Source organism: Lontra canadensis, unplaced genomic scaffold, assembly GCF_010015895.1.
Source record: "Lontra canadensis isolate GAN:19392208 unplaced genomic scaffold, GSC_riverotter_1.0 scaffold40, whole genome shotgun sequence".
Lineage (NCBI taxonomy): Eukaryota > Metazoa > Chordata > Mammalia > Carnivora > Mustelidae > Lontra > Lontra canadensis.
This window is the reverse complement of record NW_022631034.1, coordinates 1-72,089: the sequence shown is the minus strand read 5'-3', so window position 1 is coordinate 72,089 and position 72,089 is coordinate 1. Positions and strand designations below refer to the sequence as shown.

Below are 72,089 nucleotides of genomic sequence, written 5' to 3'. Positions count from 1 at the left end.
GCCAAAGCGAAGAGAAGGGCGCTAGATGTGATAATTATGCCTCTGTGACGGCACTGATCACACTTGCATGTGCACGTAATTCACTTGGGATCTCAACCAAAACGCACTGGGTCCCTGGTGGGGCGCTGATTCTGTACATGCTGGCTCCTAGGAGAGGCAGGTGCCGTACGGACCCAACCGATGGCACTTTGAGAAGCAACGATCTACAACACAACCCAGAGTCTCGGTCTCTCTGGGCCGCAAGTACATCTTGGGAGTCCTGGGCAGAAGGAGACTCGCGCTCCAGTGTTCTCTGCCCACCACGCACATCCCCGGGGCAAAAGGTGCCTTGCACGAGTGAGCAGCCATCTACAAGACTGTGTTCATGTATTTTCTGAGAGCACCGTGACTATATGAACAGCCAAACAAATAACCTAATTCAACTTGAGTAAATGGAGAGTGCTGCTGGCTGGAAATAAAACGAATCTTTATCTCATGTAGTTCTTCTTACAGTGAACACGATATAAAGGCATAAAAAAAATCAGCATATGAAATTTCATAGTAAAAGGCCATATGTGCAACAAATACATATAGTATGACTTCTAAGAAATAAAATGCATTTTATCAGAATAAAGTGCTACCACTGCTCCCAGCTAAAATCATCTCCTCTTCCAAATACAAGGAAAAAACCTTGAATTGTAAGGAAAATGACTGCATTGCCTGCCAGCACAAGGCCACAGGCTCCCCATTTGATCTGAAACACAAGAAAAGAGGATTAAATCTTTACTTTCTTCATATTGCACTCTTTTAAAGTCTCTCTTATTTTCTGCATTAGAATTATCCAATGAAATATCACATAAAACCGCTAAAAGGCTTAATAATGTAACAGGCAGGAGACAGTGAACTATTCAGTAATTAGCCTAATTACTTCGTGAGGCTTGATAATTAAGTTTATCATCCTTATCATCTTCCCCATTAGACCTATTTCTCAACTTGTCTTCAGAAGACGATGATTACTTCAGTAAAATACAAGCAGCCGGAACACAAAGGGTTAATTATAATACAGAGCACTAAAAGTTCTATACCCATTGCCTCCTTTCAGGAAAATAGGAACTGGAGAGTTATGGATTGGTCTGTTTCTTTTTTAAGCTTTAAATAATAACCTGCATACAAATGAAAACCACTTTCCAGCCTGGCAGATGGTTCTACAGAGGCATAGGAGGGGATGAGGGTACCCTCTAGTGGGCATTCTTTGTTTTAATTTAACTGGTAGAAAGACAACGTCAATGAAAGGGGTTCTTCATAAAACATGATGCATGAAACAGAAGTCCTTATAGCCGAACAGAAGCAGCACTGGTCTCAGGTACACAAAGAATAAAGTCGTGATGATTTTGCACTCGAAAACCTTCAAAGCTTCTCCATTTTCTAGATAGAGTGCAAACTGGCATGGCACTCAAGAGCCTGCCCAACTGGGCTTCACCAGCCTTTGTGGCCTTGATCTCAACCACATCCTTTGGCTCCATTATACTGAACTGTTCTTTATACCACATATTGCCTTTTCACACTTGGGGGCCATTACATATAACAGCCTTCCCTACTCTAATCAAAACCTTATTTATCCTCAGAGGCCTACATCAAATGCCAGTTGGAATTTCTTCCTGGTGCTCCTATGGTGTTGTGATCATGTTTCAATTATCATACATAATACATTTATAGTGTACTTACCCATCAGGCTAGTTTTTGTGCTTTCTGGAACAGAAACAGTATCTGGCTCTTATTCCTGGTATCTTACAAATAGCAGATGTTCCAAAGATTCAATGCCCCAAGTAAGATATCCAACACCCCAAATAAGAGTTTCATGAAATTGAAACAGTATGTAGCGAGAGGGAATAAAAGCAAGTAGGATGAAAGGCACCGAATGTCCAAGTGAATAAATTCTACCCACAGCGTGAGTTTTGGAGACAAAAAGAAAAATTTCATATTAGATGTGAAGATGTCATCTTATCACTATATCTTCTAGAGGCCACAGTGAACCTCAAAATATGCCAACTGAATTGGGTTGAAAATTGTGTCCATGATCGTATTTACTGGAGAAGAATCTGAGATGATGTTCACTTTGGAACCGAAGAGCATTGCTATCCTAGTCTCAGTGGATCGCCCTAAGCAGCAAGGACTTAAGCACAATTCTGGAAAATAGCTTAAAGTCAAAAAGGCAAGAAAATCACATGGTCTGGCTACAAGTTGTGAGAGAAACAAAGCATTCTCAAAACAAGGCCAAGACACTGATAGGGACATCTAAAATGGAAGAGCGCAACTAAACACACGTATGGATTTGAGTCTTAAGCCTCAGCTCTGGAAATGTTCTGGACACATGCCTTTGATGTAAACTCAGCAACAACCAGGCAAAACAATACGAGACAAAACTTACCACCGACACACGGGCAAGAATAACAGGAAATCCAAAGGCAGAGACAACAATTCCAGTAGTAAAAAAATATGCCAGCTCCCGGCAGGCACTACTTGTGGCGTCGGAGTCATAAGTTGCTCTTTTGGCAATGAAATGGGGGATGGGAGAGATGACGTGAAATATCAGGACAAACAAGGGCCAGTAAACGCTGTCAGGTGGACCCAGAAGAAACGCAAAAAGAAAAGTTACGGTTACATTTTAAAGACACTCTGCCATTTCAAACTCAGAATTAGCTTCAATGTATGGGTCAAACAATCATTCATTTAATTGTCAGTACTCGTACATGAGATGATTTATACCAGGAACAGATAAGATATAATGATTAAAAATTATTAGTCCTTTAATATGTAGTTTACATGGTGTTAAAAAAAACAACTACACAACGTGTAACCTAGAATCTTTATTAGTAGTTTTCTGTCATTACTGAGCTTCCTGAACTGTAATTTTTTTTAAAAGATTTTATTTATTTATTTGACAGAGAGCACAAGCATGGGGAGAGGCAGGCAGAGGGAGAAGCAGGCTCCTGTGCCCCAAGCACTTGACCCCAGGACTGAACTACCCGGGCACCCCCTGAGCTGTAATTTCTTAAAGACAGTCTTCACTTAGTGCAGACGACTTCACCCAGTCATCTTTGCTTTCCCTAGAGAACACAGCACAGTGTCTTCAATGTGCTAATTCAATAGTGATCTTTTGAGTATATAAGCATGTTGAAAACCCTTCAATGGCTTAAGAAAACCCAGATTCCCTGCCCTGGCCTACAAAGCTTTATATGATCCCTTCATTTTATGCCATCTTCTCTTCATTCACTCAGTAGCCACACTAGCCTTTTTTCTGTTCCTTAAACATTCTGAGCTCATCCCTGTATTAAGTTTTCTGCACTAGCCATGTCCTCTGCTTAGAATGCTCCCCTCCCCCTCTTCTCATTGGCTGGTTCCTTCTTATGTAATCTAAAATGAAAGGCCTTCTTCTAAAGGTGGCTCTCCCTGACCATTTCAACTTACTTACTTTCTTTCTTTCATTTTTTTATTGAGATATCGTTGACACACAATGTTACATTAGTTTTCGGGTATACAACACAGTGATTCAACAAGTCTATATACCACACTATGTTCACAAGTCTAGCTACTACCTGTCTCCATACATTGCTATTATAATACCACTGACTATATTCCCTATGCTGTGCCTTTTAACCCCATGACTTATTCATTCCATAACTTGGAAGCCTGCATCTCCCATTGCCCTTCACCCATTCTGCCCATCCCTCCACCTCCCAACCCAACCGTCAATTTGTTCTCCTCAATAAATGGTGGAACAGCTAATGCAAATGAATGAAACTGCACCACTTCCTTATATCATATATAAAAATAAACTCAAAATGGATTAAAGACCTAAAAGTGAGACCTGAAACCATAAAACTCCTAGAAGAAAACATAGGCAATAATCTCTGACCTCAGCCTTAGCAACACTTTCCTAGGGAAGTCTCCACAGGCAAGGGAAACAAAAGCTACTGGGACTACCTTAAAATAAAAAGCTTTTGCACAGTGAAGGAAACCATTAATAAAATGAAAAGGTAACCTGCTGAATGGGAGAAGATATCTGCAAATGATACATCTGGTAAAATGTTAATATCCTAAACATATAAAGAACTTACGCAACTCAACGCCAAAAAACCCCCAAGCAATCAATTTAAAAAAGGGCAGAGGACCTGAACAGATATTTTTCCCAAAGAAGAAATACAGATGGCCAACAGACACATGAAAAGATGCTTAACATCACTCAACATCAGAAAAATGCAAATCAAAACCACAATGAGATATTATCTTATACTTGTCAGAATGGCTAGTATCAAAAAGACAAGATGTAACAAGAAGTGCCAAGTATGTGGAGAAAAGGGAACCCTTGTGCACAGCTGATAGGAATGCAAAAGGGTGCAACCACTGTGGAAAACAGTATGGAGGTTCCTCAAAAAGAAAAAAAAAAAAAAAAAAAAACTAGAGTTACCATATGATCCAGTAATTCCACTACTGGGTATTTACTCCAAGAAAACATAAAAACACTGATTTGAAAAAGATACTTGCGTATCTATGTTCATTGCAGCATTATTTACAATAGCCAGGATACAGAAGTAACCCAAAGTCCATCAGTAGATGAAAGGATAAAGAAGATATGGGACACATACACACACACACACACACACACACACACACACACACACACACAGGAATATTACTCAGCCATAAAAAAAGAATGAGATCTTGCATTTGTGATGATATGGATGGACACAGAGGACATTATGCTACATAAAATAAAATGGACCATCCATTTTAAATACTTCAAGTTATCCTTAAGCACATTGCCTTCTTAGCTTTTTGCACAGCACTTATCCCTATTTCATATTTCCTTATTATGAGAACAAGAATCTAATTTGTCTTAATCAATCACTATTGATCTCCATGACCTAGAATGAGGCATTCTGTTAATACTTACTGAATAAACAAAATGAATTTTAAGTATGAAACTTATAAAAATAAATATGCTTACTCACAAAAATTTTAGACAGCCTTTACTATAAGAGGTAACAATAATAATGTAATGTTTTACATTATTTAAAAATTGCCATCTGCTTTCCATTACATTCTCTCTGTAACTACTTCAAAAAAATGTTTCTCCATCAGGTAGATGTTTATTATACTTCATTCCTTAACAGAAAAAAGCACAGTTTCTATTCACATTTATATACCCACATCACAGAAATACATAGCACAATACAGATCCACCCTGATAGCCAGCACCTGTAAGCAGAAGTTGTGGCAAAGCTACACTGTGATGAAAGCTTATTTCAGTCACAGATTTAGGAGCACAGGATGGTAACCAGAAAGCAAGGAAAAGGGCCCTTTATCAAAAGAACTCAGGATGTAAACACTGAGTTCTAAGTCCTAATTTCATATTACAGGGATTTTTGTATGTTTCAAGAATCATCAAACAATATTGGTGAAGGGGCCTTTAGAGAGTCTCTAGTTCAAAGTCCTTGTTTTACCAGTAAGGAAATGGAGATACAGAAAGGAGAATAGGTCTGGATTGGACCTTGCTGTGACCTGACATGTCCACAGCCACAAGCTCTTAATTCTTCCTAGAACACAGTGAGAGTTTTCTGTAAAACAATGTAGGAGACCACATTCCTGTTCACAATAAGCCATCAATATTCAACTACAAGAACTGTTAATATAGAAGCAACCTTGTTTATACACAAAATTTAAATATTAAATGTTAACTATTCAGAAAACATGTACGCCAGAGACTGGCAAACTTTTTCCAGAAGATCAAAGAGTAAACATTTTAGACTCTGCAAGTTGTATTCTCTCTCTCTCAAATACTCTGTCCTTGTAGTATAAAAGTAACCAAACATAGTACACAATAAGCGTCACTGAGTTCCGATAAAATGTTAATTACAAAAATAGCCATCAGGCATTGTTTGGTTTGTGCACCAGTCTGCTGACTTGTAATGTAGACAATAATACTGGGTTACCATCGTTAAGATATAAGTCTAATTTCTTCATTGTAGCAGTAACGGCTCATTTTTTTATTTAACCTTATAGAGATCACAGAGATTAGAACACCTGGATTTAGAGCTGGTTACAGAAAAATGGTCAACAGATTCAGGACATGAGTCACTTAAGGCTGTGTAGTTTGGTTAAGTCTTTAACCACTCTGGGCTTTGGTTTCCCAACTAGAAATGAGGATAAGTTATATCCTTAAAGCTAGACTCAGGTAATAGTTATACTCTTGACAAATGTTAATTATTGCTTACAACTGGCTGCCACTCATGTACACACAATTTCTGTGATAGCTGGCCGGGACTGGGAGGAGAGTTTTATTTTATTTTATTTTTTTAAAGACTGTATTTTTTTTTGTTAGAGAGCAAGTGAGCAAGAGAGCATGAGTCAGGGGAGGAGCAGAGGGAGAGGGAGAAGCAGGTCCCCCACTGAGCAGGAAACCTGATGTGGGGCTCCATCCCAGGATCCTGGGATCCTGACCTGAGTCGAAGGCAGACACCCAACCAACTGAGCCACTTAGGCGCCCCGGGGGTTGGGGGCAGGAGGGAGATTTGAACTCATCAATGTCCTGCAGACTTGCTCCAGATGATTTAAGTTAGTTCCATCACCTCCTGTGCAGTTAGTTGCTCAAGCCAATCACCTGGGGGGCATCCCCAAACCCTTTCCCCTTGCTGAACCATGACATCAGTTAACAAAACCTGTTAGTTCTGACAACCTGGATCTATCTCTCTTTCCTTTCTTTCCATTGCTACTGCCATGGCCCTACATTTGACTTGACTGATGAGAGCAGTGCCCTGCTACTCGCCCTGACTGCACTTTCGGCACCTTGCTACCCAATGTCACATTTGCGCCAGCCAGACTGCCCTTCTTAAAACATAAACCCCCTCACCCTCTAAACCTATTCTCGAGATACTTTTCCGGCTCCTACTGCCTGAAGTACAAAATCTTAACTCCTTTACATGGCATACAGTGTCTTACAGACTGACTGATTCTACATCCTTGACCAACCCTTCTTCTACCCATCCCAGCTGTATTCCATGCTCTACCATAAACAACCACATGTGGTTTCCTCAACAGTCTATATGCTCTATGTCTGTGAGCCTTGACATAGGATTTTTCTGCTACCCAAAGTCCTCTTTCCCCAGTTATCTGCATGGCCTACTTCCTTATTTCCTTTACGTTTCTGCCACACGGCACCCTCTCTGAGAGGCCTGCCCTGACCACTCTCCCCCAGGGCATTTGTGCCCTTTATCCTTTATTTTCATAACATTTCTGCCACTGATAGAATGAACATTTTTCAATCTGTTTATGTCTGTCTCCCCTACTGAAATACACACTCTAAGAGAGCAGGGCCTTGGTTCTCTTATTTCTTAACCCTCTGGTCCTGTAACAGCGGCTGGTACATGGTAAGCACTCGACCAACAACTGCTGAATAAAGAAATTTTTGTTGAATGTTCCCTCTGCCTAGATTGCCTTCCCCTAACTATCAGCCCCACAAACTCTTATTCAGGCACCACGTCTCGGCTCAAAGAGCACTGCTTCTCTGCAGCTCTCCCTAACTCTCCCAAGAAGACTCAAAAGTGCTCAGGGTCCTTTGCACTCAGCTCCACCACTGATCAACTGGACCACCACCTGCCTGCCTCTCAGGCACACCTAGAACTGTGAGCTCTGTGAGGAAAGGACTGCATCTCTTCATTCTTGCATCCCCAGCTGGTCCAGAACAGGTGCTCAGTCCATGCTTACTGAATGAATACGTCAAGTTTAAAAAGAGCTTTTCTCTCTGTACAAACACAACTGACCCGTGAAGGGACCTGGACTTCACTGACTCATTGGTGAGAGCTTGGTGCTACACGGACCAAACTTGCTAACACTCATACTAAGGGTGACAAAGGCACAAAAACAAGAATGGTTCTTTTTGAGATGATAACTTACCCATAATCCTCTAAGGCACAACCCAGCATGAGAAAAGTCAGCCCAATGGCCCCACTGAAGGACAATGCCACGAGAGCTGTGAAGAATAAAACCAAGAGTTAAAGATCCCAGATCAGGGGTTGCCAGGACTTTAGGGGAGGAGAGGAGGAATAGAGAGTGCCTACTAATGGGGATGGAGTTTCTTCTGCGGGTGATGAAATGTTCTGGAATTAACTAGTAGTGATGACTGTACAACCTTGTGAATATACTAAAAACCATAGAATTTTACACTTTTTTTTTAATTTTTTTTATTTATTTGACAGAGAGAGAGAAAGCACAAGTAGGGGGAGTGACAGGCAGAGGGAGAGGGAGAAGCAGGCTCCCAGCTGAGCAGAGAGCCCGGTGTGGCCTAAGCACAAAGGCAGATGCTTAACAAACTGAGCTACCCAGGTGCCCCCAATTTTACACTTTATTTTTTTTTTTTAAGATTTTATTTATTTATTTGACAGACAGAGAACACAAGTAGGCAGAGAAGCAGGCAGAGAGAGAGAGAGAAGCAGGCTCTGCACTGAGCAGAGAGCCCGATGCGGGGCTCGATCCCAGGACCCTGGGATCATGACCTGAGCCGAAGGCAGAGGCTTTAACCACTGAGCCACCCAGGTGCCCCCAATTTTACACTTTAAAAGGGCTAATTTTATAGTATGTGCTTTAGAAAGAATTAAAAGGTCCCCAATTTAAGCAAAGATAGTGATTTACCTATTTCATTAGTTGTTATCGCATTTGACTGGCAAATGACTGCCTATGCCCACCATGTTAAAATTAAGTGAGAAATAATCTCAAGAATTCCCAACCCCTATCTAATTTATAAATCCCCTCTATTCGTCACAAGAGGCTAGCTAGCCAGCCAGTCTGCACAACTCCAGTTGGAATTCACTGCCGCCAGAGGCAGATCATCTCCTTCTGACACCATCCAAATGCTGAAAATCCTTTCTTTAAATTATATCCAAAAGTGCCTCACTGTAATATACATATCCTTTGATCATTTTGCCTTCCCCAACCACAGTACTTCCAAGTATCTGAAGACTGCTTTCATGTCTTCATAGAAAATGATTCCCAACTAGCATCCACTGAATAAAATATTTATTCCCTGCGTCTGTTCAACACTAATCTCTGAAGGGGTAGGAACGAATTTGTCCTTGTCACACTGCTGAGTGGGAGACAGAGTATCAGGGCTGTTAAAAAATCTTGAGCTCTGAGTCACCAACAAGGGTTCAAATCTTAACACTGCCACCAACTTGTTGTGTGACCTTGGAGAGAAACTGAAGCTTTCAATCTGATTTCTCACCTGTGAAATGGGAATAATGGTGCCACCCTATCACGGAGCTGATGGGAAGTAAAGGAGATAATCTATATGAAGTGTTTAGCAAAAGGAGGTGCTCCATGAATAAATGTTGCCTGACAAAGATATCTGCTCATCTTAGCAACGTTCTTTGCTAAAGGTATAAACCCAAAGCACAGGACACATGTGTAAAACTGAAACATCCCACCCTCTCCTTTCAAACACATTTCTTCCCTTTAAATTCTACCTTTTTAAAGATTTTATTTATTTATTTATTTGACAGAGAAAGAGCACAGCAGGGGGAGCAACATGCAGAGGAAAAGGGAGAAGCAGGCTCCCCACTGAGCAGGGAGCCCAATGTGGGGTTGCATCCCAGGACCCTGGGATCATGACCTGAGCCGAAGGCAGACACTTAACAGACTGAGCGACCCAGGTGCTCCTTTAAGTTCTATCTTGAAAGACCAACCAACACCATCATCACACTCTTAAGAGAAAAATCAGCAATTCAAGGTGACTCAATCTCCCAGATGTCACTCAAACCTACTGCTACAAACCAATTGAGTGTGTCCTCTCCCCAAATTCATGTTAAACCCTAGTGCCAATGTGATGGTATTTAAAGCTTCTAGGAGGTGATTAGGTCATTCAGGAGGGGCCCTCATGGATGGGATTAGTGCCCTCATAAATGGGACTCCAGAGATCCCTTGCCCTCTCTTCCATGTGAGGACAGTGAGAAGACAGCTGCCTGTAAATGAGAAAGCAGGCATTCATCAGACCCTGAATCTGCTGGCACCCTGATCTTGGACTTCTCAGGATCCAGGACTGAGAAATGTATGTTTGCTATTGAAGCCATCTAGTTTTCTGGCATTTTTGTCAGAGCAGCCCTAAAGGACTGAGATGTCCGCCCTCTTCTCCCAAACCCTCTGCTATTGCCCTAGTGCAGACCCTCACCATCTAACACCTGCCTGCGACTATGACTCTTCCAATCCAGCCTCCACGTAGCAGACAGTGGTCTCCCAAATAGAGATGGTGTCGCCCATTCACAGCTGCTCTCACGGCCGGCAAGCTGTTTGGGACATGTTCTCTCCACTTGGAAAAAACTCTGTCCTTGCTCCTTCCTTAGTAATAAGCCTCTCCCTTACCGACTTTTTTAGATTCAATGCAAAATTGGCTCTTCTGTGAGAGCTGCCTCCTTCTCCCAGGAGCAGGGTTAAGTAATCCCATTTGTGTTAGTTTCCTGGGGCAGCTATTAACAATGTACTACAAAGTAGACCCTTTAGAACCACAGAAGTTTAGGGGCGCCTGGGTGGCTCAGTGGGTTAAAGCCTCTGCTTTCAGCTTGGGTCATGATCTCAGGGTCCTGGGATTAAGCCCCACATCGGAGTCTCTGCTCAGGAGGGAGCCTGCTTCCCTCTCTGTCTCTGCCTGCCTCTCTGCCTACTTGTGATCTCTGTCTGTAAAATAAATAAATAAAATCTTAAAAAAAAAAGAACCACAGAAGTTTATTTTCTCACAGTTCTGGAAGCTTGACATCTCTAATCAAGGTGTTGGCAGGGCCATGCCTCCTCCAAAGGTTCTAAGGCAAGACTCTTTCCTTGCTTTTTCCTAACTCCTCTTTGGTGCTTCTTGGCGTCTACCTGCATCATTCCAGTTTTTGCCTCTGTTTCCCTGTGGTGACCTCCCTATGTCTCTATATGCAAATTTCCTTTTTTATAAGGACACCAGTCATCAGATTAGGGCACACTCTAATCCAGTTTCATCTTAACTTGATAATATCTGCCAAGACCCTATTTCTAAATAAGGTCACATTCACAGGTACTGGGGAGTTAGAACTTGACCATTTCTTTTGAGGGATACAATTCAATTTGTAACACCATCTCTAGCTCCTCCTGTTATCTAAGCACACCTTGGACACTTCAACAGTAATATAATTATTTCCAGTTCTGTCACCCCAAAATTACTTTTATCCCAAGTCATAGGCATAGAGCAGTCTCTCAATAAAAGGTGAGTATCTGTAAAATCCTTCTTTTCCTTAGTTCTTTTCCATTTTATACTCTACCTTCTTTTTCACTGCAACACAATTTCTAACAAATTCACACATAACCATTTTTATTATTTGATAGTCTGGGGGTATGACTAAACAGCACAGTGCAGTACTGAGATACTACTTGTCACCTGTTTTTTGCATTGGCTACAAACGGACATGTCACACACTGGACATCGTCCAAGTAAACCGTATTTACTAAACTGATATAAAAGTCAGCCAGAAATAATGATAACATGTGTCTGCCGCTAAGAGGTCACATACTCACCTAAATTTCAGCGTGCACACACATGCATGCAAATATACTCTACACATGTTTATAGCAGATGCTGATTAACTGGGAAGAACCTTGGGTACAAATTCTAAAGAGGACGGTAATTCCAATATAGAAACAAGTTCCACTACTCTATTCAAACATTAGAAATCCGAATGGTTTCCCACAAAAAGGAAGCCTTCCAGTAGCCTCTCCCACCGCTGCCACCCCTTTTGAACTGCCCCATTTAAAAACAAAAAAAACACTGTGCGAACACTACTTTCTTGTCCGTCCATAGAGAGACACTAAAGAAAGTAACGATAACCTTCCACTAATCTATTCTCCACATCTACGAAATATGCAGAATTTCTGGGGGCCTTCCGTTGCCTGCAGTCACCTCTGCTCAACTGGAAAAATCATCAGTACCGAGAGGATTAGGAGCCCCGGTGCCGAGAAGACTAGAGACAATGGCTGCTCTGGAGGAAACGCGAAACTGCGGAGCTGCAGGAAGAGGGAGGAGAGGCGTTAGGGTGGACATGTCAGGAAGTGGAAATCCAGGCTGTTTAAAAACTCGGCAGAGGTGGGGGCGGGGGCCGCTCCGAGGAGCTGAGGAGCCGGGAGGTGATGCTCTGGGTTAACCCGGGTGTCCCAGGAAGGCACTGCTCCTGGCTCCGGCCGGAGATCCAAGCGGGAGCGTGAAGACCAGCGCGATGACACCCGCACCCCGCGGGGTGAAGGGAGGGGGCGAACTTCCCCCACCCCCCAGGAGAGGCGGGGAGCGCGGCGGGCCTAGGGGATGCCGTTCCCCGCCCACGCGCTGAAGGCGCAGCTCCAGGCTTAGCCCGGGACGGAAGCGACATCCCACCGCAGGACCTGGGAGCGAGCTGGGGGGCCACGGTTGTACCTTTAACGCCCGCCATGTCTCCCGAGCTGGGGCCGCGACTGCTTCCGGCTTCCTGCCACAGCCCGGCTACCGCCCAGACCCAGCCCCGCACCGCACCGCGGGTCCCCGGCCCGCCCCTTCACGCGGAGCCCCGCCCCTGCCGGTCAAAGACCCGCCGCAGAGCCCCGCCCCGCCACCCGGAGCCCCGCCCCTGCTTCTCCAAGAGTCCTCGCAGAGCCCCGCCCTTGCCGATCCCGATCCTCCCCGCCCACTCGGAGACCCGCCCCTGCTTCTCCAAGCTCAGCCACGCCGAGCCCCTAACGGTCACGATCTTCCCCTCCCGGACACGCACAGCCCCGCCCCTATTTGTCCAGGATCCGTCCTGCTCATGCCAGTCCCTGGTGGTTTCCAAGTTCACTCCATGCACTTACAGCCCAGTCGCTGGGGTCTTTCGCTACTCAGAGCCCCACCCCCACCGTTCCCGACCGCGTGGGCCCCTTCTCTCAGACCCGACCCTTGTGGGTCCCCAGCTCACGCCTGCCACGCAGAGCCCGCCCATCTCGCCTGTAACCCGGTCTCCAGCTCGCGGAGTCCCGCCCCATCCCGTGATCCAGGTACGGAACTTGCACTGGAAACCTGCTGTCACCGTGTAAACCCGGTCTTGCCCCCGGAGCCCTCCTCTTAGATCCTGAGCCCTAGGTGTAATCCCCGAACCCGCCCCACGTTCTCTCGTTCAGTCCGTCGGCTGGGGCCTCGGCTCCTCCGGCACCGCTGGGTCCGCGGGGCAAGACACTCCAGAGCAGCCCACCCAGTGCAGGTACCGCGCGCGGTTCCTGGCTACAAGGAACCTTGTAGCAGGTTCCTTGTACCAAGAAACCACCCTCTGCGTGAGGGTGGAGAACGAGAAGGTGGGGAGAGGGAAGGGGGGGGATTACAGTCGGTAGGGAAGGAAGGGACACCCACTTACAGAGCAGCATTATTCTCTGAGCCCTCACGTGCGCGCGCGCGTGTGAGTGTGTGTGTGTGTGCGCGCGTGAGCGCGCGGATCTGCGTTTACCGGACGAGGACTGCAGCCGAGCAGATGGGAGCATCAGAAGAGAAAAGGCCCAGAGGAGACCTCCCTCCTGAAGATCTTGGCATTTGCATGGACTTGCCTTGCTTAATACTAACTTTAACACTTTTTAAACACAGTTTTTTCCCTTACATCCTGGTTTAGAGAGACAAAGACCAATAATCTTTTGCGTCTGAAACTTTAATGAACATTTAAATAAATACTATTTTTACACCTTAGGACTCAAAATCTGCAGGTAACCAAGTCCAGTTTAAACCTCATGGGACCATTTTGTAACTTTTCCTCCCGGGAATGGAGAGTTTTTTGTCTTGGTGGGGCCAGTCTGGAAGAAGCCTCAAACGCCATTTGATCCAGTGCTTTATTTTACCTTTGTGGAAAGAGGCTCAGAAAAGGTAGGGCTTGCCAGCTTTTTGGAGGTTGGATTACAGGCCGTTTACACCTCATTGTAGCTGCGAACTACTGCCCCTTTTCTACTGCTTTTTCCTAATTTTCAAAGACTGAAAGATAAAGGGGTTCCCCTGGCGGCCTGAGAAGTACAAATTCTCACTACCACCACCACCTTTCAAGATCCCCATTCAGTTTACCTTTTCAAAACTGTACAATGAATGTGTTATTGTCTCAACACACGTTTATCTGTGAATTTTTTTCTAGCCCCTCCCATTTCTCCTCATAGATGGAAGGTACACTTATTAAAAACATGGTGTTGCTAATACCCAGCTCCGTGCAGACCCTTGAAGGTCCAGAATTCCATGGTGCTCTGCTTTACAGCCGGCAATCTTCTTAAGATTGTTGAGAATGTCTTTTTCCCTCTTTTGAGTATCATATTCTTTCTAATACCTGTTAAAGCATTCAGGGAAACCGCCTATTAGTCTTTTTTAGCTCCTTTACCGTAGTGCGAAGCTGCTCTCATAAGAAAGTTCAGGCTTTCCACCACCACCCCACCCAGGTGATAAGGATTTTCTGTGGGGTCAAATCTCCCCATTTCCCTTTCTATTCCCAGGCATCCATTAGGTATCTGAAAGCCATATATAAAGGTTTGCTGGAGCCTTCCAAGTCAGTCTGAGGCCAGTCCCACAGAAGGGAACTGATTTTGGGGAAAAGTGACATTATCTAAGAGGCACAGCTTGGTTTGAGTGCCTTAGGCTTAGCAACTGAAAGATGGTGGGAAGAAAAAAGATGAGGTGTTTGCCCAGGGGTAATGTCTGGAATCAGAAAAATGCAGAGATGGTATTCGTCCCTAAACTAGGTTCCTGGACCTAATTTCCAAGTGTGTGTGTGTGGGGGGGTGGGGATGGAAGAGAAGGTGGGGTAGAAACTCTTCCCATATAGCACCAAGCAATTCTTGGACACCAACAGGGTGTCCTACAATTCAGATCAATTTTTATACTATGTACCTGGAAATAGCATCAAATTCCACAGGCTAAGGGTTTAGTCCGACAAGACTCCGCACCTCTCACCTTCTGACGCCAGTCACAGCCAGGTTCTTACCTATGCTTCTGACCTACCTTGGACTTGAGACACTGGTTGTTAAGTCTGGGTTGTTACCTGTATTTCTGATGACTGGCTATCACTCAGCGGTTCCCAGGACCTCCTCCTGTTTGATTAATTTGCTACAGTAGCTCACAGAACTCAAACATTTTGATTCCTAGATTACTAGGTTATCATAAAAAGCAATCACTCAGAAACAGCCAGCTGGAAGAGATGGATAGGGCAAGGTGTGCGGAAAGGATGCTGAGCATAAATGCCCTCTTCAGGTGTACCCCTCTGTCCACATCTCCAAGTGTTCACCAACCGGAAGCTCTCTGAACCCTGTCCTTCTGGGTTATTATGGAGGCTTCGTTACATAAGCATAATCAATTAAATCATTGGCCACTGGCAACTGATTCATCCTCCAGCCCCTCTCATCTCCCTGGAGGTCATGGGGTCAGACTGAAAGGGCCAACCCTCTTAAAAACGTGGTTGGCTACAATGGCAACCAGCCCAGATCTTTCTTTCCAAAAGTCACCTTATTAACAAAAGACATCTTTATCCTTCTCTACACTTAAGGAAATTCCAAGGGTTTTGGGAGCTGTGGGCCGGGAGCTGTGGGCCAGGAACTGTGGATGAAGTCCAAATATATGTAAAAAATATATTTTGCTCATCTAAATGATCAGATATATACTTCTTTTAAGTCATAATATTGCAATTCCCAACAAGGTTCCTGGCCACACCATCTGTCCTTTCCAGTTTACTAAACAGTCTAAAAGAGAAAGCCTCTTTCTAAAGGCTTTAACTATCCCCTGAGAATATCTGATTTTCTTTTGCCAGCTGGTGCACTAAAAAATTGTTCTTCCACTTAACCATTCCATGTTTCCTCAAGAATAAAAGAGTCACCCAAAAAGGGGCACCTGGGTGGCTCAGTGGGTTAAGCCTCTGCCTTCGGCTCAGGTCATGACCCCAGGGTCCTGGGATCGAGCCCCACATCAGGCTCTCTGCTCAGCAGGGAGCCTGCTTCCTCCTCTCTCTCTGCCTGTCTCTTTGCCTACTTGTGATCTCTGTCTGTCAAATAAATAAATAAAATATTAAAAAAAATAAAAAAGAGTCACCAAAAAAGAACGTAAAACCTTAGAAGCTGAATCCTACCCCACGACTTGGATGTGGAAGATCCATGTCCTCTGTCATGCTGCCCAGGACTTCAGTGAACCCCTTTAGATAAACTTTCATATTCTCTCCTGGCATTCAATCCCCTCACACTATGAACTAGGTTATATTATCTCCATCTTGCAGATGGGAAAACTGAGGCTCAAATAGTAACTAGTGCATAGAGAAGCTGCGATAAAACCCAAAACCGTCCAACTCTACAGGCAGATAGTCAGCACTCGTACTACTCCCTCTAAATCTGCTGTAGTAATTAGAAGAACAGCAACCTCCTATGTTTTACAGGGCAGTCAAACCCATTTATTCATTTTCATTTTCCCTTACGTATCTATTAGCAACTGGCACTCAGTTTACACAAAATATTGGTTGAATTAATAAAAATTAGTAAGTTCACTATCCGTAGTACCATCTCTCCCTATCCTACAGAAAAGATAGAGCTTTCAGACCCCAGATCTGGGTAAATGTCTCCATGATAAATTTACAAAACTGCCCCTCAGAACTTTTTGAGAATTAAATGAGAAACATGTGTCATAGCACCTAGGGCCATGCATGCAAGACAGACCCCATCTGCTCTGGGGTAGGCTCTTGAATCAGTGCTTAAGTCAAATCCACAGGTGATGCAACCACTGAAATCAGCAACGTTAGTTTCCCTCCCTAACTCTCAACCACAGCTTCTTTCCACACAGCCATTCCCTTTACAGAACCTATAATTCAAATCTCTGCCATTTTACGCGGGCAGATCTCTGTCATTCCAAAGATACAGAAATAAGGGCCAAAGGCACAAGTTTCTCTCGAACCTTTTTTCTTTTTGTGTTATTCACTCCCCATAACCCAAGGCTTCACTGTAATTCCAGCACCAATAGTGACCTGCAGTGATCTACTTTGTCCTACAGACTCTCAGTAACAATGACAACAGCTCTTATTTTATGAGTACTCACTTGAGAGCAGTTTATATATGGCCCCTAATTCCTCCATTACCTCTATTGTACAGGTGATAAAATTAAGCTTTAGTTTAAGAAACTTGTCAAGTATGACAGTCCTTAAGTAGAAAAACCAGGATTTAAAACACAGTCTTCTGATCTCAAACCAATACTGTACCATTATGCCAAACTCCATGATTTATCTTTAGAACAACCAAAACATATTTACTTGACCTAAATTCCCTCATAGATGTTTCCAGCAGGGAAAGTGTCTTGTTGCTGTGATTAACTGTTTCTGGAATTCAACATTTGTGTTCACTCCATACACAGTGGTGTTTCATCAGTGTAATACCACTCCATCAATCCAACTTGAACATTCTTCCAGACAGAGACAGTACAGGGATGATTCAAATGCTTTTGATTTGCAGCATGTGCTTCCAAATGAACATGCTACTTCTATACTTAAAGAACTAAAATAGAGTTGACCCTTGAACAATATAGGTTTGACCTGTATAGGTCCACTTATACATGGATTTTTTTCAATAAAGACAGCATGGTACTGTTAATGTGTTTTCTCTTCCTTGTGATTTTTGTAACATTTTGTTTTCTCTACCTTATTTTATTGTACAAATACAGTATTCTGTAATATAGAACATTATACATTATACAGTATTTTATACACACACACACACACACACACACACAAAATATCTGTCAATCAACTTTATGTTATCAGTAAGGCTCCTGGTCAACGAAGTAGGCTATTAGTAGTTAAGTTTTGGGGGAAGCCAAAAGTTATACATTGATTTTTAACTGCATGGGGGGGAGTAAGAAACCCTAATCCCCGCACTTTTCAGGGGTCAGCTGTAACTGCTTTTGATAAGGTCCCAGACTCCCAGGATTAATTCCTTTGCTTCAGCATACAAACACAGCTTTGAATATCCACTAATATTCTATCTAGGAGACCAGGATTTCTCTGCTGATTCTTTTTGAAACATAGTATTTACAGAGCATGATCCAAAGTAAGTGTGTGTGTGTGTGTATGCGTGTGTGCATGTGTAAGGGGAAAGGGCGGGATGAGGGTGGTTAAAGTATAAATCCAGAAATCCTCTCAGATCACATTTTGGTGCAAATGTATTAGATGCTTTTCATATTCTTTTCCCATAACTTTTCTTAAAAGTGAATCGTGTCAGAAGATATAACTCAAACTTGTCATTAAATTCCTATAAGTGCAAAAATAACTTAGGTTTCTACAAATATTTTTGAGCCTTTTAATATACATTACAAATATTTTAGACCAATCACATTTTGTTGTGTGTAACATATTTACAAAACAAAAAATATATTACAATAAACATGAATGAAACAGTGAATCTGATCAACAACAAGCTTTGTCACAACCAGATATTTAAAAGGAATGCAAAAACCTGTTGGTCTGCATATGTTAAGAGTTTTGAGATAAATAGGAGTCCAGAATTATAATGTATCTGGAAGAGAGATGAAGGAGATCCCAAATTTAATAAGTTAGGTAAGATTCTTTCTCATTGCTAATTACATAATGTTTAATGATGTTTTATACTGTGAACATTGATGAATTACCCAAACATGATACAAAGCTAATATAGTTCTATCATTTCAAAATGTACGTGACATTCACATAATATCCTTTTAATTATTATCATTATATACTGTAGTTCACACAATATCTACAAATGTGAATGAGAAAGAAAGAAAAAAAAAAACCAGGTCACAGCAACATGTCTCACATTCCAGTTTTAAATAAGACAAGCACATACTGGATCAAACATTATTTCATTATACGTTAATAAATAACACCTAGTTTGTTATGGTTACCTTGAACAGTTTACAGCTGTATATTTAAAAAGAGAACATTTTCTGCAAGTTTCACATTGTCAATAAAGAGTAAAATAAATAACAAACATAACAAAAAAGGAAGAGAAAGTGAGTGAGCAAGCAAGAAAGAACGAGTTCTATATAGAACGTAAAGTATTTCTGACATGCTGCTTTTCTGGTACAGTTTGCCACAAGAAAATGAAAATGGAAACAAAAAAATGATTGTCTTTTAAAAACAACTTCTGAAAGCTTTTCACAATATTGAGCAGGAACCTTTTAAGATTAGCATGGAAATCTTTTTGCCCATCTGCTTTGCATAGATATACTATGCCCTTTGTGTATGTGCACACCCAGAGAGACTTCCTGAAGTCACGGGATAGCAACTGCTGAGCCCTCAAAATGAGAAACAGCCAAAACGCTGGACTGAAATCCAACCAGCGTGAAGTCTGCAAAGGTCTCCTTCTGGCTTTGCTTTCACAGATGTCCCTGTGTGTATGCTGTTCTGTGGACCCCCAGCTACTTTGAAAACAATAAACCCACTGTAAGAATCCAAGGATCCAGTTTCAATAGGTGGGAGGAGGACACAGTTCCTCCAAGCAAATCCTGACAAGCCCCCACCTGACTTGGTGAGAAGGTAAGCACAGCTCCCCACCTCCCCCGCCCCGCCCCGCCCCGCCCCGCCACTGCGCCTACCTCAGTGTGGGTTTTCTATACCCTCAGCACAACCGCTCACAAACCTAGAGGACAGGGACTCCTCACGTGGTATCAGGCCTGATACACTCTGACTGTGCCAAACTGCCTCGCAACCTATTTCCAGCTAAGAACATTTTCCTGACTTAAGCAAAAGGAAGAGCATGAAGCCTTATGGCAAAATTGTAAATTTCTTTCAAATTAGGTTTAGAGTTGAAGTTACATCATTAAGACATTTTCTTTAAGCAACCACAGTTTTCTAAAGGGAGAGGAAGGTAGCAGCCCAACTTTCTGACCAGGAACAAAGATTTCTATCTCCACAGTGTCCCTGTTTTCTTCACTCAGCATTTCCATTAAGTTTTAGCTTATCCAGGAAGAGTTGGCAATCACTGGATTGTAATACAATCACTTTCCACAGTTCAAGTTCTTTTACATGAGTTAGTCCTCTTGACCAAAAGAAGTATACAGTATTATGCTAAAGACCATTGTAAATTTCCAGAAAAATAAAATACTCAGTGGTCGTGTTCCTAGAATCTATGTAAAGCCATGGCTGAAATTACATCTTTCCAAGAAAATCTAAAAACCATTAGTTAAAATCCATCATGTAATCCAATTAGCATAGCTTTTGCTCATTATTCCTGTTCTCAGACAATGGGATGGGTGTTATGCCTTTGGTGGCCTTTGTTTTCCATTTCCCCACAAAATGCTGAGTCAGCTCCCCAGAGGGCAGGCTGGAATCTTGTAACTCCACAAGGTCGACTGACTAAAAGTCCCTCCCCTGCTTTAGACTTTTTATAGTGGGGACTTGAGGAAACAAACATCCACAATCCTTATCAGTGAGGAATTAATTCACGAGTAATTTAACAGTTTAGTACTGGAAACATGTTACTGGAGTTTTGGGTTCACCTGTGAAAACTTCAGAATTGTGACGCACACTAAGCATTAGCACAGGTCTGCCGCAGAGATGCAAAAGCTCGTAAGTTAATACAAGGGCTTTTGACCTTGATTTTCAAATTCAGACCAGGCATCATTGAGCTCCATGAAAATCATCTTTGCATATTGTTCATAGGGTTGCCCGGTAGCCTGTAGAAAAAAATAAAATAACGCATTACATACTACAGACCAAGATTTTACTTGTATTACAATTTTCACTGCTAATAGGGGGGCTCCAAGTAATTGAAATGTTTTTCTATTAGGCTGTTTCTCTTTTTATAGTTCAATCGATGTGACCCTAATGATTATGGCCTCCCCAAACCCTCCCCTTAGGCATTGACATCCGGTAACAGTAGTCCGTGAATGAGTAGATACAGAGCACTTACTAAGTAGTGAAAGATGGACCCATTCTCCAGAAGTACTTACCAATGACAAAGGCTCAGGATAGCCTATCTATAATTGACTGTATTACTAAACTCCTCTATTTCCCAATTAAAAAAAAAAAATTAAGTTCTTGGAAACCCATAACATAGGTGTAGGGTTTGTGTATTTTCCTAGGTTCCTGTTCCTCTTTCTCTTTTGATACACTGAAACGCATTGTTTCTGATTAATTCTTTTCTTCACACTAGTCATCAAAAGTATGGAGAAATGAAAATCAAATATATGAAATTCAACCATAGCCTCATATAACAGGGCTGGTATAAATAAAACCAAGTTTGTCTATATGACAGCAAGGTGACTCACTTCTGTCTAAGATGTTTCTTCGTCTTATGAGGATTTCAACCGGGGCCATGCGGTAATTTCTGACATTGGAGAGCACCTATATGTGTATATACTTCCATGAAAACATAAACTGGCATAATCAACAGAATGACGATTTTAGGTCCATTTTGAATACTTTGTTGATTCCCAACAATTTTGCCAACTACATGCTAAAGCTCTTCCCCTAGAGTTGCAGCTAAACATACTGCCATATCTCTACAAGAGAAAATTTTTCCTCTGTCCAGCTCTTAGCCTACCCTTACTATTGTAAGCCAGGACACAAATTACATCTGATCCCTAAAAATTACACAGCGGTAAATCATACACCTAGTAAAGGCCCCTCATTCCATTGCTGTGTTGTATTGTATAATTTCATTCCTCCTGCTTCATCAAGGGCAGGTTATACTCACTTTATCCGGGTGCACCACCAGCACAGCCCTCCGGTACACCTTTTTCACCTGCTCAGGTGTTACCAGGTCCGCCATGCCCACTGGTTTCCACTTGGTCTCCCCAGCCCACAGCACCGTGTGCATCGTGGACAGAAGTGCTCTGATATTTCTCTCTTTGCCTTCAATCCATTCCAGAATCTGTCAACGCAGAGGGAATTAGGAAATTCAAATGTTTCAATCCCCAAGGTCTCCATCGAGACTCTGGAAACCCCTCCTGCCTCAGCGACATCAACTACTTGGGGCTCAACTACTTGGGACTCCGTGCATATGCCAAGCTGTTTCCTCAACCTGGGATCCTTTTCCACATCCATCTCCTAACTTGTCTTTCTGGCTGACCCTTCATCATCCTTTTAAAGCCTGCTCAGGACTTTTGTACTGTTTGCCTTTGCCAACTTGAATTCCTTCCTCTTGGCCCCACCCCTGGAGCTAATCCCACTTCTAAAGCCTGGACCCCGTGGGGGCACACCCATGTCTACTTTGGTCTCTGCTCTCTGCCTCTGTCTAGTGTAGTGTCTGGCAGACAGACACCAAATAAATATCCCTTGAAAAAAAGAACACATTTCTCTGAGCTAATCCCTTGAGCATGTTTCTATCATAATATATGTGATACTTTATCGAAATCACCTTTCTTTGCCACTACGCAGAGCTATTTGAGAAAAGGTACTGTTTCTTATACATCAGTGGAACTCAAGAGCCAAATAACATGCCTGGTTCAAAATACTGCTCAGAAATTATCAAATGAACGAATCCAAGTAGTTATATGAATGCTTATAATCTGAATATTCTCAGTTTGAGCAAATGAGGTGATTATGTTGAAGGGTTTGTAAGAATGCACCAGCATTTAGCACATAATAGATGCTCAGAGGGTATTTGTTGATGAGTGATGGCTTAGCCAAGGTGAAGGATGGCTACTCTCCCAAGCAACTAAATACCTTGTACCAGCTAAATAACCAACCATAGTTTAAAAGACTTAAACCACTTTCTTTCATAGAAAGCTGTCAGAATTTGCCTATGAACAAACCGAGATGAAGCACAGAGTTATTGAGATGAAGCACAGAGTTTTGCAAGAAAAATGAAACCTCTGTGGTGTTACTTGAAATAAAAAGGCAAGCATGCCAACAAAGGATCCCATATTGCCCTCAAAAGAGTATCCAAGGGGCGCCTGGGTGGCTCATTGGGTTGAGCCTCTGCCTCGGCTAGGGTCGTGATCTCGGGGTCCTGGGATTGGCCCCCCACTGGGCTCTCTGCTCAGTGGGGAGCCTGCTTCCCCCTTTCTCTCTGCCTGCCTCTCTGCCTACTTGTGATCTCTGTCAAATAAATAAGATTTAAAAAAAAAAAAAGAGTATCCAAGGATCTATAGATCTTAAACAAATGTTCAAATTGTCTGGAAATATGTTACATTTTTTCAAAATGTGTAAAATGGACTGGCTGTGCTAATCCTGGTTCTGGAGATCCTTTAATGCGGTAACAGATTAGAGCGCCATCTCCCAGTTAGTTCTAGTGTCAGCATATTTTGTCAGGTAGGAATTCAACCACTCCATCTGTGAGAACATTCCAGTTCTCTTGATCTTTTACAGACCTGTTCTCCACTACCTCACACAATTTATCCACGTAACCACCCTTTGGTTTCCAGGCTAAATCAGGAGTACCTGGTTTATAATTGTTTTTTTAATGGGGAAATATTCTTTTTCCCCAAATCCAATGCTACCTAGACTTCTAGAATCAAAACAGATAAAAGTAGAACTGCTCTGGTAGAAAGTGGAGGGAAGCAGTGAGGAAGCCAGGAACCAGGAACACTGATGGCTCCACACCCCCTGAACTTCTCACAAGACTGTCACACCAAATAATCACACTGGGCCAGGGGCTCACTCACCTTTAATTTCTCAGGATCCATTTCCTTAGCCATTTCCTCCTTTCTCATCTCAGCTATTGTTCGAGGCCCCTTTTTGTCTTTGTGTGCATTGAAACCTTGACCAGAAAGGAGGTCTTCAAAGTCAGCTGTTTTTTGTTTTCCTTCTGCAACAGAATTTTTTAAAAAATCATTATAATTTTACTCTTAAACACAAAATCCTATCACCTCATAACACTTAAGGTCTCCAAGGTGCTTTCACATGCATTAATCCTCTTACTCCTTATACTTACCCAATGAACAGGGTATGAGACTCTCATGCCTATGTGACAGATGAGGAAAATGAGGTCTGGAGAACCTAAGAGATCTGCCCAGAATCAAAGACCATATCCATGGCAAAGTTAGGACTCCAGGCTGGATTGTTAGACTAAATCCAACTCCATAACACCTTTCCCACTTGCATCATCTTCTCATAGCTGAGGATACTTGTGATGCACACCCCCCACCCACCGCAGACATACAACTAGTTAGTATCAGCGATGGGACTAACATCTGAGTTTAGGTACTTGCAGTCCATGGATGCCACTGCTTTCCTGCCCACACCCAGCTGAGAGTCTGAGTCCTGCACAGTGCTCTTTTTCACCAAGTCTGCTTGTGGCTTCACAATCCTTCTTAATGTTTGGAGAGGCAGCCTAGCATGGTGGCAAAGAGCAAAGTCTCTGGGGCTGGGATCCCCAGACTTTAATCATAGCTCTGCCACTTACTGGCAATGTAATCTTGAAGCAAGTCAGTTATCATGTATATGCCTCAGTTTCCTCATCTGTAAAACAGGGATGGTGTTAACAATACCATTTACCTCATAGGGTTGTGAGAATTGATAAGTTAACATTTTAAAGGGTTTAGAATAGTGCCTGACTATTTAAATGTTTATTAAATTAAAACAGAACAGAACCCAAACACAGAAATCCATGCATCAATGCCCATCAATCAATGCTGGCATGTGAATTGAAACCCATTTGCCATGTCTATACTGTAAGACAGACGCACCCGCACATGCACATGCTAAAATGTAAGTGCTCTGAGATGACGGTATTTGTCGGTCTTGTTCACTGCCATAATGCCGATGTTCTCTACACTGAAGATGAGCACTCCATAATTATCTGCTGGCTGAAGCCAATCGTCCTACATCTGCTCAAAATACAAAACGGAGGGAAAGCCACACGGCTCTATGGAATTGTCCAAGCAATATCCACTGCTAACCAAAGAACAAACATGATGTTATACATTCCCAACAACAACAACAAAAATCCCTGTCATGTTATTGTTTTGAGAAGGCACCTGTGTCATATCCAGTAGAGCATGACAGTTAAGAGAAGGGGTTCTGGAGCCACACTGCCTGGGTTCCAATCTTGCCCTTGCCACTTAAAAGCCACATGGACTTAAATTATTTATCTCCATCATAGATTTTTTTTTTAAATCTATGACATGGGGTTGGTTTTGAAGGTCATATGAAATAATATATGAAACTGGCTGGAATAGCACCTGACATACAGTAAGCTACAGTTACTAGAAAAGGTAGAATTTTCTTTCCCATGTTCCATAGAGAGAAAGGCCTATTTCCTCACCATGTCCCTCCACATTTAGTTCTTGAATACGATCAGGTCAACTGAAATGTAAAATACATTATAATAGGCTGTTTAACAAACTCAAATTTAACCATCCCTGCTAGGCAAAATATATCACTTTTTCCTTGTTATCAAGAATCCCATTCAGAAAAAGAAAAGAAGGAGGCCTATCCAGAGTATCCTCTAGCCTTAGCTCTTGGCCCACTTTGTGTTCTTTTAACTTTCTTCTCAGAAGAGAGGAGAAAAACCATCATAGAAAACCAAATGATCTCAGAAATATCCACCAATCAGAGCACAACCAACACTAAATGTCCAGGACAGACACCCTCCTCTAATCAGGATCCAAGGGCAAATATGAACAGTGCTTGCAAGGTTCCCAAACTTTCTCTTCTACTCCCTCTTCCAAAGGAATAACAGCTTCAAGAACCAGCTACCCCTCCATTCACATCCACTATTATTTAGAGCCTACTAAGCTAGGTGCTAATGATAACATGACACAGGCGCTGCTCTCCATCCGGTCTCCAGGTGGAAAAGAGACAGACAAGTGAACTAGCAGTCACAAAATGACATAAGTGTTAAGAGCATGGTAAACCCAGGTGCTTCAGGCACAGAGTGGGAGGTAGGGATCATGGTGTGTCTCTACAACTATAAGATTCACTCAGAAAGCACTGGAATTGTGTTCTGTCTCCTTCGGACATACATACACACAGGTAGTATGACAATACAGGCTACCCTCTGGTCAGGCTACACACCATCATCCTTACCCAAATTAGCTGATCCTTTCCCACGTTCACTCTGCCCCCCAGGCATGGCTGAGAAGCTCACGTTGTAGTTGGGTCGGTGCTGGGGAGACGAGTGGGGGATGCTGGTCTGTGGCTTAGACTGTGTCTGCTGCCAGCTGTAGCCACCTCCCTGCTGCCACCCTCCCCCCATGGGCTGGGGAGATGCTTTCTGCGGTGAGCTGAGAGGTGGAAATCCTCCACCCAATCCAGTTGGTGTGGTGGGTTTGCTGGCAAATGAAGAACTACCTACGGAAACAAAGAGAGAAAGAGACAGGAATGCTATTTTGAAGAGCCTTGTCCCAAGGCACTGTTTTCAGTGATTTTAGTGGAAATTACTTTGACTGATAACACAATTAACCTTCCTAATAGTTAAAGAAACTGCAGGTATATGTTTCCTTTAATCTCCACAGTGACATTTTTAGGTATGTATTAATTGCCGCATCATTTTCTTCAGATAAACAAACTGCAGTCCAGAGCAGTTAGGTGATTTTTTCCAAGTCACACAGCCAGCAAGGGGCAGAACTGAGACTGGAATCCGGGTCTTTGACTCCAAGCCTGAAGAGCCCCAGTTTTTCCCACTGTGCCATCTCTTTTCTCCCTCCCACCTTCTAAGCACATTCTGTTTTCCTCACCGGAAAAAAAACTAAGAAATGACAAGAACAGAAAATAAAGCGAAATATGTTCACTCACTAAGGTACTACTACTTACATGTCAATGATCAAGATTAATCATTGTTTGTTGTTAAGAACAAACGTGGTTAGTGCCCAAGAGTAAACAAAGATGCTCTGAAATTTCACAAATAGGTTTCAATTTCACACTTCTTGCATTACATTGCAGGAGAGTAAACACAGCCAACGCTATGACAACTTTGAACCAGGCAAAGGATCTTACTCAAGCTTAAAAAAATTATTCGTTTGTGCCAGGAATCTAAATAGAATTCTGATTCCACAACCTCCTAACTTTTAAGTACTCACTGTGTACATGCTGGGCTGTTTCCAAAATACAAAGACCAGCTGTGGCTTGTGTTTAAAGAGGTAAAATGAGAAACTGGAATATAGTGATCTTTCATGCACCAAACCCAAAGTAACAGTGATAATAAAATATCTAACATTTATGTACAAAATACGCTTGTGTATATTACTGCTTTCAATCTATACAACACTCTTAAGGAGGTAGGCAGCACTACTGATCCCCCTTTATAGTTTTTATATTTTAATCCATAAGTACTTATTTTTATATTTATTTTTATTTTTAGTTTAATTAATATATAGTATATTATTAATTTCATAGGTAGAATTCAGTGATCCATCAGGTGCATATAATACCCAGTGCTCATTCCATCAAGTGTCCTCCTAATGCCCATCACCCAGATACCCCATCCTCCCACCCACCTCCCCTCCAGCAACCTTCAGTTAGTTTTCTATAGTTAAGAGTCTCTTACAGTTTGTCTTCCTCTCTGATATTCTCTTATTTTTCCTTCCCTTCCCCTATGTTCAACTGATTTGTTTCTTAAATTCCACATATGAATGAACTCATATAATATTTTTCTTTCTCTGACTGATTTCTCTTAGCATAATACCCTCTAGTTTCATCCACATTATTGCAAGTGGCAAGATTTCATTCTTTTTGATGGTTACGTAATATTTCATCATATATCTATACCACATCTTCTCTACCCTTTTATCTGTCAGTGGACATCTGGACTCTTCCCATAGTTTGGCTGTTGTGGACATTTTGCTGCTATTAACATTGGGATACATGTGCCCCTTCAAATCACTGTTCATATCCTTTGGATCAATACCTAATAGTGCAGTTGCTAGATCACAGGGTAGCTCTATTTTTAACTTTTTGAGAAACCTCCATACTGTCTTCCAGAGTGGTTACACCAGTTTGCATTCCCACCAACAACGTAAAAAGGCTCCCCTTTCTCCACATCCTTGCCAACATCTGTTGTTTCCTGAACTGTTAACTTTAGCCATTCTGACCGGTATCTCATTGTGGTTTTGATTTGTATCTCCCTGATGCCAAGTGATGTTGAGCGTTTTTTCGTGTTGACCCCACTTTAACAATGAGAAAATCCGAAACTCAGAGACGTTTCCTGATGTGCTCATGATCACACAGCTAGTTACCAGTGCTGGGGCTTGACAACAGGCATCCTACCTCCAAATGTCTTGCTCATTTGCTGCACCCAGGATCCCCAATTCCTCCCCAAATCTCTGAGCCTGTCACTGCCAGTTACCCCTTACTGTCTCTTCTCCCTATAGGCTTTTCCATTTATTCATCTAGGACTCCTTCTTCCTTCCTCACTGGGAATGCTGCCTTATGGACACTATAACTTGGAGTCAATCTGAGCTTGAGTCTCAGCTCTATCACCCATTCATGAACGCATTTATTCCTCCATCCATCTAGTCATTCAACATCCATACATTCACTCATCAGTATTTATAGAGCATCTATGTGCCATCTCCTGTGCTGAGCGCTGGGGATGCAGCACTGGGAATACGAACTACAGAGAATCCTTGTTCTTCTGAAGCTCAGTGAAAAACTTCAACTCATGGAGCCTCAGTTTCCTCATTTGTAAAACCAGAACTACATCTATATCACAGGTATACCATAAAGACACAAAGGCTATATGAAAATATTTCACAAACCCTGAATTAAGTGAATCAGAAGGCGTTACATATTATATTATGATGCAAGTTCATATGCCCAGTATACACCAATACATTATAAGGGCTCAATAAATACTTGGTAATAGGAAAAGGTAATGACAGAATCTCTGAAGCTTGGCATTGCCCCCTGTCAGTGCGTAACTCAGAGCCTGAAGCCTCTTTCATGAGCCCCTGTCAACAGCACATCCACATACACCTTAGACTGGGTATTCGCTCTGCACTGGGATTTCATTTTACAGTTTAAGGATGCTTACTATCTTCCTTCTGAATATATATATATATATATGTATATATATATATACATATATATTTGTGTATATATATGTGTATATATATGTGTATATATATATTTGTATATATATGTATATATATGTGTGTATATACATATACATATAAGATAGATAAATTCAGAATATATATATATCCATATATATAATTTAAAATTCAATAAATATGGAAAAGCCTAAAAACTTTAAAAAAAAAGCTTCCATATTCCCATTACACTGCCATTTATTCATTCATTTATAAAACACTATCGAGCATCTTTCACATGCTAGGCTGCAGACACGGTAGTGAAAAGGCAAATGCTGATCCTGCTCTCAAGGGGCTCATCAACATCGTAGGACTTTCTGATGCCTAATCTTCCAGAATATTCTCTACCCATGTTCAAAAATTTAATTTTTAATGCTACTGAAGCAGGGAACTGACAAAAATGTAAAGCAGCGGCTAAACCCAGAGGCCACTGCTATCCTCATTAAAAGCCAAAGCCGTGGCTATTAGCCTTGGTTGTGCATTATAATCACCTAGGGAGCTTTTAAAACTCCCTACACCCAGGCCACCGCCAGACCAATTAGATCAGAATGTCTACAGGAAAAACTAAGGCACTGGTGTTCGCATCAAAATTGCTGAATGTGAAAATATCTTTAGGAGAAGGACACTGTCTTTTGCCTTTTCTGAACTGCAGCTATGCAACTGGGAAGTTTCATTTTAATCCTCAGAGCAATTGCCAGGGCGTCAAAAATTCTGGCTTGTAGACCTTGCTTATGACCTGTTCACTGTGTGGCTTTAGAAAAGTCACTTACCTTTTCTAAATTATGTGACTTGAAAAATAAAGAAATTTAGGAAACCAGTTTTCCCAGCAGTTGTAAGAATTACTATCTTTCAAAACGGGCAAAGAACTCCTGAACTCCTCCCAGTAGGTTCGTTGTTGTAGTGATAGGAGTATAGTTATTCTGAAATTATTTTTGTTGTAGGACAGTTAGTGTTGTTGAGATTCAGAGCAATGGAAGCCACATGTGCAGAATAGGGCAAGGTAGGGAAGAGTCCTGCCGTACTGCATGGGATTTTATATTTCAATTACGCCTGTTCATCTCCTCTCTCTAGCTTCTGAAAGGCAGAGCAATGACACTCACGCCAGTACCAATGAACACACTTGGCACACAGACCTTGGTTTCCAAATGCCATTCTCCGCAAAAGGGAATAAGGATTCCTTGGAGAATGACTGATTTTAGGACTGGGGAACAAATATTTCAGGACAAGCCTGGAGCATCTTATTGTGCCATAAAGAAGGAAGGTTCTCAAAAACTGACGGACACAAGTGAAAAGGACATAGGAGCCAGGGAAAAAAAAGAGTTTTCACAAACCAAACTAAATCTGAGACGTGAACATTACAGAAAGTAATGACAGTAATGAATCAAAAAAGAATACATTGGGGTGCCTGGGTGGCTCAGTGGGTTAAGCCTCTGCCTTCGGCTCAGGTCGTGATCTCTGGGTCCTGGGATCAAGCCCGGCATCGGGCTCTCTGTTCAGTGAGGAGCCTGCTTCCCCCTCTCTCTCTGCCTGACTCTCTGCCTACTTGTGATCTCTCTCTCTCTCTCTGTCAAATAAATAAATAAACCTAAATAAATCTTAAAAAAAAAATCCATTAGTCCAATCTGATGAGAGAGAAAGAAAAAGAGACTCTTTTTTACAGTTGAATGCCAATTAATATATACAAAAACAAGGGCAGAATCAGATAATCACAATTTCACAACCACCATAGTAATAACTTCTTCAGGCAAGAATCATTAATGACTGCTAATACCTGTAGCTAAATCAGATGGAGAATAAGATATTCTGAGATAGGATAGCCTCAAATTATCTCCAGATTACTCATCAATTACAAGGGGAAAAAATGGTAACTTTGTAATGAAGAAACCTGGCAGACACCCCTTAAAGCAAGTGATCAAAGTTAACATCAAAACCAAATTGAGACTCTCTCACCTGGCCTATATCCCTCAAGGATCAATGTCATGCAAAGAAAAAAAGAAAAAGAAAAAAAGAAAGAAAAAAAAGGGCAAAGGAACCATTCCAGATTCGTTTCTAAAAGGACATGACAACTAAATGCAGAATGTGAGGCTGGAGTTTTAAAAAGAATCTTCTATAAAGATCACCTCTTCAGAGAGGCCTTTCCTAACCACTTGATACCTAAAATAACACCCCAGGCCTTCCATCATTCACATGCTCTTTGCTTTTTTTTTTTGTTTCCCATATGCCTTAAGAAGGGGTTTATGAGTGTGAGCTCCAGAGCTTCAGGGGGTTGAACCCATGGGATTTGTGTGTGTTACTTAATCGTTTGTGCCCCAGTTTCCTCATCTGCAAAATGAGGATACCAGACCCAATACTTCAAAAGATTACTGAGGAGATTAAACAGAATGATACATGTAAAACTTAAAATAACATTGTTATTTTTTATTATTTGATACCATATTATATATTTACTCATTTACTGTTTCTTTCCCTTTCTAGAATAAGTTTTAGGAAGGCAGGAATTTTGTTTCCGTTTTCTTTATGTGGTTGGTTTTTATTAAGACAATGTTAGCACACAGAGGGCACTTAGTAAACAGCTGTTGAATGGATAAAAAATGAGCAGTGAATAAGATTTTATTTGACACAGAATTTCACCTGATATTATTATTTTAAAATTCAAAATGTGTATTAAAAAGGAAAAGGGAAGAAAGGAAAATGACTTTGAGAGTTCTTAAAAGAAAAAAAAAATCTAAGGAGTTTATGATGGAAGGTCAAGGTTCTGACACAATTACTGGCAAAAATGGAGTCATGCTCTCAACTCCTACAGACGATTAAGCTCTCAAGCTTCAGAAGGGCTCTCTCTTTTTTGTTTGTTTTTTAAAGATTTTATTTATTTATTGGACACAGAGAGAGATCGCAAGTAGGCAGAGAAGCAGGCAGAGAGAGAGGGGGAAGAAGGCTTCCTGCTGAGCAGAGAGCTGGATGGAGGGCTCGTTCCCAGGACCCTGAGATCATGACCTGAGCCAAAGGAAGAGGCTTAACCCACTGAGCCACCCAGGCGCCCCAAGAAGGGCTCTCTTGAGAACCTAAACTATCAGCATGGCCAATTCAAAGCTTTGTGTCTGGGATACTCTATCCTTATTTAACTCCGCACTACCCAGAGGAAGAAGGAAAAAAGAGAAAGAAAAGGTTTCACGGCATACTAGTCCAAAGAACTGCTCCTTAAAAAAAAGTTCCTTGGTGAGATGGTTTGAGAACCCTGCAAACTGTATCCTTTTGGGGAACATCACCATGAACACCATCACCGTGCTCAGAAGCTTTTGCAATAATTAAAGTCCAATAAACTTGGTGCTTCCAAAATTACTTGCTCATAGAACACTTATCTTGCAACGATGAATTAACATATGATGAAAAACACTTTGAAAATACTATAGAGAGTCTATTTTCTGTATGGAAATTTACGAACTGATCAGAGAGCACTGTAGGCAGTGGAGAGAAGATGGATGCCGATGTGAGGGTCTCAGGGGTACCATCACAGGAGGGCCTGTGCGTGGTGGGCCCCATATGGCACAAATCTATGTGACCAGTCTCATTATTCAGCATTTCCCGACATGTTCGTTACCTCTGCTGAGTCAAACTCTGTTATCAGGAGCACCTGAAGGTTCTGACTGTACTCATGTTACTAATCCAAAATTGGCACTGGAGAAATGGTGTACTAGCAGTTGATTCCAACCAGTATTTGAAGCCTGTTTTGTTTTTGTTTTTGTTTTTGTTTTAAAGCCCATCTCAGATTTTAGAGTATTGATTAAGAATACATACTATTTCAGATCCCAGGTAATGATACCAGCTTGTTGGAACACCAGAGATTTAGACGTAAGGCTTTGTAGCCAACTTATATCTTAACCTGCTGAGTTCATACCTAGTGTCCCAAGGTCAGCAAAAGGATCCAGAGTCTGTGGCTTGTTTTGATGGGTGGGTGTGCCATGAGAGGATCCCGTTGGGCTGGTGGCAGCTGACTTGCTTCCCACTCCAAAACTTCCTGAAAAGGAAATAAAATGATTGAAAGTGAGTTAGTCGTCAAGGCTGAATTCTGCAATTCAGAAATCCAGAGCTATGGCTCATCTTGCTCTGAGGGCAAATCAGGACAGGGTTTGCAAGTTCGTTAGAAGTTGCTAGACCTTATTTCTCCAACTTAAGTGAAGAGCGGCTTGGAACAGGGACAGGGAACAGAGGAGGCTAATGTCATTTATTGGCCATCCCTGGGAACTATTATATCCAGTGTTTACCTCTCAGGTCACCTGATTTCATTCTTTTGTATGAGGTTTGGAGTAGGGCCTGGATCTGAATTCTGGCTCTGCTGCTTCCTAGCTGAGTAACTTGGCATGTTGCTTAACTTCTCTGAGATTCAAAATTTTCTTTTTGGTTAAATAAGGAAATAGCGGGGCGCCTGGGTGGCTCAGTGGGTTAAAGCCTCTGCCTTCGGCTCAGGTCATGATCCCGGGGTCCTGGGATCGAGCCCCGCATCGGGCTCTCTGCTCAGCGGGGAGCCTGCTTCCTCCTCTTTCTCTGCCTGCCTCTCTGCCTACTTGTGTTCTCTGTCAAATAAATAAATAAAATCTTAAAAAAAAATAAATAAATAAATAAATAAATAAATAAGGAAATAGCAACTGCTTCAAAAAGTTGCTGTGATAAGCAAATGAGTGTGTGTGTTAACTTGCACAGGACTGGAAATACAATCATATAAAATGGCTCTCAAGAAATACCATACTAGCCATAAGAAAGAGAATTTATTATTTATTTATTTATAAAGATTTTTATTTATTTATTTGACAGAGATCACAAGTGGGCAGAGAAACAGGCAGAGAGAGAGGAGGAAGCAGGCTCCCTGCTAAGCAGAGAGCCCGATGCAGGGCTCGATCCCAGGACTCTGGGATCATGACCTGAGCCGAAGGCAGAGGCTTTAACCCACTGAGCCTCCCAGGTGCCCCAAGAGAATTTATTTATTATAGACAAATTCAACACTAAAACAAGTCCTTTGTTAAGAAAGAAGACAACTCAGATTATTCAGTACCTACTCTATGCCAGAAAATTTCATATAAGCTATTTCATTTGATTTTGTACAAACTGTGTGGGACAAGAATTATGAACCCCATTTTACAGATTAAAAATGGAGATTCGGGCTTATAAAAAATCCGAGTGCTTCTAAGTGGCTGAGTTAGCTATATACCCAGATTTGCCTAATTCTATTTTCAAGACACATTCAGCAAATGAAACTGGGAATAGTTAAATAATGTATCAAACACACTACTATCATGTCACCAAAGGCCATGTGAAAAGCTCCCCCAGAAGGTGAGTCTTAGGAAATCACATGGGTGGGCTATAATACTCTGCAAGTACTCAAGACAGCTCGGGTAAAGGATTATGCTTTAGCAATTGGCTAAATGTACACAAAAATAACCTGCTGACTTTTACCTGGTTTGGTATGCCAGTCCCAACCTCCTGAAACATCTGGCTGAATGTTCACAGCAGGTGTACTAGAAGCTGCAAATGGGGAGAAGAAAAAGAATAATAACAAAATAGCTGAGAACCTGCTTTCCTGAATTCACACAGAAAAACGCTGTCCTTTCCATGAAGCCTGCATGACCTGCCAATGTCGCAAGTGATTCGGCTCCGCTTCTGAGCTCTCCCAGATTCTGCAACACTGGTATTTTTGTGCCTTCATCTATGGTGACTTACATGACAGTTTGGTAGAACCCATATACTGTTTGTTTCTCTTCCTTCTTTGGCTCACCTATATTTAACTTCCATCCACACTTTGAGTTATAACTACGCATACGTCTGGTCTCCATTAAATTGCTAGTTCCTTGAAGGTAAGAACTATCTTATTCATTTTTGTGTGTTTTACCTCTACATTTAACACAAAGTCAGTGGCCAACAAGAAAAGGTAAAAAGAAACTTACACTCTACTTGCCTTAAGTTGGTATTAATAAGTGTATGAGAGCTATGATTGGTTTAGAACTAAAACTTTGTTTTCCCCTCTGCTGTGACTGAATGGAGAATGATGAGTCAATCGGAGCATGTATTGAGCACTAACTATATACGTCACCTACTATGCCAGTGTCATCGTTCATAATTGCTCAAAACTAACTTACTGCAGTTTTGAGAGAGATCGTTCTGACTCCTCTCAAAATTCCAAATGTAGAATTTAAAAGAAATGTTCAGCTACAGAGAATCAGGTATATTAGAGGAATACACATTGGTAGAGTAAGCTTTTTCTGAATCTATAAAATCCAAGTAAGAAACAAGAGACCATAAGAAACAATTTCTTTTTAAGGCACCTGTAGGTTCTGTCCATAAAATCAGTGAGTAAAATGTAAACATTAAACTTACATGGCAAATAGTATTACCCCATCACCACCAAAAGAAACATCAAAGCACCGAAATTACCATTACCAAGGTTTGCTCTCAACTTAGTAACAACTAAGACATCTTGTACTTTCCTGTCATTGAGTTAAAAAGAACATGCCCTTATCAGTCATAATAGTTCTTTCCTTTCTATTTCTCTTCTACCATAGTAACCCATGAAAACTGTGGTGGAAGTTAAACAATTTTGCTAACATTTGCTGTTTGATTTCCTTTAAACTCTGATCTTGGTCTTCTACACAACTAGGATGTAGAAATTGGTGTTAGAACTTCAACCTTGTTTTTTGTTTTTTGGTTTTTTTTAATAGTGGAAAACTTGATATTTAGATTTAGCCAGCTGGACTCAGTTTAGATGATCCCAATTTTGTTGGCAACATCCAAAGCATCATAGTCAGGGACCAGTCGAACATATGCCTTCTTCTCTCTATCAGGTCTGATCAAAGTGTTGACCTTGGCCATATCTATGTCATAGAGCTTCATCACAGCCTGTTTGATCTGGTGCTTGTTGGTCTTGACATTCACAATGAACGTAAGTGTGTTGTTGTCTTCTGTCTTCTTCATGGCTGACTCAGTAGTCAGGGGGAACTTCATGATGGCATAGTGATCAAGCTTGTTTCTCCTAGGGGTGCTCCTTTGAGAATATTTGGGCTACCTTCAGAGACACAGTGTCTTGGGTCATTACAATGTAGGCAACGTGAGGATCTTTTTGTGTGTGTGTGTGTGTGACTGTGGACGCCTTTCAGCACTGCCTTCTTGTCTTTCAAAACCTTTGCTTTGGCTTCAGCTTTGGGAGGGGCAGGGGTTTCTTTCTTAGCCTTTGGTGCCATCTTCATGAAATGTGAACTTCAGCTTTGTTACTGATCAAGCCCACAAGTCCTTATGACCACCCACCATATGTAAGGCACTGCACAATGGAACAGAGAACTAAAAGACATTGTCTAGCCTCAAGAAATGTAGAATCTGTTGAAGATGTAGGAACATACAGATGAAAAGGTAATCGCCTAGTATTTTAAATTTCTATTTCTGCCTTTCATAATGGTTGTCTACTTTTTCTTCCAATAATATATCCCAAGTGATTGCTGTCTTCATAGTAGATATTCAATAAATATCTGCAGAACTCAACGGCAACATTTCTTGATTTTCAGAAGAGATTGGTGATACCTTGTAGAAGTCAGAGGTTGGAAATCTTACCTCTCAGTCTGACCTATATGCTATCCTGTATGAAGATGATGCAACTGACCCACTAACAGTAGAATAATTGTTTCTCCAGCAAGGTAGTGGAAAACTCTTTCCACTCACTGTCGTGACACAGGTCAAAAGAAGATGTATAGTGACAAAACAAAGGGGTGCTAACTGGCCGAGAGTAGGTGATAAGCATCTTCTAACCAGTAGACTATATTAGGCTAGAATGGAGAGAGCAAGAGGGAGAGGACATGAGGTCACAGCACTGGGGTATGAGAGCACATAGGGCCACAAAGGCCATTTTGATGACTCACTCCCTCTCCCAGCCCCCTGCCCCCTCTCCCCACTCACATACACATTCTCTCTAAATAAATAAATAAATAAATAAAATCTTTTAGAGATTAACTAACTAACTAATTAATTAAAATACGTTCTTACCATGCACTGTAGGTGAAGGACTTCTTGTAGGCTGAAGAAAGGGGTCACTGGAAGCACTGGACGTGGTCAGAAAAGAACCCAGGAGATCCTGACCTGATGGTTTAGAAGGTCCTCCAAATGGGTCAAAGGCGGCACCTAGACGATGGAAGGAAAGCTGTGTTTCTTTGTCCTGTGAGTTCATTCATTAAATTAATACTGAAGAGTTGTCACAGGGATGAAGCCTGCCTCCTGGGCCACTCCACAGGCCCGTCCTACCCTTACAATTTCCCCCAGGGCCAACAGTGGAACCTGAGGATTCCGGACTGCACAGGAATGGGACTGGCATACCAATGTCTTCATGGACAAAGGAGGACTGTAGATCTGCCGGATGACCCATAAATACCATCAATGAGGGCCTCGTGGACCCTCCAGAAATGACCCGCAAAATCACGCTGGGACCAAAGGAGATGCTCTGTGAACAGCCTGTGCTCATACTGAATGTATTAGTGGACAGAGACAAGGCAGAAGAGCTCTGCTATCAAGGTGAACAGTAGAAAATCACACTGACCAGGTTTTGCTTAACTTCTGTTTTGTGTTTTTTGTGGTCTCTGGCTCACTTGAAAGTTAGAAAGAGGAGAAAATGAGTGTTGCTATGTCACTCAAAACGCTTTCTCAGAACACCACCTCTCAATAACTTGCTAGAAACCAGGTGCAGATTTAGTGAAGTGAGGAAAAGTCTGTGAATGTACTAAGACGACCAGAACAAAGTAAGCAGCTGCGGCCTCCAGCAACAATATAGCAAAACCAACGCTGTATCATTTCCTAGGGCTTATACTGCCCTTCAAAGAAAAATACTTCAGCGGATTCTCAGTCTCTCCCTGCCAGATAGTAGTATCATCTTCATCCCACAGGATATGAAACGGTTTCAGAAGACCAAGTCAATCAATATATTTAGCCTCAGTTTCATTATCTACAACCTGAGGCACGGGTTTAACTCATATCTCAAAGATCCCCTGTAGCTCTGACCCTAGAATGTAACTATCTACACGGGACTGTGATGAACTGAATCACTGAAAGTCACACAAAGTGCGTGGCCTTGGAACCTGACTGAGTACTATGGTGTTTTGGATCCTGCAGAATTTTTTTTTTTTTCCGACAGATCTTTTATTCACTTTGTTGAGTAAGAACTAGATAAAGGGAAGCCAGATAGAGAGGAAACGGCCTGAGATTCAAGGCGCCTGGGTACCACCATGGCCCATCAATCACTGATGTAGGAGCTGGAGCCTCAACACCCACATACTATGATTTTAAGACTCACTCTTACACCGAACACCTCCAGCTGAACGACTGTAAATGAACATCACCCCGAGAGCCCCCTGGGAACTGCAGGATTAGCTTGGGGAAGCAAGTTCTCACAGGTTACCACAGCAGTGCAGAGCTGAGGTGTTTCTCTTTACTCTTCCTAACGTGATGTCATCTTGGTTCCTGGCGATGGTAAGAAGGGGCAGCTAAAATGCTGACCCAGCTACTACAGTGTCTTGCAAATTTCAAAACACTGCCGAGGAACAGTGGTAGGTTGAGCCTGCAACAATGAGCAGAGCAAAGCCGAACCACCTGGGAAACAACCGCCGGGCTACAGTCAGCAGTGCTGCTGCCTAAGTGTCTTGAATGTAGCTTGAAATAACCAAGTACTTCTCTGGTACCCAAAGTGCATTCAGAAAATCACAATTCCAGGAAAACACTACAGGAAAACTGAGAGAGAGCTTTCAAGTCAAATGGCCCAGTTTTGGACCCTGGCCCTGCCAGTAATGAGATGTATAAATGTATGCTACTAATTTGACCCTAAGCCTCCATTTCCTTAACTCTAAAAATAGGGACAATAATAGCACCTAGTTACCAGATTTTTATAATAACTGAATCCATGCTTCGTGTTAAATTTCATGTTAGGCAAACAGTAAGTACTCCATGAATATTAGCTGTCATTATTAGTAACAATGTATCATTCTACATCTCCAAGCAGAAGTTACTAAAGTAGCTCAGGGATTGAAGCTTTGAGAAAAACAAAAAAAACAAAGAAAGGATGAAGAGCTCAAACATTCACTCTTACACCGTCCTACCAAAATGGACAACATTCCTATTTCCTCTTGGGTTCTCCATTTAACTGGAGAAAGAGACCTCTAAGAGGGAGACCAGGGAGACCAGAAAAGTCTCACTGACTAGGAAAGTTCAATACTGCCTGCTTGGCCCCAAGGTTACCATTCAAAACTGAGAGGTACAGCACAACATGGAAAACATTACCTTCTCCCACTCTTAGGGTTGGAGACGCAGACGTGGAGGCGGCAGAGCGGCGTGGTGTCGACTGGGTGGACGCAGGTCCACTCGGATGAAAAACATCTTCTACCCCTGACTGGCCAGCCTGGGCAGGCCCGGCTGCCCCTCCACCCCCAAACAGGTCACTCAGCAGTTCAGAATTGGTGGGAGGCGCCACTGGCGGAGAGAAGTTCTTACTCACTGCAGACCCTTCTAGGCCCAGAAGGTCCACATCCTCGGGGGGTGGAGGAGCGGCTGGCTCCTGCTGCTTTTTGCTGGGCTTTTTAGCTCCATGATGTTTGTCACCACTGGCGTTGCCATGCGGACTGGACAGAGTCAGAAGTTCATCGTCCGACTGCTCACTTTCTGGGTTCACTAGGGCAGCGTGGTCCTCTTCACAGAATGATTTTTCTGATTTCTGATCTAAGGAAGGCAAAGATGCCCATAATTAGTTACTGGCCACAGGACTATTGGTTTTGAAGAGAGAGAGTCAGTCCAGACTCCAGAAAGAGGAAGGAGCAGGCCTGAGCAAACAATGCTTTCAGACCCTTACCGATGGCCATCGGGATGTATTTCCCATGACATTCAATCACCCTCTGTTGGGCATTTGAAAGGCAGGACGGCACAATGAAAAAGAGCAGGAACTTCACAGCTGGACAGGCTGGGTCTGAATCCCACCTCTACTACCTACTGGTTCTGTGACATTGAGAAAGTTACTTTCCTTCTCCTCTGCTCTGTGCCTTGGTTTCCTCCTCAGCAAAAGGGGGGTGACAAAGAGTACCTAACTCAGCTGGCCGCTGTAAGAATTACATGAGATGATAGACAGAAAATGTTCAGGCCAATATGAAGTAGTACTTCATGTTTACGATTATGATTATGATTATTATCTTCTAGGTGCTACTGCTAGGTGCTTTGGAAAAAAAACAAAACAAAACCCTGTTTCCTAATCTTTTGCTGATTCCTCTGTCTTTTCTTTTCCAGGCCTTTGGCCAAAAGCAAGTCCTTCCTCCCACAGTCTGGAATGGAAGCAAGCCACACACCTAACGAGTGAATAAACAGAGAGGCTCCACTCAGGATGGTCCTTAGACCCTGTCAGCATCAGATGGACAACAGGGAAGAGCCTGTTCTGGGGAAGGGATGGAGAGGCTGGTGAGGGACTTTTCAGGCGCTCCTTGAAACAGATCCTCCAAAGGAACTTCCTTATTTAATGTCAGCTAGACCCACATTCCAAATCAAGTACAGATCCATATCTTTAATCCCTGATTCTGAAATGCAAAAATCTATGAAAAGGGAAAGGTCTCCCTAAGTTTGGAACAAATTCAGCTGGTGGAAAACCAGTTCTGACCAGAACGGACGTGAAAGTATTCATAAACTTCATTTATCTCACCCAGCGTGATTTTTTTTTTAAATGTTTCACTGCAGAAACATGAATATGTTCCATTACAAGTTGTCTGAGATGCTGCTGGGGACACTAAGTAATATACAATTTATGTACCATATCACCTTTCTAAAATTCGAAAACTTTTGCAATTCCTAAATGCTTCTGGTTCTGTGAGGTTCAGATAAGAAATTGTGCATTTGTGCTAAAACCTATTTCAGAGCCTAACAGGAATGATTTCTAAATTACTTATTACAGGGCGCCTGGGTGGCTCAGTGGATTAAAGTACTTACTACAATGTCAGTGGAGAGGGAAAAGTGAAGTTTTATTAAAAGCCCTTATGTGAGGAAGTTAAGATGGCAGTGGACTTGTTACTGTGGGAACTGGGAAGTCAACCTGCTGTCTAAATTTCACTGGGCGTCCCATTTTTTTTAATGTTACTGGTTCCATTTCTCAGTAGGAAATTCTGAAAGTAAGGCTTTTTTTTTTTTTTTTAATATTTTACTTATTTATTTGAGAGAATGAGAGAGAGCATGAGAAGGGGGAGGGTCAAAGGGAGACGCAGACTCCCCACCAAGCAGGGAGCCAGATGTGGGATTCAATCCCAGGACTCTAGGATCATGACCTGAGCTGAAGGCAGTCACTCAACCAACTGAGCTACCGAGGCTCCCTGAAAGTAAGGCTTTTAATTCAAAGGAATTCTGTGAACTTTTTTGTCACCAAACATGGAAAACTCCAAAGACAATGGGAATACCACATTACGTTCACACAGCAAAGAAAGGTGAATCAAAAGAATTTTATCCAGAGCATTGCCAAAGCTACTTTCTTACTCCTTTTTTAGACAAAGTCCTTGCAATTCAATTCTGCACTGAATCTTGCAGTTAACCTCAGCAAACTCTACCGCAAGGAGACAAATATATATGGACAGAACGCCAATGCCAGTCTACTGACGGCAGCAGTGTGAAGTGTTATGTTGGAAAGATTCTAAAATACATCTCCAGGTTTGGCAGAAAAGGATACTGTGATTGAGCCCAATCTCTGCCACGGCTGTTAAGGCATGTAGCAGACACATATAAGCAAGGTGTTTGCCTTTTCTGCACCGGGGAAAGCTTAGATCTGCCCTGTTGGTGATGAGAGCCCTCTGGGAGAAATGCCAGACTTTATATTTTCAGAATATGTACTCAAGAGCAGGAGATAGAGTCCTTTATTAACTCATGTGTCAGCAGCATAAAGGGAAAGCCTAGAGAATGTCATGCTTATTCCTAAGTCCATGTAAGATGTGATCCAAAACACAGCATAGAGAGAAAAGGTGGAATTCGGCTAAAAATGGTTTTCTACATCAGTCTAAGAGTACCCATGGAGTTGAAAGTAGGGAAGTAATTTCAAATTGCCTGATTAAGAAAAAGGAATGAGCAGGGAGGTATAAGGAGGAATAAGGATGACTTCTAAGTGCTGCTGCCTTTGAGGCTGCTTTGAGGATGAACCACATTCACAGAAGAACCATATAACTTAAGTGTCTATCCACATAACTCAGAAAAATGCTTGGAAGTACCTTGCCAACAGAGAGAGGAAAAGAAGCCACCTTGCCCAAAATGCCGGGGGTTGTCCGGAGGGATGTCTATTGGAGCCTGTCCTGCAAGACAAAAGGCCATGCAGCATCAATGAAACTCAGGAAAGAAGTCAAAGGGATAACTAACACAGAGGCTTTGCCCTCAAAATAAAATCACCAGGGGATTCGTACCTCCCAAGACCAGAGTATCTTGATGCTCCTGATGAGAAGAGAAGAGGATGCTGGGATTGACATCTTTCGTGCAGTAATGTTCCCATGGCGGGGTTAAGTCTATCACTTTGTCATGGGGCTGTAGTTCTACATCCAGAGTCACCTGAAATAGCTGAGGATATTTTTCTGGTACATCACATGCATCCAACTCAGGTCTACATAGGAATTTAAAAGAAGATCGGTGAAAAACAATGGGATCAGAATGATGTTCAGCACAGAAACCATTGTAGGTTGACTCAGGTTGACCCTGAGACTCATTCCTAGGGAAAAAGCAATCATTAATCAGTTAAGTGACTTTACTGTCCTGAGCTTGCTTTCCTCATCTAGAGAAAAGAGGAGAGTAATGCCTACTCAAAAAATTTGGATACTACTGCATGTGAAGGCATTCTAGAATGACAGCTGATAGATTAGGCAAGGCCAAGTCAGTTGTTAAGATAATGAAACAGCCCTAAGGGGCCATCCTGAGCTCTTGAATGTCCACCTCCTACCCTGACCCTATCCTCCAGGCTTTAGCCACCCCTCTGAGTTCCCAAGGCCACATAATAATAAAGCAACTAAAGTTCGTACAGAGGGGTACCCTGCTACAGTGCTATGGCCTGGCATCGTGTCTAAAGGGTCATCGCTCATAGCATACCACAGATTAAACTGCCATCCCTATTGAAAGACACAAAGGGATACATAGATGCAAAGTGTTCATAGTATTGATACTTTGTTTCTATTTTGTTCAGTCTTGTTCCCTCACAAGGAATTTTAGACCATCCTGTTTCAAGTCTTTGATCCTATTGTGTTCCAGACAAATTATATCCAATTGCAAGTTGTAAAATGCAACTGGGCTCTCTTGAGTTGCTAAGTTACACTCTAACAACTGTTAGTCCTGCAGCACAGGGTTCCAGGGGTGTTGCAGCACAGAGCTGGTGAGCCTTGGGCTCTGGCTTCCAGCATTTCACAGCTGCTTATATTGAAAGGGGTGTTCGGTTCAAGCAGCACTCACTTGGTGAACTTTAACACTGTGGTTTCCAATGGTATGAATCCAGTATGAAACTGAAGCTGGAATATCTGGGTGTTGGTCACCTAAAAATACACGAGAGAAGCACATTACAGTCAGCCAGTGAAAAGGGAATCGGATCAAAAGACTGTATTTCGGGGAGCCATGCACCTTCAACTGTTTCAAAATCTGAGCCTTTGCTTACGATGAATACTAAATGATCTTCCCATTTGGAAACAGCCCAGCGTCGTTTCCAGCCTCTCCTCCCCATGAACTCTGCTTGGGCAAATCATTCCCTCCATTAATGTCTCATGTTCTTGCACACTGCCATACGTTGGCTCATTCCATTCCTTCTATCCAGGATGCCCCTGCTCCAACCTCCAATCCTTCAAGGGCCACCTTACAAGGTCGTATCCTCCCTGCAGCCTTTCTGCAGCCACCACAGGCTAAAACAAACCACTCCCATTATGGCATTCCATCCTACCTGTACCCTGATAGTGGATATTCAGATATGTGATGAATTTCTGCTGCTAGGCTGAGCTCCCAAAGGGCAGGGACACAGTCTTATTCTTCTCTGTCCTACACCCCTAAGGTGATGACTGGCATAGAGCATGCACTTAGCAATTATCTGATTAAATACAATTCTGATTCAAATACAAGTACCTATTACATTATTCATAATATCCAAGAAGAGGCAAGACCCAAATGTCCATCAACTGATGAAGAGATTAATGGAACTGACAGAGCCATAATGGAATATCATTTGGCCATATAAGGGAATGAAGTACTGATACATGATACAACATGGGTGAATTTCAGAAGCATGCTAAGTGAAAGAAGTCAGTCTCAAAAGACCACATATTATATGATTCCATTTATGTGAAATGTTTGAAATAAGCAAGTCTACAGAAACAGACAATAGATTGGTGGTTGCCTAGGAGATGGAAGAGGGGAATGGGCAGTGGCTGCTCATAAGTATAGAGCTTCTTTGGGGCATGACAAAGGTGTTCTGGAATTATATAGTAGTGATGCATAACCTTTTGAAAACACTAAACATAATGTATGTACTACATACATTAAAAGAATGAATTTTATGTTATGTGAATGTTATGGTAATAAGAAAGTTTAAAAATATAATTACTTAAATCCCACACCCTTCACAGAAATATATCCTCTCCCATTAATCCAAATGGGACACTATAAAAAAGGGCACAAGCTTCTAAAGAGCAAAGTTTGCTAGAAGTTCTAGGGCTGTCAGCTTCTGGCAAAGTCATCAAGCCAAGGACCGGGAAATCACAACCTCTCTGAGTCTCATTCCCTATAAAACGAGGGAAATAGACATAAGTAATTTTTAAGACCTCTTTCTAATTCTAAAACTACAAGCCACTCAAACCCAAAGTAATGCCAAGAAAAGATTCTAAAATACTCCTTATATTAAGGGATGCCTTGCTGGCTCAGCAGGGAGAGCATGAGACTCTTGATCTCAGGGTCATGAATTCAAGCTCCACACTGGGCACAGAGATTCCTTTAAATAACAACATAAAATAAAATATTCCTATTAAAGGCTCAGAAGAGTTTATGCCATGATTCTTCCTGAAACCATACCTTAGCCTGTAGCCGGCTCCCAATGGTTGACCTCAAGTGGTACATGGAAACAACAACATCTCCTTGCACAGTGATGCTCAAGGGAATGAAGATTTTTCCATCCTGGACACGGTATTCTCTTTGAACAGAGACAAAAATTTACATTGAAAGAGTCTAATCTTGTATTATCACATAGGTAGAGTCCTCTGTGGCTTTGGCCAAGGTATCTGTTGCCCAAGTCTGCACCCAAGAACTATTTCCTATCTTGAGCAGAGTCAAGAGAACAGCCATGGGTGCAAACTGGTTCTCCCATGGGATGCTGTTGGTCTAATGATAGGTCCTCTCTCTCTCCATCCCAACTGGACTTCCAGATAAATTGACTACCCATCCATACTCTGTAGATGTCATGATCCTCAAATACATCTAGCCATGTTGTATTTGTCACTTAACTTTAAATTAACAGTTAAAGTAGGGATAGAGGGAACAAAAATGTCCAACCAAGATCAGCATAGAAACTGCACTGTTATGCTCTATGAGTATCTTGGATACCAATCCCCAAATTTAACCTATTCCAAACTAACTTCATTTTATGTTACCATCCACTACCTTCTCTCCATATCCCCTACCACCTCCCTCTGGCACCTGCTCTTTATTGTGGATTCTATAACTGCTTTGATTACATCACTGTCTACCTCACTGCTTACCCAGAAACTTCATTCATCCCTGATTTTTCCCTCATCCTCACTAAATCTCATCAAGGTCATCTCTTTCTTCAATGTGCAGGTCCTCTGTTCACATCACTGTCTTAACCCTCATTATAGCTCACACTAGTCCCTTAGCTTGTATCTCCATTTGAGAGAGAGCTATAACGCCCCTTGATTTAGCTTTGCTTTTCTATAATTACAACCTACACAGAATTTTTTTTTTTAACATCAGCCATGTTACAGTAATGTAGTTCTCCCAGGAAGAATATGATCCAACTTACAGAAGAATAAGGCAATTCACAGGAAGAAGTAAAGAGATGTATCATGACTGGGGTGCCCAAGTGCCTCAGTGGGTTAAGCGTCTGCCTTCAGCTCAGGTCATGATCTCGGGGTTCTGGAATCGAGCCCCACATTGCTCTCCCTGTTCAGTGGGGAGTCTGCATCTCCCCTTCCCTCTACCTATCTTCCCTACGTGTGCTCACTCCCTTGCTCTAGATCTCTCAAACAAATAAAATCTTTTTTAAAAAAAAGTATCATAACTTACTTCATTCGTTCAAAATCTGCACAGGTCGTATATATTTTGGTTTCTCCAATCAATACATCACAGTAAGGACGACATCCGTTTCTCTGTTTGTTAAAAAAAGGAACTGGACTGACAGTGATGGACTTAATGGTGAGAGGCTTGAAGTGAGGGCGGTAGGGTTTGTCTGCTAGGAGGTCACACATATAACCCAGATATCTGAAACAGAAGATTGACATTCTGTCGGTGCCAAGCACACCAGAAATAAGAAACGATCAATCTTTGCTATCAAGTCTGTTCTTGTAAATGACTAACTTACAATAACCATTTACTGTGTTAATTTCTTAAACATTAACTGCCAAAAGAGGATGTAGCCAAAAATTTAGGAAAGCTTTTATCTAGTGACATTCCTATATTCCCCCCGAAGAACTGAAAAGGCATATTTATTTAATGAAAAGGCTTGTGGGAGCCTTACCCTAGCTCGATATTTGCATATCTATTCTTATTTGATCGACCAGATTCAATTTGTCAGCTAAAGGCTTGCTCTGGCTCTGGGAAAATTTTAGGACTTATCATCAGAAACACTTTCAATGCAAAAAATGTAAGGAGAAGCAATTAAAATAAGAGAAAGGGAGAAATTGTGACTAATGGGAATATAATAAGTCAATTACCTAAAAAGGGTTTTTCTTTTTTTAAGTGCATGACAGTAGTTTAGAAACATCTGGGCCTACTCTTCATCTAGCTTACTTTACCTCCTGTGGGATGGCGATAGCCCGATTCCGGGTCGCTTTGCGTATAACAACCGTACGGCAGGGCCAGGAGTAGAGTAGAGGTTACAGAAAATGAACATAGCACCGACCAGAATTGACGATGCTGCCCGTCCATCCTGCCAAGAAAGATACATAAACACTTTATGTATAAATGTGATTCACTGGACCATAAACAGACATGGCCCAATCAGCCACTCACCATAGAGAAGGGTTGTGCTTGCAGTGAAAAGAGGGGAGAAAAGGGAGAATTCCTCTTAACAGAATGATTTTCAGTTAAAAATTGTGCGTTTGAAAACCAAACTCTGTCCCAGATCTTCAAATCACAATGCAGCAAGGGCAAAACTATTCTTAGGGCAAAATTAACTCTACTAACCTAAGAAACCAAGCAATGTAAGTTTAATTTGTATATATTTACTGAAAAATAATCTAATCTTCAAAGTAACTTTGATCTTGTAAGATCAGAACTGGTAGTTGAGGTCTCTTGGTTGCAGGCCAGAGGTAGAGTTCACAGATTTGGGAAATACTGTTTTTTGGAATATGCTATGTATATATTTCACCCAAGGTATGTTCCTAGAATCAGAGAAAATAAAGAAGATTTACATGTTTCAACCACATTCAATGGAGAACTATATGCAGTAACATTCCCGATAGATGGTGACACAGGTTCTTCTAGACTACTTTAAGTGACACGGAGTTTGCTGCTGTTCGAAGAAGCTCAGTCCAGGTTACAAAGTTTTTGTCCTGAATAAGTTCAGCTTGAAGTCTATTCCACTCAGTGATCCTGATTCTTCCTTCTGTCAGAAAAAAGTAAGCCTACTTCTTTCTCCCTGGGAAAGCCTTTCACATGTCTGAAATACCCTCCCTTTCCACCAACTCTTCTGTTTTCGAGGTTAAAAACACACCCAATCTATGACAGCTAATATTATGTGTCAACTTGACTGGGTTAAGGGATGCTCAGATAGCTGGTAAAATATTACTTCTGGATGTGTCTATAAGGGTGCTTCTAAAAGAGATCAGCATTTGATCAGTAGAGTGAGCAAAAAAAGAAACACCCTCATCGACATGAGTGGGCATCATCTAATCTCTTGAGGACCCGAATAGAACCAAAAAGTAAAGAAGGGCAAATTTTCTATGTTCTTGAACTAGAAATGTCTACCTTCTTCTCCCCTGAGACATCAGAGCCTCTGGTTCTCAGGCCTTGGACTCGGACTGAATTACACTGCCAGCTTTTCTGGTTCTTTAGCTTGCAGAGAGCAAATAAATTGTGGGACCTTTCAGCCTCTGTAACTGCATAAGCCAATTCCTATAATGAATACATTATATGTTGGCTCTGTTTCTCTAAAGAATCCCAACCAATACACAGTTCCTTTGATTCTTCCCCATTTGATATTCCATTTTCACAGACATCATTTGGCAAACTTTTTTTCTGCACAGACTCATTTTAAAACAACAACCTTAAATGTGCTACCCAGATGTGAAATACAAGATATGAGATATACTCCAACCACACTAGAGAGGAAAAGAAATATCATCTTCCTTATTCTGGACACTATGCTTTTACTAACATAACCCCAGGCTAAAGCAGTTTATATGCAGGCTAAGTCACACCACAAGCTCTTATTGATCTTCCTATCCACTAAAACCCCTAGTTCTTTTTCAAATGATGTGTTAAGCTAAGACACAAAAATATTTAATCTTTTACAACAAGATTAGGGACTTTACATTTATTCTGTGTTTAATTTCACATTGTTAGCTTCTGCTAAACAACCAACCTACAATGGCTTTTAAAATCCAGATTCATTATATGACCTTCCCAGTTCAGAGAAAATTGGTCTTCATATCATCATCAATGTTTTTAATTAAAAGAGCAACCAAACGCAACCTTCTGGAAGGATGCTGATTCATTAATCACCTACTTTTGGAAGCAGATACTGAGCCAAAATCCAACTCAATGTATAACAGCCTAGCCCAGATTCCTCTATCTTGATTATAAGAAATTGGAAAATATCTTTCAGGAATCCAATAAACTGTCCCTATTAATCTCTTGGCCTTGTTGCAAAAGTTCAGTTGTTTTGATACATGTGTTCATAATGAAGCGATGAGGACTTCTTTTTCCTAAGAGTTTAAAATCATCTGTGCAAAGACTTAGATTAGAATTTTGCCTTGAATTGCCATCAGGTTCACCAGCCTGTAACTTTCCAGGATCAATCTCCTCCATCTTTTCGAAAAATCCCCCTGTCTTTGTTTGCTTGGCACCTCTATTTCCTGTTTCCTCATATTACATAAGGAGTCCATGATTGCTTTTCCAAGCGCTCTCGGCATTCTGCCACAGAATTTAAGTCTAGAGAGTGGATTATTTTTAAGTACTGTGAAGCTCTTTTCATATCTCACTACCTATCAGCTTGTCTTAATGATCATTGTTACCCACTTCCTAGCCTGACATCTATTTCCCTGATAGAGAAACAGAATAAAAGAGTTAAGATTATACCACGTGCCTTAAGCATTTGTTATTGTCCTTATTCCAAGGACAGCTTTTTTTAAGACATTTTTCTTAATCTTCATTCCTTTTAGATTTAGCCTTCTTGATACTCTTACCTGATTCATGGCTCTTGGGATATGTGTCCCCTCCTTTTATCTACCACACAAGTCTTTTTCAAAGTTTAACTAGGTTTTTATGGAAAGATGAGTATACGCTTATTATTTTTAATAAGACAGAAATAAACATGATAAAAATAAAAGCTCCCACTTTCAGCTTCAATTCCATTTCCCGAAGACTTGATACAGACGTACGACTCATTCACATCATTTTCCAGTGAACCAAACGCAGCCAATGGTGTCATAATCCTTTGTCTGCTTCTTTTTCTTCTTTGTTGGCTTTTGATTCTTCATGATTGTAAGCCATCTTCTCTTACAAAGCTATCAGATTCTGGCCCTCTGAACTTTTTAGGAAGTTCTTGAGCAAAGAAAAAATCACCAGGGTGCCTAAAGGCTGCTTAGTCCCTGAAAGTAATCTGTTCTGTTGCACAATCTGCTGTGCCTCCACAAAAAAAACCCTTTGGCCTTTCACATTAAACTTCTATGAACATCAAGTGCTTTTTCTTTGTTGCCAAGAGTCTGAGAACGTGAGACGGAAAGAAGAAAGTATGTTCTTTAGATTTTTTCCCTCTTTTAGCCAACTGGCTCTCAAGGAGGGAGAAAATCATCAGGTAATCCTAGAGCAAAAAAAAATACACCCTGACATTTCTAGAAGCAATGAATAGTCCTAGTATTTATGCTCAGATTCCACCTGTGTGTCCGTTTGTTCATGTATGCAATCACTTATTCAAACCTTTCAGACCCGGGTGCAAAGGTAAAGAAGATACAGTTCTTGCCTGTGAGATGCTTATAGTCTAGTGCGAAAACAGGCAGATCGCCAGATTACGAGGATGCCACAGAAGACATTAAGATACACAGTGGAAATGTGTATATATATACTCATGAGTCAAAAATATTTTACCAGAGTTGAGTTTTAAACAATAGATAAGAAGCCACCAGAGGATAGTTGGGGAAAGGGACCCTAAGAAGTCAGGGGTCAGGAAAGTCATCACTTCCACTAGGAATTGCTACAACATACAATCAATCTACATGACTATGTGCAAGAGCAGAGGGGTCTTCTTATTTCATTTTTATTCAAGCACAAAAAGAAATGATAAATATTCCAATGTGTTTATCAATTTTATTCACACAGAACTTACTGGTATTTCTGCCTGTGTCTACTTCTTCTACTTCTTCTTCTTCAGTCCTTGTGTCTACCTCTTTTATAATATTTAGCACATTCTAGAGGCCCTCTACTATGTGCATGTATCTGCCTCTCTCAAAAGTACTCAAGTTTTAAGGCAAGAATAATAAATTCCTTCCTCATTTTTATATCCCTCACATTACCTAATTCCTAAGTAGGGATTCAATAAATTTTTATTCAGCTTAAATGTTATCTGTCCACCAGTCTGTACAGAGCCAGCTGTACTTGGCCAAACCAAACCCACCTACTACAAGTGACAGCAACAACAGTAATGAAGATTACTCACCAAGCAGTGGACAACACAGACGTTTTTGGGATTCTGTAGTAGCCAATTATACATATTCCGACACACAGCAAAAAGGTTGTGTAGACTGGGGGCCTGCCTGATGGGCCAACTGCACTCTGAGACCTAAGGCACAGAGCAAAAGGAAATGAATTCCCCAAGCGACTCCTCTCCATAAGGAGCTATCACAACAAACAACTTCTGGAATATGATACCACATTCTCTTTTAATATAGAAGGAGAGATGGGAACAGGGACCAAACGCAGAAGAGTTGTTTAATATAACAATTCCTTAATTAAAAAATTCCATTCCTCTAAAGGTATTAAAAACACATTTTGAAGTACATTTTAAGTAAAAATAGATCATTTAGGGGTACCTGGGTGGCTCAGTCAGTGAAGAGACCAACTCTTGATTTCAGCTCAGGTCATGACCTCAGGTTTGGGAGATCCAGCCCTGCATTGGGCTCTGCACTCAGCACAGAATCTGCTTGAGATTCTCTCTTTCCCTCTCTTGCCCTCTGCTCCTCTCCCCCCAACTCCCCTACACCTGGGCATGCACACACACATGCACGCATGTTCTCTCTCTCTCTAAAAAAAAAAAAAAAAAAAAAAATAGACCATTTAAACTATATGTTTGGATTTTTTTTAATTCTGTGAGGTTGCATTTAATTTCTATTAAGTATAAAATGTTTGGGGGCACCTGGGTGGCTCAGTGAGTTAAGCCTCTGCCTTCAGCTCAGGTCATGATCCCAGGGTCCTGGGATGCAGCCCCACATCGGGCTCTCTGCTTGGCAGGGAGCCTCCTTCCCCGTCTCTCTCTGCCTGCCTCTCTCTGTCTACTTGTGATCTCTCTCTCTCTCTCTGTCAAATAAATAAATAAAATCTCAAAAAAAAAAAAAAAAAGGTTTGACCTGCCTATTATATACTTAATTACAGTATTACCTTATAAAACCTACATTATCCCTGATTTTACCCTAGTTGTCATGAGAACATGAAAAGAGCTGCAGAGTAAGCCAAAGATACCCTTGTTCAAAGCTCTTATTTCTTTCTGTCTTAAAGAGAGAACTCACAAGTCCATGAGGCAATCCTCAGTATTTTCATTCATCTAATACATGTGTTCCTTTAACCCATTACAGAGCATTGACTATGTTCCTGGAATTCTGTTTGGCTATGAGCTGTACCATAATCATACAAGTCAGGTATTAATGTGATCCCCGTTCTACAGATAAGAAAACTAACTCTCAGAGGTTGCCTTGTCTAAAGTCATACTGTTGGTCAGTACCAGCAGTGCAACCCAGATCTTCTGAATATAAATCACTGGACAATAAGAGTAGACTGGTAGAGAGATCATCACTGATTCAAAATATTAGGCATGAACCCCAACTGATAAGATATTTACTAATTTAGGTAACAAAGATAAGAAGACGTTTAGACTTGGGCAAACTCTATGACCTCTTTTAGCTTTTCTTCCTTCACAAAATGTGGTGAGTGGTACCTACCTACCTACCTCACAGGATGTGGTTAGTACATGAGGATATATTTCAAGGGCTCAGCTTAGTATCTGACACACACAAAGTGATTAAGGAATGTTAGTTATTATGATCAATATTGTATCAGGTAACTGCCCGTGCAAAGCCCTGGGTTCAGATAAAGTGAGATATGTTTGAATAAAATGAATGAAACCCTGTTTGATAAGAATGTATACTTATCTTATCTACCCTTTAGATAAGTAGACTTATCTACCCTATAGATATCTACAGGGTAGATAAGTCTACTTATCTAAAGGTCCAGCTCACTCAAGGTCTGTGAGAAGTTGGGAGAATATTGAAGAAGGAGAGTGACTTTCATCTGCATTTTCCGAAGACACCTCAAGATCCAGTGTGGAGAATGGATGTGGATGCCATGAGAGTAGCCAGGGAGACCAGCCAGGAGGCTGTTGAGCAGTCCAAGTCAGGGATGATGGCGGCTTAGGCTAGATGAGTGCCAGTGGGACTTGAGGGATTCAGGAATTAGAGATGAGATGGAATACCTGTATATGTATGACTTGGAGACTGATCATATGGGGGCAGTGAGTGTGGAGGAGTGTACTTAAGAGATGAGGGGGAAAGAGTCAAGGATGACTCCTAGGTTTCCAGCCTGAATGGCTGGATAAAAGGATGGCAGGTGCCATTTACTGAGGTAAGGAATTCTGGAGAAAGACTAGGTTTTTATGTGGATGGTGTCACCAGAAAATACTCTGAAACACTACCACCGCTGGCCTAAGAAACCCCAAATGTCTCAAATTCCTAATGTTTAACAGTGGGGAGAGGGAGGCCGGAGTAATCTATTTGGTTGCCCTTTTCTGGGAACCAGATAATCACTAGTCAAAATATAAATGGGAAATGAGGTGTGGTCTCTCTAGAGCAGACATCCAAAGGCAAACGCCTGGAGCTTCTCGTTCTGGGGTTGTCAAGAAAGTCCATTCCTTTAGCTTAATTTGTAACATTTTTCTATAAGATGACTGTAGGGTAATGACTCACTTACCTGTATCTTTTGGCAATGATGGGTGTGATTTTAGTGAACAAAGTCGCTGAAACACTTCACACAGCTACCAAACAATCTGGGGTGACCCTCTACTGGCCGTCTGTCAATTTAGACTCTATATCAGCTTGCCCCTTTCTACCCAATACAAATCAGGGCTGTGTTTGGTCCATTCTTTACCCCCAAATGGATTCCCCACTGATGTGTTCTCAAGGGACAGAAATGATACATTGATTTAAAAAAAAAAAAAAAAAGAATAGTTGGGAAGACAAATTTTGCCATCGGAGAAATTGCAAAGTGTACATTTGTATAAGCTAGTTCTTGTCTCCAGTGTTTTTCTTACATTGGTAAGTGTACATTCATCGTTTAAAACCCAAGTTCAAGGGACGCCTGGGTGGCTCAGTTGGTTGAGCGGCTGCCTTCGGCTCAGGTCATGATCCCAGTGTCCTGGGATCAAGTCCTACATCGGGCTCCTTGCTCGGCAGGGAACCTGCTTCTCCCTCTGCCTCTGCCTGCCTCTCTGTCTGCCTGTGCTCGCTCGCTCTGTCTCCCTCTGTCCCTGACAAATAAATAAATAAAATCTTTAAAAAAAAAAAAACAACCTAAGTTCAAGTGTTCTTTTGTCTCTGAAAGTTTCTTTAGCACCCAGAGGCAGAAATCTTCATTAACTTAGGTCTTTGTACACATGTTCTTGTCCACTCTCATCTATTAAAGCTTTTATCAGTTGAACAACAGGGTTGAACTCACGGGCTGGGTTTTCACCTTTGCTTTTTACTGCTTACGACCTGATTAACGTTAGTCAAGTTACTGATCTCTCAGAGCTTAAAATCTCTCATGTGTAAAGTGAAAATGAGCATTACAAAACTGTTAGGAGAATTAAGTAGCACAACATAAGCATGGTGAGTGCCAGCTTATTTTCCAATTGTACTCAAATTAACTGTTTGCATCCATCTACCCCTCTAGCCACTAAACCCCATGAGAAGAGACACACCAAACTTATTCATTTTGTAACCTCAGAGTCGTGTCCATGTGTCAGTTGAATGGCAGGTGCTCAGTAGGTATTTGCTGAGTGAATGAATGAGTGAAAGAACAAAGGAATACACCCCATTTGGCAATCATTTCTTGTGCTGAGATTTGTCCATATGTACAATCACTCAGGGAAGGAACAAGTGAATCAATTTTGTTGTTGTTTTAGGTTGCAATCATGTAAAAGTACAAAAAAAAAAAATGGTTTTTCCTGGAAGTATTTTTAAACCTCTTACAAGCTGTCAACCATACAAACACTTTAAATGTCAGTATCTGTAATAAGTCTCAGCTAAAAGTTGGCTAAATTGTTCTTAGCACAATAGGCTAAAAGCTCCACAATCATTAAATCAATCAAGTAAATAATATTAATTTAAAGTACTCCATAATTATATATTTACTTGATATATAATTATACACCATTAAGCAAACATACAATTAGAATTTTTTTTAAAGCATGTACTCTGTCTAAAAGGGGAAAAAGAAACATTACGGCATAAACAAAACAAAACAAAAATGTTTTAAGGAATTCAATCACAAGCTGTTTTTGTAGCTCCCTGGGGTTCACAGGTTCGTGCAATAACCACAATCCTTGGGCATGTGACACTTCGCAATGCAATCTCCAGTCTTTCTAAACATCTCCCAGAGCCACAAGCGTCAGGAAATGCCATATGGATTACAGGCTGCCATGATACCACCCAGTGGGGAAAGAAGCCAAACAGCACCAGGGCTAGATGCTCCATTTTCATCTCTCCATCACTCCAAGGGTGAGATAAGATAGCCGAAGCATCCCACTTGCTGGGCACAAGAGCAAAAGATACTCCAGAGAATTGAACTCAAGAGCCATATCCAGTGTTTTAAGAATCTGCACACTATTTTTGGGAAACAGGGGTCAGTCAATCATTTCTTGTGGCATTTTATTATTAATAACATTAATCATAACTACCACTTACCAAATGTTTACTATAGTGCAGATCTGCTATGAAGTTTATTCCTTAGAGCAAACCTACAGAAAAAGTTTCTAAGTATTTGCACAATAGACATTGGTCTTGTCATCCTTAATTTATACAGGAGAAAATGGTGATTTAACCAGGAAGAGGAGCAGCTGTGATGTGAACCTCGGGTAATTTTTAAAGTTTGAAATCTGTGTATATGCTATAATTTTCATCTCAATAATAAAATAAGAAGAGTCGTGTTCTTCCTATTCTACCACACTGGCTGATTGATTATTAACTGCAATTCCTTCTTACATTTGTGTGGTGGTTATGGCCTCAAGTGATGGCTGTATTTTCTAAGGTGGAGATATTCAATTCACTGAAGCCTGCAGAACTAGAGTGTGGGGATCCCTGGCCCTCTAACTTCTAGGCCAGGGTTTTTTGTTTTTTTTTTTCCACCCCACCCCATTATTTCCTATCCTTACACTGAAGACTGGTGGCAGAGGGAGAGATGAAGTAGAAGCTGTAAAGTCACTCCTCTAGGGTCACCCCTTCTCACCAACCATGAACCAAAACCAAAACACCTGAGAGCTACGGTGACCTCTTTGGTGAGCTCTGGAAGGAAACGAATAAAGAAACAAACAAAAGATTGCGCTTTATGAAGTTCAAGTTGGTAGCATATTTCCCCCAAGTCAATTTGTTCTCAAAAGAAGTCCTATAAGATCATGTAGTTTAGAAATAGTCAAAATGAAGAAAGATTCTAAAGGAACCTGGAATGATGATGATGATGATGATTTATGCTCCTCATGGGGCTCCTTCAGCATACTTTTCTACCTGGCTGAACAGGGGAGGGAGGACACTCAGAGCAGCAGTGGAGTGCTATCAGTATGTAAGAACTTTAGGGCCAGCCTCAACTTAGTGTCCATTCATCCAGTTTTCCATCTCTTGCCAACAGCAGTGTATAAAGTGGTGGTCCCTGATATTCTGAGCAGAGCTGTAAATGTGTGCAGAAAGTGAATCAGTGTACACACACCCACAGAGTGGATGGGTGTTTATTTGGGAGATGCTAGAGAAGGTGTGGGCTAGACAGTGGTGATGGTTACACAGCACTGTGAATGTGCTCAATGTCACCAAACTGTATTCCTAGCAGTGGTTGAAATGGTATATGTTTATGTCATGTATAGTTTACTGTCAAAAGAGGAAGGGAGGAAGGAAGGAAGGGAAGGAGGAGGGGAGGGAGGGAAAGAAAAGGAAAGGTGGGAGAGAGGGAGGAAAAAAGGAATGGAAGAGATGGTTAAACTCTCTGAAGTCCATCCATGGGTCTAGATACACAGGGGAGTTGCGTTTCTTTAACTCAGATTAGGAACACCTGGTTTAGATAATGCATCTCCTTGGTCTCTAGGACTTTAGTGTCAACACTGGTCATTTTTATTTCCTCAAGGTGGAAACTGGCTACGAAAAGTAAGAGAACTGCTGTTCAGTACATCCTGTGAGGGTCTGAATAGGCATTCTAGCACTCCCCTTTGAAAGTGGGGCACTCTGACAAGTACTGTTTTGAGTTGGGGCCTCTGTCAACATGGAGACCAAATGTAAGTCCTTTTCTAATGTTCTGTTCCACGTGCAAATACTAAGAAAACAGCTAGTTGATTATCTCCTATGATTCCTATCAAACCATGTGGCTTCTAAGCATAAAAGCTAATCACAATACAAAATGATCCCCCTCAGCAAAGTGAAATCTTCCTGGAAACAGCCGCTCTGCCACCACCACACATCTCCCCAAACACACATCAGTCAATTAAAATGTAAAGTGACTGAGTTCAGATATACACAGAACTGGACTTCTGTGAGTCTGTAAATAAAACCAGTCTCATATTTGGTCTTTTCCAACACTGGAATTTATGGAAGACTATGCCATCTACACTATTTTTTTTTTCACTTTTTAAAGATTTTATTTTTAAGTAATTGCTACACCCAACATGGGGCTTGAACTTACAAGCCTGAGATCAAGAGTCATATGCTCTACTGACTGAGCCAGTCAGGCACCCTGTGCCATCCATATTTGTTAAAATAAGATTTAATTGCACACCTAATACTCCACTGTCCTGGAAGGAGGAAGAAATAGTTCTAGCCCTCATGCCCTGAGAGATGAGAACCAAAAAAAAAAAAAAAAAAAAAACCTTTCCTAAGTAATGCAACAATGAGATGGAAATCAATTTGTGGTATTAGTGCTGGGGAGAAAAAGGACCGAGATTTTTAAGATTTTATTTATTTATTTGTCAGAGAGAAAGAGAACAAACAGAGGGAGCAGAAGGCAGTGGGAGAAACAGACTCTCTTCTGAGCAGAGAGCCCAATGTGGGGCTCTATCCTAGGACTCTGGGTTCATGACCTGAGCTGAAGGTAGATACTTAACTGATTGAGCCACCCAGACATCCCCTGGCTTCTCTTTCCAGCTAGGCTTAAGTGTCTTGAGAAAAAGAACCAAATATTTATTTTGTATCTATGTGTTTAATAATTCTTGGCACATTCATTCTTCTGAGAACCGTGTGTTAGCCAAGCCAGCCACTGTTCTAGGTGGCAGTAAGCTAAACATACCTCCTGTTCTTCTAGGGCAAACGAGAACAACCCAGGACCGATGCTCAATATGTAAGTCCTGGTCTTGTGGTAAGACTGTTAAGACTGGTCACAAAATATGTAATTATACTAACAGATGCCTTTTTAAAAATACCTTTATAGAGATTGCTTTTACAAATCCGACACAAAGAGACAACCTCATCTGTATGAATGCTTCTATAATGGTATATCTTTATTTACTTTCAGAGCAAAATTTTTCCAGACTATTACAGATCTTTCAAGATCAAATAAAATTTCTATGATAGTCCTTCAGTTATGAAAATGATGACATTGACGGAGTCTCCAAACAAGAAAAAAATCAAAAGATTTGTGTCCGAGTTAGAAACAGAATATCTACCCACATTTTTGTTTGATGTTAATTCACTTACTCTGAATTAGGTAATAGGTGGAAGAAGAGTTGGAAAGGCAGTTAATTATAGGGAATTTTAAAAAGCTGCATTTAAAATCTCCATTAGAGAATGGCAATTTAGACTAACTGCTTCAAAATGGTTTTATCACTGCTTCTGAAGAGCGGTCCCCAGGGCAAGCAGGAACAGCACCCAGAAAGCTGTTAGCAGTGCAGACTCCCACCACTCTCCTGCCCTGATGAAATCAGAAATACGAGGCCTGGGTTTGACTAGCACTCCAGGTGGTTTTGTTGCTCACTAAATTTGAGATCCACTGGGTTTCCTCTTGCCTATTCCAGGAACACTCAGAGAAAAGAAAGTCCTTAGCAAAACCCTCTCCTATCTTATTGAACATTAAGGCAGGTAGAGGTCTTAGAGAACATAGAGACCAAACTTCTTGTGTTTTTTACAGATCCAGAAATTGAAACCCAGAGATTATCAATGGCAACTGAAATTTGGGGCAAAATGTGTTCCAGCATCAAGGCTGAGGTCCTGGATACACCATATGGACAACCAACTAATGTTTTGTTTATTTGAAATCAATTTGCACTCTTCAAGTGTCCACTGTATAGAAAATCCTTTCTATTTATTAATAGACTCAGACATACTTACAAAACCAATCATATCTAAGGCTAAATCAAAATATTTGAAGATGTTCTTGAGAGAGAAAAAGCCTTCATTTAGTGAGTCACTCAAGAATTCTGTGGCCAGGATGCTTGGGTGGTTCAGGGGGTTAAGCCTCTGCCTTTGGCTCAGGTCATGATCTTAGGGTCCTGGGATCAAGCCCCGCATCGGGATCTCTGCTCAGCAGGGAACCTGCTTCCGCTCTCTCTCTCCCTGCCTGCCTCTCTACTTGTAATCTCTGTCAAATAAATAAATAAATAAATCTTTTAAAAAATAATAATAATAAAAGAATTCCGTGGCCAGAAATATCAAACTCTCATCAGATTCAAACCTGAGCCAGCACTCATTGCTTCACCAGCCAGAAACTAGAATTTTTTTCTATTTTTCTGTATTTCTCTGCCTCATTCAAAAAGCTCCTTCGAAGGATAAGCCAGCTTTCCCCAATAATATCGCCAGCCCAGAGTAATAGTTAAGAACACAAGCCTAAGACCACCTACTAGTGGTATGGTCTTGGGCAAGTCACCACTTCTCTGTGTCCCCGTCTACCTCAGAAGACAGTGTAAATGCTCCAAATATGAGTAATAGTACTACCACACCTACAGGGTGGACTGCCTGTGTGTTGTCCTCTACCATGAAAGAAGCACCTTTACTGAATGTCAGAGAGCTATTTCCATGAACGCTGGTGTCTACCAGCCTAACACCGCTGCTTCATCATGGTGCCCAAGTAGGAAGAAGGAGTGGTTAAAGGCATCATTAGTGCTAGAGTATAAGAGTTGTCAACCGCCCTACATAGCAGTTCCATCTCCAACTGAGCCTCACAGCAATGTGTCCTAACAACAGAACAACCAGCCATAAGTGATTTGAGACCCCAAATTATATGGTATCTCATTGACATATAAACCTTCCTGCAAATGTGCTTACCCAAGGAAAATCTTCAAAATATTTCATAATAGCCTAATAAACACTTTGTGGCTAGAAGTGCCCATAGTATATAGTTAATCAGCTTTGGGGGTCTGAGGACCAAAGCTTTGAGGATAGCTCTTAAAGGGAAAAATACCCTGTTATGTCTTCAAACCATGTGATCCCAGCGCTTAAACTCCTTACCCTGCTGTGAAACTTGGCAGTTCGATAAGACTTGGGTGACAGATTATACACCGTGTAGTGGTCAAGATGTCTGGAATCCAAAAAGCTTCGGATGTCATCAACCTGATTCCTGAATCCTATGTCAACATTGTCCAGAGGAAAGGACATCACTGGCAGGGATCAGAGAGAGAGAGAGATAGGTTAAACAGGTTTGCTGTCTCCATGGGGAGCCACTTGTAAGCTGAGCTACTGAGCAGTTATTAAACATGAGGAACTTACCAATAATTCTGGAAGTAACATAAGTGAAGTCTAAATCTCCCTTCGTGTAGCTAAAAGCAAGGAAAGGGTTCTCATTAAAATCATCCAAATATGCCAGGACTCCCCTCTCTCATTCACTTGCACATTATGACTTGGACACTTGCATCCAGTAGGCATTTAGACCACCCTCAAGGCCTTCTGTCTAACAAAGAACAATTGCTGAGAGCAGCAACCCACACCCGCAGGAGCGTATATCTACACTCTAACCGATGTAGCCAGTACCCTTTGTAGATGACACTTCATGAGCAGAATCAATCTAAGAACAGAAAACACTGCTTATTCATTAACATGGATTATTCCAGCCTCTTTGCCTACGTATGACTACCTCCTATAAGTGTGGGCAGCTGGAGGGTAAGGAAGGAAGTGATGGAGAAACAAGGAACATCCTTTCTCTGCCGGCCAGGCCCTAGCTGGGGATTGCAGGTAAGGGATAAATTTTTACCTCTGAACAAAGGTTAAAATGTTGATTAAAATTTTGGACTTGACATGTGAATTTATGATTAAAAACTGCATATTGAAATAAGTCAATCAGAGAAAGATAATTATCATATGAACTCTCTGATGTGAAGAATTTGAGAGGTAGGGCGGGGGGGTGGTCATGAGGGGTAGGAAGGGAAAATATGAAACAGGATGGGATCGGGAGGGAGACAAACCCTAAGGGACTCTTGATTTCAGGAAACAAACTGAGGGGTGCTGGGGGTGTGCAGGGGAAGGATAGGGTGGCTGGGTGATGGACATTTGGGAGGGTATGTGCTATAGTGAGTGCTGTGAATTGTGGTAAGCCCGATGATTCACAGACCTGTACCCCTGGGGCAAATAATACATTATATGTTAATAATAAAAAAAATGCATACTATAATTTGAAGCAACCCTAGAATTTTCTAATACCTACAAATAAAAAACAATTCATATGGCCTGCTTGTAAGAATTTTCATACAGTAGAAGGGTAGGAAATTTCCTCCACTAAACAAGGTTTAAAGGGCTATTAAGATACAAAAAATAATTGTTTCAATTATAATCCATAAGTATTGTTTTCAGGTTACATGTGCATTATTACCTCGTTTAATTCTCAAACCAACCAGGGACATGAATCCTATTAGAGTATAAAAGTCAAGCTCAGAGAAGCTAATTAAGTTGCCTAGGTCACGTGGTTAATTAACAAGGGCAGATAATGCATGAGGACCCAGAATGCTGGACTCACAAGACAGGGATGGCAACCACTATATTTTAACGTAATGCGCTGAGCCATCTGCGCCTGTGCTCGTTGCTTCTGAAGGCCTCAACGTGATGGCTTCAATGACATTGCTTGGTCGATCCACGCAATTACATCACACAACGGTAAGTCCTTGAGCCAGAAAAGCAGCCGGCAGGTAACCAGGTCCTTGAGGGGCATGGGTATCCATTAACTCAGCCAGCAAGAATGCATGTACCTAGGGGCACCTGGGTGGCTCAGTTGGTTAAAGCCTCTGCCTTCGGTTCAGGTCATGATCCCAGAGTCCTGGGATCGAGCCCCGCATTGGGAGCTCTGCTCAGTGGGGAGCCTGCTTCCCCCACCCCGCCCCCATCTGCCTCTCTGCCTACTTGTTATCTCTCTCTGTCAAATAAATTTAAAAAAAAAACAAAACTTGAAACAAAGAATGTGCATACCTGGTAACAGACTGTATGACTCGGGAAGATGTGTCCTTGAGGGTGTCTTTCAGGTTGTCCTTTAGGTTACTGAAGAGCCGCCCTGCACCTCCTTTCACCATGTCGAAGAGACCTCCCCCGTAGCTGGGCTCCATGTCTGGAGATGAGGCACCTGCGAAGGCACGACAGAAGTGGAGGTGAGCTACAAACTACACAGTCTCTCTTCGTCCCTCAAGCATATGCACAGCAGGGCAGACGCTCCTGCAAGTGATGCCCACTCTCAGAACTTACTGACTCAGGGCTCCAGCCGTGCTGCCGGGCCTCAGAGACCCAGCCAAGCGCCACGCTGTCCCAGGCACAGAAAGCTCGCAGGGTTGTTGCCATTAGCCTCTGGCGCCTGCTGAGCCCTTGAAATATGGCTAGCCGAGTTGAGAGGTGTTGTATGAAATACACAATAAATTTCAAAGATGGCACAAAAAAAAAGAACGTAAAAGATCTTAATACTTTTTACATTGATAACATGTTGAAATGGCAGTATTTCGGATATACGGAGTTAAATAAACGGTACTATTAAATTAATTTCACCTGCTCCTTTTTGCTTTTTAATGTGAATACTAGAAAAAATTTAATTGTACCCACGGCCCACATTATATTTCTTTCAGACAGTGTCTCATCAGAGGAAGGGCATCTTAGAAGTGGGTCCAGGGGCCTCCTCTGTCCTTAGTTGGAGCTGACTGTGTTAGAAGGCTCATCCCATGCCTATCCCTCCAACTCATCTTCATTGCCATCATGGAAAATAGCTTCCTCGGGGCCTTTGTAACAGTTTTTAGGATGCACAGTGATTATTAGTGTTATTTGTCAAGTATTCCAGTTTTTCCTTCCTTACAGATTCACAAAATTGTACTTTTTGGTCCCTTGCAGTTAGCTCTAGCCAAGTTGCTCAATCTTGGCCCTACGGACATTTAAGGCCAAATTCTTTTTTGCTGGGGGGAGTGGGGGGTGGGATGCTGCCCTGTGCACTGTAGGGTATTTAGTGGCGTCCTGGCCCCTAGCCACTAGATAGCACCCGGAGCACCCCACTGCTGCCAGCTGTGACAACAAATTGTCTCCAGACGTTGGCACATATTCCCTGGGGGGAGGGGCAAAAATACCTGTGGTTGAAAATCACTGCTCTAGTCTATGGTATGTGATGGTATGTGTGTGGAGGTATTGTGTGTCACTTTCAGGATAGAGCATTTAACTGAGTATGAAACTCTCCATAGTTCCCATTCCCTCTGTAGGTCTCTGTCCCTCTCTTTTTTTGCCCCAGCAACTGGCAGGGTTTGAGATCAGGGCTGTACTCCTGGGTCCTGGAGTAAGAAGCTATGTAGCAGAACTCTCAGCCGACCTTTGATGAATATGTAACACGAGAGACCAATAACCCTTTATTATTACAAGTGCCCCAATTCCCACTGTGCGAATGTTCCTTCCCACAGCACAACTCCGCTTATAAAAGTTGATACAGGAAGAAAGTAGGAACCTGTGTGGAGGAGGCTAGCGTGAACAATGGCTAGGTAGTCTATCCAGCCCAGCAGTCAAGAGCATGAGCCATTTTCACCTGGGTTCTAGCCCAGCCTTGCTACTTCTAACTGTGTGACCTTGGAAAGTAACAGTCTTCATAAGCCTCTTTCTTCCTAACTGTAGAATCGGGATAAAAATAGTGTGTTCTTCATAGGGAAAGGTTAAATGAGTGCATATAAAACTATTAGTATAGTACTTAATATATCTAGGGGTCAATAGATTGTAGCTAACTACTATAATGCCACATCCTGAACTTCTTATGTCGATATTTTCAATCTTTGTTCACTTTTCAATGATATGATGACATCTCTTCTTTTTTAAAAAATTGCAATATTTTTAACACACTTTGAACTATGTTAAGGAGATAGAGCACAAGATTTTTAGAGGTTGTGGTAACAGCATCATAAGTATCTGCATATGTTCGAAGTCATCAGAATGTATATATTAAATGTGTGTAATTTTGCATATCAATTATACCCCAATAAAGCTCAAAAAATTGCAAAAAAGGAAAGTTGGAGGAGGAATCTATAGATTAAAATGTCTTTTTTTTAAAGATTTTATTTATTTATTTGACAGAGAGAGATCACAAGTAGGCAGACAGGCAGGCAGAGAGAGAGGAGAAAGCAGTGTCCCTGCTGAGCAGAGAGCCCGATGCGGGGACCGATCCCAGGACCCTGAGATCATGACCCAAGCTGAAGGCAGAGGCTTAACCCACTGAGCCACCCAGGCGCCCCTCTATAGATTAAAATGTCTTAAAAGACAAGTCAACCAAGCAGAATGTGTAGATCTTGTTTGGAACTTAATCCAAACAATAAAAAATTAATCACATTTACGGGAAAACCAGAATTTGAGCACTTACTGAGTATTTGATATTAAGGATTCACTGTTACTTTTTTAGGAGTAATAATGATGTTGTAGTTATGTTCAACAACAGTCCTCACCCACTGGAGTAAATACTGAAACACTTATAAATGAAAAATTGCAATATTCAAGATTTTTAAAAATCAACAAAAGATAAAAGATGTATATAATAAAAACTATAATTACTAACACTTTTATAGCACTTACTATCTGCTGGGTATTATTCTAAGCATTTTGACTATATTTACTCATTTAATCCTCAAAACATACCTATGAAGCAGATACTATTATTATTTTCTTTCATAGATCCAAAAAACTGAGGCACAAAGCTCAAGGAACTTGTCTAAGGGTACACAGCTAGTGAGTAAATGGGATTTGAGCCTTAGGCAACCCTTTCATCATGTCCCTCTTTCTTTCCGTAATACTGTTCTGATTCTCATATGTATCATTCCAAGTAATTTAACATTTATTACATAAGCAATACATTATATCCAGATATCCATAAGCAATACATTAATAGTTTTCCATGTTTTAAAGCTATACATAAATGTTTTTCTGTCTGCAATTTTATTTTTTTCACTCACCACGGTTTAAAAATTCATCTATTATGGTGCCACCTGTAACTTTAACTCAAGTATGATCTATTACCCCACTGATGGACACTAAGGTCATTTACTAGAACTATGTGGTTATGAACACATTGACTTGATTATACAGAGGAAGTTCTCTGCAGGTTACACTTAAGAGTAGATTGTCAGTAAGAAGGACATGCACATTTTCAGGTTTCCAGATATTGACAAATCATTTCCCAAAGCAGTCCTATCAGTCTACACTCCTACTAGCAGTGCAATACAACATCTGGTATTGTCAGACTTGAAAAACTTTCACCAATCCAGTGAGTGTGAAGCGGTATCTCACTTTGGTCTTGTTTTGCGCTTTCCCTGATTAGTGAGTAGTGTATCCTGTATTGTTATTTATTGGCTGGGCAGCTGTGTTCTTTAGATCGCACTTCAGGTTCCCACTAACTTCCTATGTGGCGTCTGGAAGCTCACACACATGCCTATAAATACATGTTGACTACCATGTACTTTCACCCTGATACCAAATGCTTTAGGCCTAAGTCACCATTAGGCATCTACTCGAAAAGACGGCTCTATTACAAACTGCAAAGCACAGTCAACACTGGTGAATAAACAAATGAACGGACACGTGGACAAACATGAATAAGGTCTACCACTGACTGGGTTCTCCTACGTACCAGGAACTCACTGGGATGTCTATGTTAGCACAGTTTCACACAGGTGGAAAGAAGAAGGGTGTTTGTTATAATTTCCATGCTATAGATGAAGAAATGGAGCTCAAAGAAGGGAAGAGCTCACCTAAAACCTGGGCTAACCAGGGGCAGAGCTGGAGATTCAAGTCTAGATCTATACAGTGCAAAGCCTAGGATACTTTTACCATTTCCCACTATTCTACAGCTCCACATCAGCTCCGTTCTAACAATTGTCCTTGGGATGGTCTCCACCTGCCTAACTTAAGCACAACCACCCCTCTCCTAGTCCTTGCTCTCCTCCATCTTCCCACCTGTATGCCTTTCATCTGGCTGCTCTCAGCAACAGATGTTCCCACAATAAACACTTCCATAAATCAATGCATCTGTCAGACCAACCAAACCAACCTCATGATGTAGGAAGACAACCCGGGTCGCCCCACTGTTTCACAAGATGCCAGGAATCAGTTTGAAGGGCAGTGCCACAGATTAGGGCTAGAACCACGAATCTGAGAATGTCCTCTCAGGTTCTGTTTCCCTATGACATAAGGCATATTGCTTCCCTTTAAACACAGCCTCACATAAAAATCTGTACTGTGGGGGCGCCTGGATGGCTCAGTGGGTTAAAGCCTCTGCCTTCAGCTCAGGTCATGAACTCAGGGTCCTGGCATCAAACCCTATGTTGGGCTCTCTGCTCAGCAGGGAGCCTGCTTCCCTTCCTTTCTCTCTCTGCCTGCCTCTCAGCCTACTTGTGATCTCTGTCTGTCAAATGAATAAATAAAATCTTTAAAAAAAAAATCTGTACTGTGTTTTCATTTAAATATACTGGGGACAGGGTGGTACAAATGTTTATACTTCCCCCATTTCTATTCCAAGTTTCCACTTTGGCCTGAATACCCTTGTTATGTACCACTCTTCTAAGAGATGACATCAAATTGATTATTCAGGCCTCTTTGTGACTCTCGATTTTGTGCTGGAACAGAACTCCATGGTAGCAGCCTATTAAAAGGCTATAAATATCCATGATTATCTAAAAATCAGACTCTCGCCATCTCTAAGGCAGCATGCACTGTTCATTAGAACCTTGGAGCCCTGAAGAAACCAGAACCATTTCTCAGAGTCTGTCTGTCTTCTCCATACACCCATATTACATGTCAAACTAGCCAGGACACAAAAAGGAGAAGAGAGATATTATCTGAATTTGCCCTAATGGTTCTTTTAGGTAGAATGTATTCTGGTTTTCCCTGATGAGCTACAACAGGGGCAGAAGCATAGATTCTCCAAAGGCTATGTGAATCTCAGCTGAGAGAAAGGGCAGAGAGGCTTCAAAACCATGACACAGCACAGAGGGAAACGGGCCAGTCAGAAAGTAATATGTAGGAGAAAAATGAGGGTTGTTGCAGGTCAGGAGCTGACAAATGTCACGGGCCAAAAGTCCACGGGCCAAATCCAGTCTGCTGCCTATTTTTGTACAGTCTATGAAACAAGGGTAGCTTCTATATTTTTAAATGATTGAAAAAAGTCAAAAGAAGAAAATGTTTAATAAAGTGAATATGATTTGAAGGTCAAATTTCAAGGTCTGGGGGTGCCTGGGTGGCTCAGTGGGTTAATGCCTCTGCCTTCAGCTCAGGTCATGATCTCAGGGTCCTGAGATCGGGCCCCACATCGGGCTCTCTGCTCAGCAGGGAGCCTGCTTCTCCCCCCACCCCCCGCCTGCCTCTCTGCCTCCTTGTGATTTGTCTGTCAAATAAATAAATAAGATCTTTAAAAAAAATTTTTTTCAAGGTCTGTAAGTAAAATTTTATTGGAATACAACCACACTCATTCCTTTACATGTTGTCTATGGCTGTTTTCATGCTAAGGCAGCAGAGTTGAGTACTTGTGACAGACCTGATGACCCACAGAATCTAAAGGATTTGTATTTGGCCCTTTACAGAAGAAGTTTTCTAACTCCTGCACTAGCTGGTTGAAAAGACAAGCATTCTTAGGAATCCAAACTTTGCCACCTCGGACATATTTCTAAATGCTCTGACTGTATGGCAACTAGTGAGAACACACACCAAGTTTAGCAAAGGGTATTCAGGGATTTGTAGGTCTTAGAAGGCAGGAGTTGGGAAGTCAGAATTGATGGAACACAAGAGTGCCATCCAAAGAGAAAGAAAGAGCCACGTCTGCCTCGAAGGCTCCAGGTAGATTCTTGTTCTATGATGTCTTGTCATTTTATTTTTTTTAAAGATTTTATTTATTTACTTGAGGGAGAGAGAAGCAGACTCCCTGCTGAGCAGGAACCCATTGTAGGACTCGATCCCAGGACCCTGGGATCATGACCTGAGCTGAAGGCAGATGCTTAACCAACTGAGCCACCCAGGAGCCCCTGTCTTGTCATTTTAAAATCTAAGGGCATCAAAGGCAAGCACTAGAAAACCCTGTGCCGGTGTCATTTCTCAGGATGTAATATACAAGTTTTTGCTGGGATTCCTAACTTAGGAGACAAGACACAGCCTCCTATCCTTCTCAAGTCATGGGAACTCACCACAGGTAGAGCCTGACTAGTTCTCAGCTGGCAGAGCGATACAACGTTTGTATCTCCTGGGAGAGATTCTCTGCTTCCCACTGGACTGTGAGTTAGCTATTTGCTCTGTATTTGTATCACGCTCCATTCCAAAAGAGACTGGAGGTGATTTGATGGTTATTTGGAATAGAATCTGTTTTGCCTGGGTGGCTCAGTCATCAAGCCTGGAATAGCATCTGTTTTTAAGAAGACTAGCACTAATGTTAAGGCTGGTCTTACCTGCCTTAATGTGATAGGAAAAGTAGGTGTGGCTACTTTTCATTAACATCTTATTGATTTGTCAGCCCTAAGCCAAATGCTGTGAGATGCACTATGGAAGAGGAAGGAAAATGTTGACAAAGGCCTGACCATGAGGCACTGTGGTCATTCTCCATGTATGCTCCTACTGCTCACATAATCTATGTGTCCATGACACCTTAGGCTGCAGATAATTTTGCTTGGTGACTCCTAAAAAAAGATTCTCCCCCCATAGAGTACTGTCATCAGAAGAAAAGGATGGTTTGCAAAGATTTAGCAAAGCACATGTTCACCGAGGTACTGTTTATAATGGCAAGAGACAATAAATGTATTTCTCCACAGTACGAGAAGTGGTTGAGTACCTCTAACAATCTACATAATAAACTATTGAAACCAGTTTATAGGAGAGTACAGATGCTCACGGCAAAGAACTAAGGGGAAAATAAGCAGGATACAAAACACACACACATTACAATCCCATTTTTGCAAAGGAAAATTATTTGAGTTTAGAGAAAGAATTCAGACAATTTAATAAATATAAAATAAACAAGTCATATTTATGGAATGCCAACTAGTACCAGGCACTAATCTAAATTCTTTATATGTAGTATTTAATCTTCCCAACCACCCTGTGAAGGAGATACCCATTTTCCATATGAGGAAATTGAAGCAAAGACACATCAGTGACCTATCCCAGGTCCCAAAGTTAGTGAGCCAGAATTTGTACCCAGACAGGCTGCTCCACAATCTAGGCTCTTAGCTGCTGCATTTTCAAAAATGAAGGAAAATGCTATCCCTTCTCCACAACACTCAGCACGAAGCAGAGAACCAGTGTCATCACCACAGAAAGTTTCATCCTCCTTGTTTATAGCAGACTTTTCAGCTCTTGGCTTCCCGCAATTAGAGAAATGGATCACATGGGGATAATAGCTATATCCGCCAGGAAAAAGCCCACTGCCTTGGCTTCTAGAATCAAAGGCTACTTACACCTTATTCCTCATACACCCTAGCTCGGGGCAGCTTAGAAAAAAGCAGGACACTGGGGAGAGAAGTCTTGACTGGAGATGCCATTTTTCTACCTAAAATGTCTGTGGCCTTCAGTATGATATTGTACTCTTCCCAGACCTCTTCTCCCTCTGTAAATGGGAACAAATTGAGAATAAAAACCTTCCTACATGCCTTTTGGTGTCAAAAGGGTCAAGTGAGACCAAGCATGTCACCATAAATTTTTTTTTTTTAAGATTTTATTTATTTGAAAGAGAGAGAGCAAGCATGCACACATCAGGGGTGGGGAAGGGCAAAAAGAGAGGGGGAAGCCGACTCCTAGCTGAGCAGGGAGCCTGATACAGGGCTTGAACCCAAGACCCTGAGATCATGACCTGAGCTGAAGGCAGATGCTTAACTGACTGAACCACCCAGGCACCCCATGTGATTTTTTTTTTTTAAGTTTATTTATTTAAGTAATCTCTGTACCCACCATGGGGCTCAAACTCATTACCCTGAGATCAAGAGCCATGTGCTCTATCAATTGAGTCAGACAGGCACCCCCAATGTGACTTTTAAAAATATTTATTTATTTGTCAGAGAGAGAGAGAGAAAGAGAGAGAGAGTGCACGTGCACAAGCAGAGCAAGAAGCAGGCTTTCCACTGAACAAGGAGCCGGGATGCAGGACTCGATCCCAGGACCTTGGGATCATGACCTGAGCCAAAGGCGGTTGCTTAACCAACAAAGCCACTCAGGCATCCCACCTCCAATGTGATTTTTAAGTACTGCGATTTTCTAAAACAATCAGAAATGTTTATTTTCTTAGAAATTCAGCTCTCGTATAAATGAGTCACCGGACTGCCTGCCACAATATACCCAAGAATCCAAGTAGAAATAACAATTTCACAGAAGAAATAAATAACAGTAAGAACAAAACAAACAAATATAAACATTACTACGTCAACAAGAGGCTAGGAACAGGACATAGCCACTGCAGTCACATATAGGCTTTAAGCAACTAGAACTGGTTTGGATTCAACTTCTGCTATGGCTGGACGAGCAGGCAGAAGTTAAGTAACTAATCGAAGTCGTGACTTCCTTAATAGTATATTACATGGGATTATGGTGAGGATCATGAAGAACGCTCTGTAAGCCCTTAGCATAACACCTGGTACGATGCATGCACTTAATAAATGACAGCTACCAGGTGGCTCTGGGGAACGGAAAGAATGAAGCTAGGAGAAAGGCTGTCTCCAGCAAAGTTATGCAGCCTCAGAAAAAACAGGCCCTGCTGCTCTGATTCAGGGCTGATGAAGCTAGATGGGACAAGGACAGAACCTCTTTCTGGGGCTTCAGCTCCAGCACCTATAAACTCCTCCCTTTCAGTGGTTCAGAATCCTGAATGTTGAACAGAGGTGAACTTCTTCCTAATTCTGGGGTTTCCTCTTCTCATCTTGAAGTGATCTGGTGCCTTGTATGGGAAACCATTATGTGTTACTTGCATGGCTAATAACCAGGTTCACACGGATTCAGTGGTCCTGGTTTTTGAAATACTGAAAGACTTCTGTACTCTTTGGCACATAGTGTGAGCTATTAACACTACCAGTCACTTGGGAAAGTACAGGCCATCGCACCAGAGCCTTCCTAGACATGGACAGATCTGCTCACCGCTAAACAAACCACAGGGACAGAGGCCGGGGTGTGTGCAGCCCCCAGTTCCAGAGGAGCTCAGCACTGGCCACAGAGCAGGTGGTGCCAATGATTCAGGCTTTGAGGACCCAAACCATGCAAGAGGCACTGGTATCAGTCCCGACATATCAGCAGCACCTTCAGTCCTCCACTGGCTGGAACAAGGTACTAGAGCACATTACAATCAATTTGATTGGGAATTGGCTGGAAGAATTTGGTGCCATTCCCCACATCAAACGATGGCTCAGAAATGGTGACAATTTAGCTAGTGACAAGAACACTCCAGAGATTGTCTAAAATCAACAGAAAAGTAAAAATTAGAACAATTTGTGCTATAAATATTATCATCTGCTAAGCAGTTACATGTGCATGTTATATTTGTTTAGAGAATAAAAGGGGGCTATACTTTACATTTGATATATATGCTTACATACTAATTTATATTATCATATCAGATATTAAGTATTTTGTTATACCTCCACATACCATAAAGTCACTATGTTCAGTATTTCTGTGCCCATTCTTCAGGACTTTAATGTGACAAGCAGCCCCAGCAACTTCTTGAGCCATGTGGCTATGGGTGAATCACAGACTTATGGTCTCTGAGAATATAAAACCTGGGGAATAAACTAGATGATTCCCTAAGTCCCCTTGCTCCCAGTTCTAAAACTCTTTGACATTCATTTATCATTCTT

At 41.7% G+C, this 72,089-nt stretch overlaps 2 protein-coding genes across 2 annotated transcripts; both read right to left on the bottom strand.

Moving 5' to 3' along the window:
- Positions 1–226: 226 nt before the first annotated feature.
- Positions 227–12,526, bottom strand: LEPROT. Its single transcript, XM_032870014.1, has 4 exons — positions 12,449–12,526; positions 7,933–8,008; positions 2,408–2,594; positions 227–733 (listed from the first exon to the last, which is right to left on the bottom strand). The coding sequence occupies exons 1-4, from the start codon at positions 12,462–12,464 to the stop codon at positions 617–619; spliced, it is 396 nt and encodes a 131-aa protein (XP_032725905.1). The 5' UTR covers positions 12,465–12,526; the 3' UTR covers positions 227–616.
- Positions 12,527–19,610: 7,084 nt separating this feature from the next.
- Positions 19,611–62,415, bottom strand: DNAJC6 (DnaJ heat shock protein family (Hsp40) member C6). Its single transcript, XM_032870004.1, has 18 exons — positions 62,242–62,415; positions 60,556–60,605; positions 60,298–60,446; positions 51,078–51,200; positions 46,996–47,129; positions 46,268–46,462; positions 45,041–45,158; positions 43,442–43,521; positions 42,412–42,605; positions 42,223–42,303; positions 39,281–39,715; positions 37,004–37,138; positions 34,433–34,501; positions 32,880–32,999; positions 25,983–26,246; positions 23,618–23,760; positions 21,706–21,882; positions 19,611–20,683 (listed from the first exon to the last, which is right to left on the bottom strand). Exons 1-18 carry the CDS (start codon positions 62,373–62,375, stop codon positions 20,582–20,584), a joined length of 2,703 nt encoding a protein of 900 aa, XP_032725895.1. The 5' UTR covers positions 62,376–62,415; the 3' UTR covers positions 19,611–20,581.
- Between the last annotated feature and the right edge of the window lie 9,674 nt (positions 62,416–72,089).

Excerpts from the sequence above, each read along its gene's own strand:
- LEPROT (XM_032870014.1), bottom strand. Across the intron at positions 2,595-7,932 it reads TGTGCCTTAGAGGATTATGG|CGTTTACTGGCCCTTGTTTG; the intron begins GTAAGTTATCAT and ends TCCACCTGACAG. Across the intron at positions 734-2,407 it reads TTCTTGCCCGTGTGTCGGTG|ATCAAATGGGGAGCCTGTGG; the intron begins GTAAGTTTTGTC and ends CTTGTGTTTCAG.
- DNAJC6 (XM_032870004.1), bottom strand. The coding sequence starts at position 62,375 with ATGGAGCCCAGCTACGGGGGAGGTCTCTTCGACATGGTGAAAGGAGGT. Across the intron at positions 33,000-34,432 it reads GGACTGGCATACCAAACCAG|GAAGTTTTGGAGTGGGAAGC; the intron begins GTAAAAGTCAGC and ends TTTCCTTTTCAG. Across the intron at positions 23,761-25,982 it reads GAAAGGATCAGCTAATTTGG|AAGGAAAACAAAAAACAGCT; the intron begins GTAAGGATGATG and ends ATTCTGTTGCAG.